This window comes from Cajanus cajan, chromosome 4 (genome assembly GCF_000230855.2).
Source record: "Cajanus cajan strain Asha chromosome 4, NIPB_CcT2T_4, whole genome shotgun sequence".
Classification (NCBI taxonomy): Eukaryota; Viridiplantae; Streptophyta; class Magnoliopsida; order Fabales; family Fabaceae; genus Cajanus; species Cajanus cajan.
This window is the reverse complement of record NC_138520.1, coordinates 9,570,293-9,626,950: the sequence shown is the minus strand read 5'-3', so window position 1 is coordinate 9,626,950 and position 56,658 is coordinate 9,570,293. Positions and strand designations below refer to the sequence as shown.

The 56,658-nt window shown below is 35.6% G+C and overlaps 4 protein-coding genes across 4 annotated transcripts; 2 read left to right on the top strand and 2 right to left on the bottom strand.

Annotated features, from left to right (window-relative positions):
* Positions 1 to 435: 435 nt before the first annotated feature.
* Positions 436 to 2,900, bottom strand: LOC109802920 (Sodium/calcium exchanger family protein). The gene has a single exon (XM_020364335.3). It carries the CDS (start codon positions 2,387 to 2,389, stop codon positions 662 to 664), a length of 1,728 nt encoding a protein of 575 aa, XP_020219924.2. The 5' UTR covers positions 2,390 to 2,900; the 3' UTR covers positions 436 to 661.
* A 7,816-nt stretch (positions 2,901 to 10,716) lies between these two features.
* On the top strand, positions 10,717 to 11,211 carry LOC145957146 (uncharacterized). The gene is made up of 2 exons (XM_083073361.1): positions 10,717 to 10,815; positions 10,876 to 11,211. The coding sequence occupies exons 1-2, from the start codon at positions 10,717 to 10,719 to the stop codon at positions 11,209 to 11,211; spliced, it is 435 nt and encodes a 144-aa protein (XP_082929487.1).
* A 12,520-nt stretch (positions 11,212 to 23,731) lies between these two features.
* LOC109803033 (DnaJ/Hsp40 cysteine-rich domain superfamily protein) lies at positions 23,732 to 28,062 on the top strand. Its single transcript, XM_020364486.3, has 3 exons — positions 23,732 to 24,009; positions 26,806 to 27,067; positions 27,716 to 28,062. The coding sequence occupies exons 1-3, from the start codon at positions 23,839 to 23,841 to the stop codon at positions 27,781 to 27,783; spliced, it is 501 nt and encodes a 166-aa protein (XP_020220075.1). The 5' UTR covers positions 23,732 to 23,838; the 3' UTR covers positions 27,784 to 28,062.
* Positions 28,063 to 28,222: 160 nt separating this feature from the next.
* On the bottom strand, positions 28,223 to 30,773 carry LOC109803032 (uncharacterized). The gene is made up of 3 exons (XM_083072199.1): positions 30,075 to 30,773; positions 28,644 to 29,792; positions 28,223 to 28,509 (listed from the first exon to the last, which is right to left on the bottom strand). The coding sequence occupies exons 1-3, from the start codon at positions 30,174 to 30,176 to the stop codon at positions 28,345 to 28,347; spliced, it is 1,416 nt and encodes a 471-aa protein (XP_082928325.1). The 5' UTR covers positions 30,177 to 30,773; the 3' UTR covers positions 28,223 to 28,344.
* Positions 30,774 to 56,658: the final 25,885 nt, after the last annotated feature.

The window sequence follows — 56,658 nt, the reverse complement described above, 5'->3', positions numbered from 1 at the left end:
AAGAATGAAAAAAGAAACTATACAAATTAAAAATAAATATTATGAACTGTACGAATTAAAATGAAATAAAAATAACATGTATAAAGATTAAAATGAGGTTTTTTTAATTGTAAGAACTAAAAGATGTAAATAAAATTATAGAGAAAAAAAAGGCAATGAAAAACCAATTTAAAATTATAAATTTAACTATTAAATTAAAATTAGAATAAATCAGGTTAATGAAATTTTTAAATCAATTTTTTTAAACATATGAATAAATAGTGGCAATGAAATTAAATAGTACCAGACGTCTAATTTGTCTAAATTTTATTTTGCATGATCCTTGGATAAATATTAAATATTCAACTGTTAGATTAATAAAATCTAAGTTATACAAAAAATTATAGATAAAAAAATAAAATAAAATAAAAATAAAAAAAGTAACGAGAATTAATCTGAAAGTAACTTCAACCCTCCTCTGCATATATGATGTAATTTTGTGATCTTAATGTATTGGAAATGGCATCAGCCAAGGAAAGCTAAATACAAACAGCTGTGGAAATTCTATCGCTATCTAATTTAGACCTACCTACCATTCATAATTGCACAATATAGTTCCTATACAGAAAGTGATGTCATGGCTAATAGCTGTAAGAATCTAATGAAAAATTCACAATTCTTATCATCTTTTGAAGAATGTGACCATCATATCCTGAAATTGAAGAGAGCCAAGTGTTTGAATGAGCCTCAGAAACAGAGAAAAGAAGTAGATAACCAAAAGCCCTCCTCCCAATAGTGCATCAAGCTTCATATCTCTTCTAATCAGAACAACAAGTGCCCAAACCAATCCAATTGCTAAAAGTGCCAATGTCTCCCACAGATATGGATCTCTAGGGATCACAACAGATAAAGGGTATTCAGACCAAGAAGAGCTCACAAGAGATAGGCCTAATCCAACCACTATGTTGAAGATAGGGCCAGCATAACAACCTGATATTGCTATTTGAGCACCTTCTGATCCACCATTCAAAGCCATGGTCAAATTTGTCACCAAATCACCTAGTGAATTTCCCCAGGCAAGGACTGTTAGTCCTAGAATTGAAGGACTAACTCCACATATGTAACCAAGGGACACCAACAACCCCACCAATTCCTGAGCTGAAATGTAGCTCCATGTCACACTCATCACAAACCCTCCTGCAAGCCAAGGAAACAAACACTTCCTTGGTGGGGTTGACACATTGGTTGTGAGAAGTGCAATTGCCCCTAATATGATCCCAACCAACAATCCAATTGCATACACAATAAGGCTTGAGTTGAAGCTGTTATCAATATATGGTACACACAAGGAAGACAAGAGAAGTGGTGCCAGCATAGCTGAACAAACTGCATACAATTTGGACCATCTCTCTTCACAAACAACAGGAATCGTAAGCCGCCTTGGCAAGTAAAGGGGCATCTCCAACACGAAAAGCATCATTCTACACATTGGAGACTGTAAATAGAAGCACTTCCTCTCGGTTATCATGCCACATTCCTGATCCTGAGCACCATCTTCAAGTCCTTTCTCCATCTCACATAGCATAGGGACACCTAAATCACTGCCACCACCATGATGACATGAATCACCATCTCCACACACACCCTTATTCCCCCGTGTAGATGAGATATACACAACAACCACATACACCACATACATCAGGCAGAACCCAATTGCCCCAGGAACATTGATCTCACCAGTGATCAAAATAGTAAACAAACACAGAATCACCAAGAGAAGGAAACAAACATCTCTCACCAAGGCCCACTTCTTAACCCGAATCCCCCTTTGCCTCAATGAAATGCTCACTATTCCAACCACAACACATGAAACAAAAGAAGCACCCCCAAGCACAGTGTTGAAACCAATGCCCCGGGTCCCACTACCACTGAATGAGACAAGCGTGGCAAAAACATCACTAGCACCATTGCCAAGAGAGAGAAGAGTCACCCCAGCAATTGTTGGAGAGAGCCTCAGCAATTTGGACAAGTTCTCAAGAGAAGGACAAAAGTACTCAGAAGCAGTATTGGCCAAGAGATAGAACAGAACCAAAAGCCAAAGAAACAAAAGCGTGTGACCCAATAGAGGGAAGCCCCCAAATTTGCAATAGAAAAGGTGAAGGTAGTCAACATAGCCCTGAGAGACACATGGATCATTGGATTTCAAGTACAAGCACTTGGCTTTGGAGTCCTCCAAACTGTGGAAACTCTTGCAATCTTGTTCACCACTGTTGATGCTCCTCAGAACAACATGTTCTGAAGAGTGGAAATTAACAACAAGAGAAACACAAAACACAATCATGACGAAAGAGGCGTTCAAGAACAAAGTGAAACCCATGCGTTTGGAGAGAGAAACCATGGTAGGGGACATGTTGAGAGATTATAAAACAAAACCCACTTTCATGATCATGGAAAGATGGAAACTTTATGGTTAAGAAAAGTAGAAAACCAACTCAGTTGGGGTAAAAATCAAACTTTTGATATTATTAGAAAAGAACTAACCAAGAATGGGGAACTGACCTCAAATTCAGTGTTTTGCTGCTTAAATATACTTTCTTTTTGTGAAATTGGTATATGGTTTGCGGAAGAGATCATGAAAGAGAAAAAAGAGAATTTAGCAAAACATGAAGAAATGATTTTGTAGAAAAGATTGGAAAAGAAATAGCAATGAGATGAAAGAGACAGGGAGCGAATATGATGAGTCGCTACCACACACGTCTTGTGTGTTGCGTTCTGGTTTTTGGGATAGGAAAGTTCAGTTTGAGAATGGTGAAACAGAAAAGCAAATTAAGGAATACACACGTGTCGCGAGAAAAGTAGTTCCATTCATGGTGATGAAGTAGCGGAGCACAGAGAAAGAGATGCAACAACGTAAACGGTGTGTTTGTATTTCTATGAAACAAGAATTCCATTTAAATTCAATATTATAAACCTTAAGATTCCTATAGAATCTTCAGCATCCTTTTTTTACCATCGACAAATATTTTACCGGTTTTGAGTTATATGAATATTTTGTATGAATAATATAGTTATAAAAAATTATATATTTTGTAACACTCTCTTACTTTTTAATAAAGAACACATCAAATAGTCTTAAAAAATTTCAAATGCCAATTTTTTTTATTTAATTTAATACTTTATATATATTTTCCTTGTACAGTATTATTTTTAATAATTTTATGAATATTAGGAAATTTTTTTTAAAAATATTAAATAAATTAAATTATAATTTTTTAGTTGATAAAATAGAAATAATATAAGTATTTTTTTAGACAATGATTCAATGATATTATTTATTGAGTTTTGTAGTAATTATATCAAAAGTTATATATATATATATATATATACATTGGATTTACTCTCCTAAAATAAGGAGTGTATAAAATATATTTATAATTGTTGACTAAAATATTAATGATCAATAATTGTGATTTATAGAGAATAAAATAAAATAACATAATTTTATTATTAATTTTTTAATTAATTATTATTATTGTATTTTTTAAAAAAAATTAATTTTAAGAAGAATCATATTTATTTATTAGTAAAAATATTAATATTCAAACTTAAAATCTTATATATATTATTCCATCACTTCTTAGTATATCACTAAAAGTAATATTAAAAACTATTTTTAATAACTTAATAATATAATTTTTTATATTAACAATACATGTCTATTGAATTTTTTAAATTATATTATTTATAAAATAATTTTACAATACTAATCTTTAAATTTAATTAAAATGACTTTCGAACTACAAATTAACATATGTGATATCAGTATTGATTTTTTTAACTATTTTAAAATTCATTTTATTTAATTGAACTGAAAGTATATATATTTTTTTACATAAATGATATATGAAAAATAAATTCTAATTTATTATATTATTTTTCTTGTGAATCACATCTTTCCCTCTTATATGTTGTAAAAAAATAAGTAATTTCCCCCCTTAAAATTATAGTTTGAGAATAGTTTAATTTATTTTTATAATTTTAGTCATATCTAAATTATAATTTGTTAATTTAGACTGAATTTTAAACATGCTATAAATCATTAGGGCACAATATCGCTTTCCATATTTCTTATCAGAATTTGTCTTCTATCAATGAGACCATGACAGCTCTTTCCATGCGCCATGCCCAACCTTCGTATCATTTAATCAATTTATTTATAATATATGAAACTCAAATGATGCGAAATGTTAAGTTTTCTTGGACATTTTTTTTTTCTGTTTAATTCGTGATATTTTACGGTCAAGACTTAAAAATCACTGTAATTCTTAGATTTAGATCGTTTTTTGTTTTTGTATTTTTTAGTCTAACGCATTAATGTAAATTAATGATATTAATCAATAATCAATGTTCTCATATTTTTTTATAGTGTATAATTAACTTTTTCTATTTATTATTCATTAATTTCATCATTTTTGAAAGGGACATTATCATACCATTATTGGTAATTTCCAATTAAAGCCGTATTTTCATTTCAGTAACCGTGAATTTTGAATTTTTGATAACTAAAATACACAGTACTAATTATCTAGATCAAATAGCGATTGTAATAATTTGAGAACAACATTAGTAATAATCATTGTAAAATATTTAAAGAGTAGTTACGGTTCACTTGTAGAGTTGTAGATTCTAATTTCAATACGGGGATTATTCAAAATTCACAATATTATATCATCATTATTCCTGCTTAGAAACATTCCTTTGATTGTTCCGTCTTCGTTATCGACCGGATACTGTTCTCGAAGGGTGGGGAGAGTACCTGTAAAGGCACTCCAACGCTCAAGTAAGAATTCGGTATAGAGCAATAAAAACTTTTATACTAGAAAATCATACCTCTTTTCTGTATCTTCACCTATGTATTTATAGTGATGTATTTGGGCATGGTGGACCTTTTATCTTGGGAGATGGGTAATCTTTTGGTTAACCTTAATTGATTCCCTTTAATTAAACGCGATAAACCTTGTGTAATAGATATCCTAACCTGCCTTTGTCCCATGTGGGTTTAAACACTGGGTCTTCGGCCAAGCCTTTAGCCGAAGAGGTATTCGGCTGCTTTCATGACCGAGGAGGTATTCGGTTATCCTCAAGGCCGCGAGAGGGCTCGATCTAGCTTAAGGCCGAAGGGGTATTCGGTCGTATTCAAAGCTGAAGGGGTATTCAGTTTGGATGAAGACTTTGTCAGTTGAGGTGTTTCTCTCAGCCTCTTCCCAGGGTACATTCGACCTAGAATTTAGCCGAAAGGTGTATTATTTGGATGAAGACTTTGTCGATTGAAGTGTTTCTCTCGGCCTCTTCTCAGGCCGAAAGATGCATTCAGCTTAGGATTTGGCCGAAAGGTGTATTACCCGGCACAATTATTTTCCACCATATAATTATTTTTAATATATAACTATGAGATATAATTAGTTGAATGAAACATGAAGTAGCATAATTTTAAAAATGTTATCCACCTATGACCATACATACACGTTGATCAATGTACCCACCCTTGAAACTCCAAAGCACGTTCATTATGTTTTGAATTTAAAAAACAATGAACCTCCAGTTCACACTATATTGTAGGGTAGATGGGGTGAATGAAAATTAATAACATGAAAGAGTAAAATCAAAATAAAATATGTTTATAGTAATCCGTTTAACGTCATCACTCTTCTTTAATGTTTTTATCTCTTTACGTCTTTTAAGCTTTTCACCGAATAATTTACCTATTATTTCAATAATCTTCACGTTTATCATTGTTATTTCGTACAAAATTCATTCTATTTAAGAAAAATTAAACATTTTTTTTTATCTTTTGAAAGATAATAAAGGTGATTAATTGATTTTTAAATGATATTTTTTCTTATATAGAGTGCCTAAATTTTAATTTTATTTCACCGAATAATTTAACTGCTATTTCAATAACCTTCACGCTTATCATTGTTATTTTGTGTGAAATTCATTTTAATTAAAAAAGATTATATGTGAATGATAATAGAGATGATTAATAATTATTTCAATTTTTTTCTTACATCGGAATGTCTTAATTTAAATTTTGTTATACAAATTAATCTTTCTATTATATTCGATTATTAATTATGTTAATTTTTTGAACAATTAATAATTAATTACAAAATTTGGATGCATTTCAATTAGTGACTAATAATTTATTATATTTAAATATTTTGATAATGAGTATTAAAATGTAAGATTATTATTGTGTTTTATAGAATTTTTTATAATTGAATTTTTTTTGTCCAATCATTTTTAATTTCTTTGTTGGTTTTGTTATAGGTTTAGAATTATAAATTCTAAAATATTGAATTTAAATTTAACAAAATAAGTGATAACTGTAAAGGATTTCAAGAAATATTACGTCAATCCAAATTTAAATTAATATTCTTAATTAATCAATAATCATTGTCATTATATATATTTACTTATGGTGAGTAATTAATCATCTCAATATACTATTTAATTAGTTCTGTGATAAATACTAAAACTAAATTAATTAAATATTAAATTTCAAAATTTTTGAAAATATTATTAATTATATTTTCAAATCAATGCATAAGTCTGGTAAGTTATAATGCAAGTGATATTTTCAATGGCTTAAATATGCGTTTGATTACACTATATATATATATATAAATAAAAAAAATAAAAAAAAGGCTGAACACAAAAACTTGCGTTTTGTTTCTTCACATATATCACGATTTGTTTTTCAATATCTACATGTAGGAATTTTGGTAATCATTGATATATTTGTTATAAGATAATTATTGGTATAAAGTGATTCTTGTAAAATATTTAGGTATTATTTATACTTTTTTACATATATACAATTTTATTACTTTACTGATAAAATAAATATTTTTTCATTTAATTTCTTATTTTAGTTTGCATGAAAAAAATCCACGTGATATCTTTATCATACTTTTTTATTTTGTTTTGTTAAGTATATTTTTTATTGATGTAAAAAAGTATCATTTTTATTTATTTAACTTTATATATATGAATTTTGTACTAATCAAGTTAATATGAACACCGTAGTTTATATAAGCTCAATAGTTTTCTATAAATTCACAAGTTTAGGGGAATATAAGAGAACTTAACCTTGTTAGTTATACATGGCTGTGGAGAACCTAAGTAGTTTAACTCAATTAGGAAAGCAGTTGGTAGTTATAGGGAAATAAAATAAAAGGTATATATATATATATATATATATATATATATATATATATATATATATATATATATATATATATTCTAAGAATTTCAAATAATTTAAATTAACTTGATCTTTAAAGTTTTTTTTGCATGTACCTCTAACGCATTCTGGATGAAGGTTGAAACCAATATGGTTCAACGAAGACAAGTAAAGAAAAAGATCTTATAGAATAACTGAGCTTATTTTGGTAAGAATATTCTGGCACCCACCATGGGGCTAAATTCAACCACATATGATTTCAACCCAAAGCCATACTAGGAATGTTACAAAAGTAGTAGAGGAAGGAGTATTAAATATGGAAGATAGTGTAGGACTTCAAAGGTTAACTGATCAAATTGAAGCCATGTGACAACAAAATGTTGAAGCCATGAAGGCAATGCTTTGTCAACATGAAGTTGATCTTTAAGCATTATTTGCTGAAAACGATACCATTTAAGCCTAGTTTCAACATCGACCTCCACAAAATGAAGCAAGCCATCCTCATGCTCATGATGAGGAACGTCATTCTTTTCCCCAATCCATACACATCAATCAAAAAATGAGGCTATACATGACCAATCTCAACATCTTCATGGCCATCATGCTATCAAAAGACATTTGTTTATTGATGTCATAATGAAAGTTCCACTTCCATTAAGATAGAAGTCACTAAATATTGAATGTTTTGATGACATATCAAACTCTAATGAATATATTGACGCCTACATTACCCAGGTGAACTTGTTCACAAATGATGATGTTATTATGTGTCTTGTTTTCCCAACCTTGTTAAAGGGAGCAACATTGTGTTTGTACACTCAATTACCACCAAGATTTGTAGGTCATTTTGAAACCTTAGTGTAGCATTTCATGGCCTAGTACACCACTGGTCGATCTCATCACATAACATTGATCGCTTTAGCCTACATGTGATAAGGAGATGATGAATCTCTATGAAAGTTCATGGAACCTTTTGCTAGTGTGTCCATTAAAATTCATAACCTTAATCCTGAAGTTGCTTTTTATTCCATGTTCATGGCACTCAAACCAGGACCATTCATTGATAGTTTGTGTCATAGACAACCTATCAGCTTAGATGAACTATGTTCAAAAGTTGTTGGATACATGCAAATGAAAGAACGTGTTGAATTCCAAGATCAAGTTAGAGGAAGGAGATCTAATAAAAGAGACTCAAGGGATACTATGTGGGTATCAATTTGAATTAGGATGATACTATGGTAAAATCTTAGTAGAAATTGCAAACTAGGAAGTACATAAGACATTAATTAATTAAGGAAGTTTTACTGATGTTTTATATTGGCCAACCTTTTTAAAGCTAGATATTCCCCCACAACATTATTCAACAATATGTAGAAACTTTGATTGGTTTTTGTTGGTGAGCGAGTACATACTCAAGGATATGTAGAATTATTGACAACCTTTGGAAATTCACAAAACTCGAGAAGCATCCTTATCAAATATTTGCTCGTTGAAGAATCAACATCTTACAATATACTTATTTGAGGTCAAGAACATCTTACACCTCATTTTTTGATGAAGTTCCCAACAATAAATGAGACATAATCATAATCAAAGTTAATTAGAAAGCCACCAAAATATGTTATGTTGAAAGCTTCAAAGTAATACTTGTCAAAGTAGTTAGTGAAACAATTTCTCCTTCAATAATGATTCATGTTGAAGCCATTACTTTGACTGATTTGGATCCCCAAGCAAATATGCAAGATCATAGATTGAATCCCATTGACAAGCTTGTCGAATTTCAAATTAGGAAGAAACCAAACCATTGTACAAAGATAAAAAAAATATCTAGATACAAACCTTAAAGGTATAATTATGGAAGTAATTATTAGAAATTTTGATCTCTTTACTTGGCACAGTGTAGATGTGCTTGCAATTGATCCTAACTTTATGTGTCATAAGTTGTCGATCTATAAAGAAGTTAAACCAATAGCCCAAAGTAGAAGGAAGAATGTCAAGAAGTAGTCAAGGTAGAAAAAATGAAACTAATTTTTAATTTATTAAAAAAAACCTTCATTGGAATAATTGATGTGAATAAGCCTTTTTCTGACTTCAATTTTTTTTATCAAGTCCTCTAATTTTGACCAAAACTAAATCACCAAGTTGATATTTTGTTATATTTAGTAATTACTAAGAATACCATTAATGTGACTTTGTTACAAGAAAATGGAAAAAAAAATTTAATTTATTTTATAAGTCCTGTTTTGCATGATACAAAAAAGAGATATCAAACGAGTGAAAAACTTGCATTGTCATTAAATCATAGTTAAAATTGACTATCCTATCAAACAAATACTAGAAAATCAAAATTGACAAGGTATATGATAACATGGTTAGTGAAACTATCTATATATGGAAAAAGATATGAAAGTAGAGGACCATTGACTAAAATAAACATACAATGGATAGAGAATAATTACAACAAGAAATAAGAAAAGAAAAGAAAAGAAAAAATAGAAATGTAATAAATGTGAAAAAAAATGGTGAATTTGATAAAAACATAAAGTTGTCCAAAACACACAAACAAAGTGTACTATCCGTACCTCGAATCCGGGCTCCCAGCCCGGATTGGCAAAGCGAGACAACCTCAAGCGCGAGCTAGACGACGTCAGCCCGGTATTTAAGCAAATCACACCTAATTCCGAGGATCTCGTCCCAAACCAGATCCGCCCTTCAACTATATCATATTATATCACATTACACTATATCACGATACATCTCACCTCAAGCCCAAAGCCCAAGGCAGACCTAGATCACTTCAAGGTACATGCATTATATAAATGAGACTATTATTCATACAAACCCTAACTTTGGCATCGGAATCTCTTTTGCAGGTACCTCCCCCATCTTGGAGCACCAATACATCAAGCAAAGGAGGCTCACCGATCTTACTGGACGGGTCACCTCTACGACCAAATTCCGGTAAGAACATTTGGCGCCCACCGTGGGGCCGATCAAGACAGCTCTTATCGGCCACCTGCATGGTTTCTACTAGAAGCCATATCAGACGAGCGACAGACGACGCAAGCCACTCAATCACCATGGACAGCGACGCTGCAACCCTAAGGCGGCTGATCAACCAAGTTGAGCAGATGCGACAACAGCACGACGCCGACCTTCAAAACATGCGCACCCAGCACGAAAACGACCTTGCAGCAATGCGGATCGCTAATGAAGCAGACCTCGCAGCGTTACATGCCGAGAATGAGCGCATTCGCGCTCAGCTCCCTCGACACCACTCCGAACAACCTCCGCACGAGAGCGACACTCATGAGGAAGAGGCACATTCAGCCTCCCAATCCCGGGCGACGACCAAGGCACCAACTTCACGGCCTGCCACGCACCGATCTCGCGCATCGACACGCAAATCAGGGTAGAGTACCAGCAGAGCCCCCACTCATGTCTCCGAGGGCCAAGAACCTTTCCGCCGTCATCCTTTTGTGGACGACATCATGGAGACCCCATTGCCCCGCGGGTGGAAGCCCCTCCACCTCGACCGCTACGACGGCACAACGGACCCCGATGAGCACATCGACTCATATACAACCCAGGTAAACCTCTACACTAACAATGATGCTATATTGTGTAGGGTTTTTCCGACCTCGCTCAAGGGACCTGCGCTTCACTGGTACACCCAACTACCCGCCGGATCCATCGACAGTTTTGGCACCATGGTACGGCGATTCATGGCACAATACGCCACCAGCCGACCTCACCATACAACCTCGGCTGCCTTGGCCAACCTCAGGCAGAAGGACAACGAACCTTTGCGAGCTTTCATGGAACGCTTCTCCAGCATCTCGGTGAGAATCCGGAACTTGAACCCCGAGGTCGCCCTACACGCCATGCTCATGGCACTCAAACCCGGGTCATTCGTTGACAGCCTATGCCGTGACGCCCCCCGCGACATGGACGAACTGCGTGCCCGCGCCGCCGGCTACATCTAGATGGAAGAGCACGCGACCATCCATGACCAGGTTCGCGGAAAAGGCCCCATGAAACCAGAACAGAGCCACAAAGACAAGATGAAAGTTAATAATGACAGCCAATTCAAGAAGTCGGCCAGAGCAAACAGAGGCGGGAGGTACGATTTCTACACTCCTCTGAACGCTCCAAGAGTCCACATCCTGGAGGAAGCCAACAACAATAACCTACTAGCCCTTCCGTCACCCGGCCACACGCCCAACAGCGCCGACAAGTCCAAGCACTGTCAATACCACAGGAACTATGACCACACCACGGAGGAATGTCGCACGCTCCGGGATCGCATCGAAGAACTCATCCAGGCAGGCCACCTTGGCCAGTACGTCCAACGACAGCAAAGTCACCGAGGTGGCTCAGGAGGCCCGGGACGAGCGAGAGGCCGCGGGCCAGGAGCTCGCGCGGACCTACCCACAGGGTCCCAACAACATGCTAGTGGCGCAGTTCAAGCCAAAATAACTCAGGAGACGGAATCGGCCCCCTTGCGGGGAGTAATCAACACAATTGCGGGCGGCTTCGCTGGAGGAGGCGCTAGCAGCTCGGCCCGGAAAAGGCACCTTCGAAGTATCAACTATGCCCACTCTACCGCTTCGATCCCGCACAGCAGCTCGCCGCCGATCTCTTTTTTCGACGAGGACTACGCAGGCATTAACCCTAACCAAGATGATCCCATGGTCATCGTAGTGGAGGTCGCCAACTGGGAAGTACAAAAGACACTCATCGACCAAGGAAGCTCGGCCGACGTCCTGTACTGGCCAATGTTTCTCAGGCTAGACGTCCCTCATTCTCTCATCCAACCACACACAGAGCCCCTAATTCTCTCATCCGGGGTCGAGTACGAACCTCGATATCCTCAGTTAAAGGTCGAATTTGAACCTTAATTATGCCGTTTATTTCAAAGTGAGGTCGAGCACGAACCTCAAACACGTAAATCCGGGGTCGAGTACGAACCTCGATATCCTCAATTAAAGGTCGAATTTGAACCTTAATTATGCCGTTTATTTCAAAGTGAGGTCGAGCACGAACCTCAAACACGTAAATCCGGGGTCGAGCACGAACCTCGACATCCTCAGTTAAAGGTCGAATTCGAACCTTAATTATGTCGTTTATTTCAAAGTGAGGTCGAGCACGAACCTCAAACACGTAAATCCGGGGTCGAGTACGAACCTCGATATCCTCAGTTAAAGGTCGAATTCGAACCTTAATTATGCCGTTTATTTCAAAGTAAGGTCGAGCACGAACCTCAAACACGTTACTCCGGGGTCGAGTACGAACCTCGATAGTCAAAGGTCGTATTCGAACCTTAATAATCTATCTCAAACCTGAGATCGAGTACGAACCTTGACGCCCTCGTTAAAGGTCGAGTTGGAACCTTAATTAAATAGCATATCTCAAATTTAAGGTCGAATCCTAACCTCGACATTTCCGCTAAAGGTCGAGTTCGAACATCAATTAAATAGCAAATCCGAGGTCGAGTACGAACCCCAATGCTTTCTTTAAAGGTCAATTCCGCACCTTAATCGAACCAGTTCGCAAATTCCGAGGTCGAATACGAACCTCGACGCTCTTGCCAAGGGTCGAGTTCGAACCTTAATAACTTACTCTAAGGTCGAGTTCGAACCGTAACAAAACATACATGACCCTAAACTTAAGGGCGGATACGGACCACCCATCCAACTTACTACATTCCGGTTTGAGGTCGGTTCAAAACCTCGGCGCTAATAAATTAAGGTCATCGAATCTCCACAGAAACGCTCACCCAAACAGAAGTCCGCGGTCGAGCCCGAACCTCCCTTAACATATGAGGCCGAGCACGAGCCACAGCATCCGGATCCGAGGTCGAATACGAACCTCACCAAAACTTCGTTTTATTCAAAACCGAGGTCGAGTATGAACCTCGATGCCCCCTCTTAAAAGTCGAGTTCGAACCTTAGCTAAACCATTTTGCTCAAACCTAAGATCAAACCCGAATCCCACCAACGCCTAAGGTCGGATACGAACCTCGACGTCACCAACTCAAGGTAGAAGTATCACCATATACAAAACCATATAACAAACATGTGCCTCAAACAGCGCGAACAACCAAAATTGAGCGCAAATACGGACAAGATAGAGCAAAATATATATATATACAAACAAAGTTCTCAAAATTCAGTACATCAATTCAAGACAAAGAAAAATAAACCAAGCTATTACAAAGGCGGCCTAGGCTGAAGCACCCCCGCTAGAACTGTCGTCGGCATCGTCCTCCTTGACTAACCTCCCAAAACGGATGACTTTCTCCACGTGCATGGAAGAAAAGTCGAATCCGGGAGCAAGAAGCCGAGCCTGACGAGCAGCCTTTTGGAAGCCTCTCTTGTGCTCGACCACAATGGAGCGTTCGACCTCCGCGAGCCTCTTGTCCGTGGCCGCCTTCCCCGCCGCCAGCTCCGCAAGCTCCGCCTTCAAGGTGGTAATTTCGTCCTCACGGCCACCAAGAATGACCTCGCTGCGGAGGCGCTCTTCAGCCGTCGCCGCCAATTCTCCCTTAAGAGAGGCCACAACATCCTCCAGAGCCCACACCTGACCACGAGAGGACGTCACCTCGTCCTCCAAGGAACGGACGCGGCCTCGAGAGAAGGCGGCGAGCTGCTGCAGCACCCCCACCTGGGTAGCGTGAGTCTCATTAGACCGCAAAGCGATCTCTAGAGACTTCTGTACCCTGTCAAGATCGCCACGCACAGACCGGAGCTCAGCTTCCCGCCGCTTCGCCTCGCCGACGGAGGCACTGAGAACTTTATTCTCCTTCCTCAGGATCCTGTTCGCCTCCTTCCAGGGCCGAAGTCGGCCCCTCAACTTGGCCAGATCCTTTTGCTGCTTAGCCAGGTCCTCCCGCTGCTGGCTCCACTTCGGCTTCCAATGGCCCACTATGCCCATAACCCTCTGAAGCATGACCTGGGCGGCATCAAAACTATCTTCAGGACCGACCTCGTCTATCAATCCTTGGTCGTCGGAGCTCAACGAGGCCTGAGGGAAGAACTTCTCAACAGTCACCCCCGCGCTCCACAGCGAGTTCATGTCGACGGAAGCACTCACGTGGTCCAGCCGCACCTTGTCCAAACCCTTCCCGAAGCGATGAGCTAGATACTGGGTCCGGGAAGGCCCCTACGACGAACCCGCCGGCGGCGCCGAAGCTGCAGTAGAGACCGACGTCCCCTGCTCGACATCCTGACAGTCAACAGTAGGGACCCCTGACCCCGCCTGCGAAGACCAGTCCCATGTCAAAAACAAACAAGACGACATACGGAGAACCACAGAAACGAATAGACAAACACTACTTACCTCAACAGCATGAACAACATGCTCGGTGGCTGGAACCCCCTCCTCAGCAGCTTGGGCGACCAGCCCAGCAGCCTGCGTCGCCACCTCGGCGGCATTTCCTGCCTGCGAAAAACGGCCCCAGGTCAAACGACCAGAAAGTGTAATAGAAGACAATCGAAAAAGAAAGGAAACAAGATACTCACCACCTCGGCAACTCGAGCAACTTGCTCAGCAGCCCGGTCACCTACCTCGGCAGCAGTCACCCCGACTTACAACAGAACCCATTCCGCCTCAATAAACCAAACCAAGTCAAAACAAAAGGCGCATACAAAACGAGACACTCACCTCGGTGACCGACACAGCAGGCTCAACAGTCCGAGCCATTTCCTCAGCAACCACTGAGGGAACCTCTTTGGCTGGCAGACTCTCAGTAAGGTCCACCGTATCAACATCAGCGGCCTTGGAGGTCACCTCCTCGGCACTACGAGGGGCGGAGGTCCCCCCGACCTCTCTCTCCCCCCTTTTCCTTTTTCGGTGTGTCTTCAGGGGGGCGGCATCCTCCTCCGGGAGCTCGGGAACCTCGAGCTCAGCAACATTGTAGCGGTGCTTAAGCTCACGCCACAAGTTCTTCCTCATAATGCCTGCAGACAAGAAACAGAAGCACATCAGTAAAAGGCAACTACACAAGCCCTGGCAATCCATTAAAACGCGCAATACTCACTCTCTAGGCCCCTCTCCCTATAAGGCGAATTTGCAAGCGATAGAACGAGCTTGCAATCCAACGGACGGGGGAGCGCGGAAAGATTTTTAATGGCGGCCATCTCCGAGGCCGTCACCTTCAGGTCACCCAAACCGTGAAACCTAGACAGTTTGGGGCGCCAATAAAAAGGAAACCTCGGTAGACCGCCAAAGTAGAACACCTCGTCTTCCAAAGGGTCAACACCCACAAGGGCGACCCGGAAAAACTCCTGCTTGAAATTCTTATACGACTGGGAGTAGGGAGTAAACAAACCCCATCCCTACTCCCACTCAAAGACAAAATGCCATAAGGCGGAGCGCCTATCTTCAACTGGTAAAAATGAAGAAAGACGTGAAGAGACACCTCTATCCCCAAAACTGTACACAGGACCTGAAAAGCCCTCAAAAAACCCCAACTATTGGGATGCAGCTGGCAAGGAGCCGAGTTGATAAAATTCAAAAAATCACACTCGAACTGAGTGAAGGGAAGACAGACACCTAGATCCCGAAAAAAGCATTGATACATGTAGAAATGGGGGGGATCAGTAGACCTCCCCATATACACACCCTCATCGGCCTGACAAGGCTCAAGCCGAATCATATGGGAAATGGAAGAATCGCAAACCCTATGCGTACTCCGAAACGCATTTACTTCAAGAAAAGATCGAAAAGTGCTCTGAACCTCAGCCACCTCGCATTTTACCCAGTCGTAACCGGGGACGCCTGGCTCCGGGCCCCTAGGCGGCGGCGGGTCTTTCTTCTCAACAGTGACCCTTCCAGCGGCCACCGCCTTGCCACGCGCTTTGCCCCCGGCAGGCGCAGAAGATCCAACACCACTTCCACCAGCCATTAAAAAAGAGGAACACCCAAAAAGGATCCAAAAAAAGAGAGAGGAAACAATAAAAAAGAAGTACCTGGCACTCCTCCTCAGAAAATAACCCTAACAAAAAAAGGGGTTACCGGAAACGACGACGGAAGCGCGAGAAAGAAGGAGAAAAGAGGCAAAAAAGAGCAAGAAAGCAAGAAAAGCTATCGTACTCGAGAAGTCAGAAGGGAAACAAAGAAGTAAGGCGAAAAGAGACGAAGAGGCGCAAGTAAAAGAAAGGAAAAGGCCTTCCCCCAAAATTCAAAACTGACACGACACGTGTCGACCGAAGAGCGCGCCTGACGACATATTTATTGCAAAACCATCATCACATAACCGTCACCTCCCTTAACGCGCCACTTGCACGTCTCCGGGAAATGAACAGCCGTGACACATGGCACCTCCTCAGAATAGCGTACGTGAAAAGCCACTTCCCTCCAATGAGCTCGGTCTTAACTCCTCGACCTACGGTCTTTGGAGCTCGGGGGGCTAGTGTACTATCCGTACCTCGAATCCGGGCTCCTAGCCCGGATTGGCAAAGCGAGACAACCTCAAGCGCGAGCTAGACGACGTTAGCCCGGTATTTAAGCAAATCACACCTAATTCCGAGGATCTCGCCCCAAACCAGATTCGCCCTTCAACTATATCATATTATATCACATTACACTATATCACGATACATCTCACCTCAAGCCCAAAGCCCAAGGCAGACCTAGATCACTTCAAGGTACATGCATTATATATATGAAACTATTATTCATACAAACCCTAACTTTGGCATCAGAGTCTCTTTTGCAGGTACTTCCCCCATCTTGGAGCACCAATACATCAAGCAAAGGAGGCTCACCGATCTTACTAGACGGGTCACCTCTACGACCAAATTCCGGTAAGAACACAAAGTAATACAAGATTGGAGAACGAATAAAAAGCAAGAATTTTTTTTAAAAGAAAAACAACCACAGTGATGAAATTGAATAGTATTTGTGTTTAAAATTATTGCTTAACTTAACTCTTAAAAAAAAACAACTAAGAATTGAAAGGAATTATTTTTGTTCGTTCATATTTATGTTTTAATAGTTAAAATACTTTTTTTAATCATTATAGTTTTATTAATTTATTTTTTAGTATCTATATATAATTTAAATTTTTTTTTTAATTTTTATACTTTTTTTTAATTTCTTTAGTCTTTATAATTTAAGATAAATCACTTAAGTTTTATACTTAACTTTTTAGTTCTTTTCGTTAACCTTTTTTGAATATTGTCTATTTTGTTTTTAACGTGATAAAAATATTAATTTAATTTTTTGTATTTTATGTTAAATTTATCTTTGTTGGAGCTATTCATTCTAAATTTGATTTTCCGATACTTTATATCTCTTTTATATCCTCACTTATGAGTTATGACGTTTATTGTTGAGATTTTTTTCTTTCTTACAAAATATTGAAGATATCTATCACATCAATACAAAATAGACAATGATAAAAAAAACTAATGATAGAAGAGCAAAATGATTAAAAAATTACAAATATAAAGATTAAAAAATTTATCTTAAATTATAAGAATTGAAATAAATAAATATAAAACTAAAAATTTTATTTTAAATTATAGGGAAAAAAAAGTAAATTAAACGATTAAGAAATTATTTTAGCCCTTTTTCTATAATCATAACGTATGGTGATTGGGTCTTCATTCATTCAGTTGTATCATAGTCTTTAAAATTGATTTAATGTGGCAGTTAATTAGTTGTGTTTCTTTAGCCCTGGTCGTTCCTGGAGTATCCATCCCGATAGGGGTGACTAATCTCCTCGTTACATTGGAGGCACCTCAAAGAGTGAGATAGCTGGCCCTAAGATTTAACGCAGCTGCATACACAAGCAAGATTCGAACCCCTGACCTTTCATTAATAACTTGACCAAATCATATTAATATCTTTTTAATGCGAATTTGGACTTTTGAGGACACATTTATGTTTCATCTTTTCCTTACTCGTTTTCTCCGACTTTGGTCTTGGAGTCCATGAATGTCATGCCTCAACAATTTCTTTTCTACTCGGGTGTCAACACCATTCAGATATATCTTCTTTCACACACATATTAATTACACCTTATCTCTTTTTAGTCTCAATAGTAATTTTTTAACAAAATTATTATTATATTAAATTATGTTTAATAAAAAAGATTACCATAAGATTAAATTTGCAAAATTATGATTTTTTTAATCTATTTATCAACTTTTTTATTTATAAAATAACTTAAGATGACACTTATTATAAAATGAATTGAGTAATCTTTCTATCTCATAATAATTGTTCCATTAAAAGAAAAAAATAAGTGTTATTTTAATTTTTTAATATAATATTAATTATCTCTTTTTCATTTATATTCTAATAATATTATGTAAAAAGTTGTTACTGTGTTACATAAGAAAGAAGATTAATTATAACATTAATTTTTTAAAATTATTATTTTCTTTCATGTATTTATTAATTTTTCTTATTTCACTTAAAATAATTAAAAACGACACTTATAATAAGATGAAATGAGTATTTATTTACTACTTCCTCCATCTCAAAAATGTGATATTTGAAAAAGAACAAGTCTCAAAATGACTATATAAATGTTTATGTACTTGAGAGAGAAATGATAATAAAGATTACATTATTAATGGCTAGAAGGTTGAGCCATCAAGGAAGAAAATTATTAATGACATATTTAGAATGGAGGAAAGATGCTTGATACACAACTTTGGTTTGATGGTTAGCAAGTAGATAAACCCTAAACAACAACGAAAGAGATAACAGATTTGGCGTCTGTATATGTTAGTCTAAATTGGTGACTAATGAGATAAAAACAAAGGATAATTCTGATTGTAATTAATGATTGGTGACTTAATTATGGAAAGGAACATAAATAATAGATGAAGGATTTTAGTGATAAAGATGGGCTAAGGTTCAAACAGACATTGTTTTCAAATAGTATTACCAAACAAATTTTTATTATTTTCTTTTTTAAAAATATATAGCTTTCAAAAACGTATTATATATATATATATATATATATATATATATATATATATATATATATATATATATATATATATATAAGGAGGGTTCAAATGATACCGGTGTAACTTTTACTAAGTGCTACACTGCTCAATAACTTTATATTAAATGTGAATTTTGAAAACTCAACTGTTTGATTGAAAATTCATATCTCTTAAATCATATATATCAAATTTTATATTAATCTAAGATGATTTGATACTTCATTCTCATAAAACAAAATTAACGTAATATATACATTTCAAAATATACTAAAATATGAATACTTTGATTACCTTCAAGTTGTTGTTCAATTTTAACAAAATTTTATATATTCAATTTTAAAATTTTTAACAAAATTTTAAGAAATATGAACTTTCAATTTAACGGTTGAATTTTTAAAATTTACATTTAATATAAAGTTTTTAAGCGGTGTAACACTTAATAAAAGTTACACCGATATCGTTTCAACCCTCTTCATATATATATATATATATATATATATATATATATATATATAATGAATTTAAACACAATAAAATAGAAAACAGTACTTAGTATTGAGACTCGGAGCAAGTACTAACAAACAAATTCTGCTTAAGTTTCACTTAAGCTCTTTGAATTAGTTTTTTCAACAGTTTTTTTTATTATTATTTCACCAATTATAAACTACTTACTATTTTTAAAGAACTTATATTTGACCTAATTTTTCCTTAAAAAATATTAATTAAGTCAGACATAAGTTGGACTAAAAGAGACTCTATATATACGAAACTAATTATCATGTTAAATGTTTTATGAATAACAAAAAGAACATTTTTCCCTCTAATTAAATTAATGACTTGAATATTAAATGAAATTAAGATGAAGAGCTAATCAATTATAATATAAAAATTGTCCAAATATAAATAAATGTCAATCTATTATAATTTTGTAAAGATAAAACAGTTGGTTAAATTTCATTATTTCTATTATAATTTTTTATATATACATTTTATATCTTTTTATGTGAATCAGTATTGAGAATAAGATATGTGATCTATAATTTTATTATTTTTTTTTTTAAAAAAATTAGTTATCAACTCTTACTATACATAAAATTATGTGTTGCACTTATCTAAACTTTTGGAAAAGAATAAAAAATTGTCAACCTATGGTGCAGTAAAAAGGTACCTTTTATTTTTCTTTCTCATCTTCTGTCTTTTAATTATTCTCTAGCAGCACAAGTAAATTGAACGTGTAAAAGCTCGCGGATGCCATCTAGTTAATTTATTAATTTATAAATTAATTAAAGAGGATTTGAGAGACTCAATTAATACAATTAAAAATTTAAGAGATTAAAATTATACTACTATAATACGAGATTAAAAAATACAATTTAACATAATCAATATTATTAAAATATTAATGGTAATTACGATATATTCTTGTAACGATGCTTTATGCGTGTCGGCACTCTTTGGAATTTGGAGGAACTCGTATATCCTTTATTCCTTCCTTCTTTCTATTTCAACCTTTTTGCCTTTCAAATCAACTCTTTTTGCCTGTTTCTGTGAATTTCACTGCATTTACGAAAATTTTTAACTCTCAACAAAAATTTAAAATATCTAAACTTGCAGTATACAATTAATTTTTATAAATTGAAAGCAATAAGTTATTTAAAGTTATCAAAACATGAGCAATTAATTTTAAAATAGGTCAAGAATTGCCTATAATACTCATAGCCATGTATATAATAGTTTTATATCTTTTACTGAAAGGAAAATAAATAGATGAAATTTATTGGTTGGAAAATGATCGTGTGTTCAAATAAATATCCTCTTTTAAATAATCAAAATATCTAATTATTCTTAACAAAAAAAAAAACTTCAAACACTTCTTTTCATATTTACAAAGATGAAAATGAAACCCTAACTAGAGGCATAATTTTGTGGCGTTTGTCCTAGACCACAAACTCTGTTTGGGGACTAGATTTTGATTATGGTAGGAAAAGTCAACAACACGGTTTTCCATTGCATAATGTGTCAGAGTCTTATTATATTGCAAGCAACGCGTGAGTTCCACTAGTTACTAAAACTTGGACTTTCACGTGATGTTGGCTAATTTTGTTTTCACTGAATTTCAACGACTGTCGGAGCATTTGTAACGGGGTTGTTTACAAGTAACTCCACGTGCTACATTATTGTTAAATCGGTTCTGATTCATTTTATAGGTTGTTTAAATTTTAGTAGAGTTACTTGTAGAAGCAATTCTACTAAAATTTAAATAACTCATAAAGTGAGCCATAATTGATTTGGCAGTGATGTAGCGCAGAAGTTGCTTATAAACAACCTCATTAGAGATACTCTTATAACATTGTACTAAGCTTAGTTAAACTTATTTATATGTGTTCATTGTTGTTCTCTAAAGTTGAAAATTTATTTTAATAATATATATAAATGTATGTTAATATGTGATTATGGTTTGGTCCTTAATTGTCATTGTCAGTGTTTAGATACTGTCGATATTGTTGACTAACTGAACATGGTAACCCACGTTTGGAAGTTGGAAGTTGGAACAAGGTTGGCCCAAAGGTTTAACAATGATATATATACAACGTAAGTGGTTAATACAAAAAGTGGGTCTAAATTATAAAGGGTATAGGTAATTGTTATATAAATCTCCTATTTATGATAAATATGTTCCTTCTTAATTTTTTAAATACTTTTTAATTTATTTTTTAAAATAAATTTTTATTTTCAAAAAGTTATTTTTTTATTCATCCCTTCTTCTTCTACTCTATATTATTTTTTCTACTCCATTCCTTTTTATATACTATTCACACATCTCTTTATTTTATTTTTTATTTATTGATATTAATCAAGGCTTTTACCAACTCATTTTTTATTATTTCTAAATCCTATTTTTTTAATGCACTCTTAACTTTAACATTTTTTAAATTCTAATTTTTTCACTGTATTTTTAATATTGCATTCATTGAATATAAGGTCGTGAATCTTCTAAAAATATTGCTATCAAAGATATGACTTATTAATTTTACGATGAATTATTGATTAGAAACAATATGTTTTTTTTATTATATTATGTTTTTTTTCTTCTTAAAATATACTTTCATTTCAAAAAATATTTTTTTGAGAGAAAACAATATTTTTTTAAGAGAAAAAATGTATTCCCACAAAGTAATTTTTGGAAGAGTAAAAATATATTTTTTTAGAAACTTCTTTTCAAAAATATATTTTAATCTTTCAAAAAGTTTTTTTTAGAAGTACATTATTTCTAAAGGGGAAATAATTTTACCTTTTCAATTTGAGGTGAGTGCTAAAATATACGTTTAAGAAGTATGTTTTTTGGAAGTAAAAAAATATACTTGAAGAAATTACTTTTTGGAAGCTAATAAATATATTTCCACAAAAATTACTTTCTGGTAGTATATTTTTTATTTTTTAAAAAATACTTTTCAAAAAAGGATATTTAGAAAATAAATAAATAAAAAATAATGAAGGTATATTATTCATTGATAAAGATATATTTAATATATGATTTACGATCTGGTCTAAAATCTCTATGACTATTAAAATTCTACTTTAATTGACATATTTACTTAAGATCTTTTGGTATTAAAAATTTCAAATAAATCTTTACTAATCTCAATTCAACAACAACAAAAAAAAAAAGTTAAATTAGACACTATTAAATTTCAACTAATAATTATATAGAGAATAATATCATAACTACCATTTTACTCGTTATAAAAAAAAACCAACGGTATAATATAACCCTTGGATCTCGAGTCTAAAAGTCTAAAATCCATATGTGTCCCAAGTCTTGAAGAGTACAATTATTATACATAACGGTTGTAATTTAATAACACATTAACAAAATTTTACACACCATACAACATATTAACATCATTTATTCATATTTATTATATTTAGAAGAAAAACTAAGACACATTAAGTGTGTGTATATTTGTAGGACAATGGAACGAAGGGAGGACAAATTGAGGTGGAATTTTCATTTTCAGCCATTCTTATTATACTCTTGCATATATTATTTTGCAGTTCCTTCTTAGAGTCAGAGAGTTTTGGAGGTACAAAATAAATCACAGTGAGAACATAAATAAAGAAAATTGAAAATAAAATAACTATTTTTTCTTATATTAAATCAAATTTATAAAAATAATTTAATTAAATTCAAATCAACATTTTTAAAATAAAAATATTTTTATTTATGAAACTATCAAATAAAAATATTGAAAGAGTATATCAATAATATTGAATATTTATTTTCTTAATGAAAGTTTGTGACATTTTATTTTCTGGTTAATGTGGTTAGACAGAGTAGTGGTTCGTATCATATTTACTCTTTTCCTAAAACTAAAAGGAATATTATTAACCTTGAACTTGAGTCACTGTTCGGTGTTTGGGCTCCGAAGCCCACTATATATAAAAAATGGGCCTGGTTGAGTCCACAAAGTGAATCCGAATTCAAAGGGGATAGAATTCGGGTAATCCACGACCCATGGACCCGCGTCGTGAACTACGAGAAGGAGTCCCCAGTTGGTGTGAAAAACGAGCGATTTGTACGAGGAAGGAAGTAGGTTGTGTGAAAAAATTCAAGGTGTTCATGTTTATGTTCATTGAGCAACGATGGATTCAGCTTCTGTGCAAATAGTTACGTCCAAATTTGTTCTTTGCCCAAATGCTACAACGGCCAAGGTTGCGACTTTCAAGAAGAATGCAATCAGTTTCAAAGGAAGTGACACCAAAGTGCATGCCATTTCCCCTAATGGTTCTGTCTCTAGCTACTCTTCGCGTCGGGTCAGTTTTTTATTTATTTTTATTTTTTTATCCTTAAATGTTTTGCATCCATTTTTCTTAGAATCTTTAGGAAAAAACAAAACTTTGATGTTAAATTTCTTGATGCCTGACAAAATGGTTATTTGTTAAGGATGTCTTTAGGATAGAACGAATGCACTCATCGGGTCAGTTTTTTTATATTTTTTTTTATATTTTTTATGATTTCAATTTAATGATCCTAATGAGTGAGAATAACTGGCCGAATCATATATGTTACATGGACCTTGCATAATTTGGTATTGGTTAATGGTTACCCTTGCTATATTTTATTAGGCTGCGAAATTTAAGTCTGTATGTTACTATGGAAAGCACTTTCTTCGTATTTGATGTGGTGCAGTTTATACTTTTTTTTTTTTTTTAATTTCTTTTTTCCCTTTCAGTTTTTATTTATTTAGCGTTCTTGGAAGTTTAATGTATGAGCTGGGGGTGCTAGGATGATTTTGGTTCTTGAGAAAGGTTTGTCCTTGGTTTGTTTATTGTCAAATGCTTACTCATTAATTAGTTAGTCGTGTAGTGACCTTGATATGTTTCTACTTTGAGTTTTTTTTTCTTTCCATTTCTGTTGTGGCTGAGATTTGAGAAATCATTCTATAACCTTCTGAATTCTTGAAAATAAAACATCAAAAGATAGGCGTTTGCTCCTAGTGGTTCATGTGTAATGTGATTTTATAATGTTGTTTCAATTTCGATTAAAAAGAGAAAAACAAGAACAAGAGTTGCTTCAGTGAACTAAGATCAGAATACTTTATTTGAGTTTTCTGAATTTGGATCAGATTTAAGATGCCCTCGGAATCAAAGGCACTTATATCTGACTAGGGGGGTTCATTCTGCTTATATGCTGGCTGTGCATATTATATTTCCCTTGAAAAGCTGAGACCGGCTTAGATCCAATTTGGATAAACTTCTCTACAAATACTTATATAGGAGGATAAAATAAAAGGAAATCTGGTAAAATTGAAATGGATCAAACTCCTCCCATAATTTAAAATCAACTAATTGAAAAGTTAAATAAGAGAGCTGTTGAAAAATTGAGGTGCATAAATTGATTTTAACCTGTAAGAAACTTGATTCATTTTCCTCATTGATTCATATGATTTTTTTTTCTTGTTTAAGTGTTTATGTTTATCCAAATTGGTCTCCAGTGCAGATTTGAAGGACACAATTTAAAAAACAAAAAACTTTTTGTAGTTTGAGATCGCTGTGATTGATCATTTGTTTGGGTAAAAGCTTTTCTGTCATTCATTCAACCCTTCCCTACTACCCGTTTGCATTCCTTGAGCTTTGATCTGTGTAGATGTGATAAGCATAGGAGCACTTGAGGAATCCTCCTTTAAAAGCTAGCTATTAAGGGGAGAGAACCAAGCCACTTAAGTACTCCATTGTGCATCACGTACTACTTGATGGGGACTTGGGCATCCCATTATACCCAAATCCCTATCATAATAGCACTGCCTTGAGAATCGATGTCTCAGCATCTGCACTCTACATCTCTGATTCTCTATGATGCTTCACTCAGCTTTTATGGTCATTCCCATGGGTAGCTAATTCCGAGACACTGACGACCAACTCTGATACCAATTGATAAGCATGCAAGCACTTAGAGAACCCTCCCTTAAAAGCTAGCTGTTAAGGGTGGGTGGGGGGGGGGGAACCAAAAGAGAGGGTAGGTGGTGGTTTGACCACTTCCCTTCTAATTTGACATGCCTCTGCTTCTAGTTGTTTGCTTTGCTGCTTGCTTGTTTGTTATTTGCTCATGTTCTGTTTTGTTCAATGATCAAATAGTTTTTCGGATCTGTTTTGTGTCTCTGATGGTAACATCCAATGGTGTTAATTGTAAGAAACAATTGTCTATTAAATAATGAATTGTTCTTGAGTTTTCACCCTCGTATGCATTATATAAGTAGGACCTTACGATCCGCATTACAATCTCACATATTTGTTTCACTCACTCTTCCAATCTTAGGTATTATCTCAATGTTGACTACCTTGTATTTGTCATAGATGGTGAGAAAAATTAAATGGAATGATCTATTGATTTTGCATATTGAGTAAGCCTTAAATAATTTGGATAACACCAGGCCAATAAGCTTTTATATTCAATAAGTACAATAACCTGGGGTTTTATTGGATTGAACACTTAGAATTGAGTATGTTACTAATTAGTTGGTGGATACATATTTTGATTGCCTAATTTTCTTATGAATGGGTTCTATTATTTTGTTTTTCCTTGAGTACAACTGTAGTCTTCAAATTGTTTTGGAATTATTTTCAGTGTCTCTAGGGAAATGTAGACATTATATCATTTTTTCATGTTGTTATAGGGTAAGTGGATATCTTTTTGCAAAATACTTTGTGCTTTCGTTTTAGTAAAATCCTTGGTTATTGAGACATGTAGGATTGCCCCGCCCATTTTGGACACAATTTAGAATACACTCGATATATTGTGTATTCCTTTGCTGTCAAAATGAACTTATCTCCCAGAGTTTTTGTTATTTTGTTGCCTGCTGTACAAAGCCTAAAAGCCTTAAGGTGTTCTATACATTATTGATAAAATTACCGCAAAGGCATCTATATAAAAGCCCAGGAAGGAGAAATATCTTAAAAGAGCTGGATAATTTTCCTGATGGGGGGATTATTGGGGGTTATGTTCCTTGGATGGATATTCAACAAGATTGGAGAGCTTTTTTAATACTACTTATGCAGAAGTTTGGCCTTTGTTGAATGGATGTCTCATCTAACTATTTTCTTATGTTTCAGCCTGTGTCAAGTTTAAAGGCAGACGAGAACAAACGCAGAAGTAATCTTGAATCTCTGTTTTGTTATGATAAGGCTATTCCAGAAGAAAGAATTGAGAAGCCTGTTGGGTTATCTCTGGAAGAGAAAGCTATTGGTAACAATCCAAGATGCACTGATTGTCATGCCAAAGGTGCTGTGCTTTGTGCCACTTGTGCTGGATCTGGTCTATACATTGACTCCATATTGGAAAGCCAGGGCATAATTGTCAAAGTTCGTTGCTTAGGTATCTTCTTTTCCTTGTTCTAAAACATTCTTGTTTGATATGTGCCTTCTGCAAGATCTCCTACACCTTACTTGTGTTTAACTATGATTGCAGTATGATTTTTTGTTATTTTGTATTGTTACCAATAGCATGTTTTGGTTCACTTATTTGTGGAAGCTGTTCTCTGATAGAATTTCCTTGATTTTGTGGATGACCAATTTTAGCTTAAACTTCTTTTCTTTTTTTTAATGCTTAGATGAACAACTGGAGCTTGTTTCTTTGTGAGGACTTTGAATGAAACAACTTTAAAAATTTTAAATGGAGAATTGGTATAACTTGAACTAAAACAAGATTGTATGCTATGTGGTACAAATTTGTTGTGACATCCTACTAATAGCTAGATTAAAATGATGCATTTGCATGATCGCCGTCATCATCATCATCATCTAACTCTATGATGCTGAGCATCTTTATTGGTGCAAACAGGATCTACTGCAATTGGCTTTCTGCAGCACCACGTGTAACTATGATCCTACAGCTGCAATTTGCTATATTATGTTTATAATTTTTATGTGTATATAAAGCAAATGTCATATACTTGTGCAGTTGTATTTTCAACTGTAGATGATTGTGATCCTTATTGGTGACAATGTTTTTATTTGCATGTAGGTTGCGGGGGAAGTGGTAATATAATGTGCGCTGAATGTGGGGGACGAGGTCATCTGGGACTTAAATGATCATGTCTGACTTTTTGGAGTTTTGTTGTACCACCAATACGTAATAGTTTGGTTAATATTGCTTGTAATAATTTTTTTTTCTTTTTGTAAATCAAGGAGTCGTTATGACTGAAACCTACGATATCTTACAAAAATCTCTGCCACTAGCACAAGTGGCTGCCATATTTATTCTTAATTGTGTGGTTTCTCGAAGTATTTTCTTTGCTCACAGCGATGGTTACTTGTAATAAATTTACATGAAAGTTATATTCAGTTGATGATTTATTTCTTTAAGGAAAATCTTCCATGAAATAATGCCCATTTAATTTAATATTTAGTGGTGTATTTTTTATTTTATTATATATATATATATATATATTATTTTTATGGTTTTGTTGTTTCAGTTGTACTTTGTCAGCATGACTATCAGTCCTAACCTAACTGAATGGAGCTGTCTATATTATCATAATTCAAGACTACATCAAAGTTAAATCATTATGTACAAATACAATGCAAAATTGTCCTTCCAAATCTCGGGGATAATGTAGCTAACTTGATTTAGTGTTCCTTCAGTATTCAGACTCAGATCAAATTATTAGCTCTGAATATTTGCAAAGCTTGAGATCTATTAAGCTGCTCCAAGCGTACTGGAATAGTCGAGTCAAACTGAGTGCTCTGTGGATTCTCTGCGTAGGCAACATAGTAAGCTGAAACACATGCTTGTGCCCATGCAATAGCCAACCGACACTGCACAAAACATCAGTACCGTGTTAAGGATCGTTTATCATTGGCATTGAAGTGAGGCAAAAGATAATTAGCATCGATATAAGTGAGAATAGAAGCACTCAAATTGTCATATGCAACCAATTATTAGTTCTTACCATGAAATAGCCAATGAGGAAAGAATAAATGGATACTTCTGTGGCATAGCTCTTGTGCATTACAAGACTCCAAATTCCACTCACTAGACTACAGATTGCACCTATTCCAACCCCACTAAGGAAACAGAAAACCCCAGTGAGATCCAAGTCTATCAGTTGCACCAGTCCAACTCTAATGAACATCTCCCAAGTATCAGAAGATGCTTGCACAAACCCTTTGTTATAAACTCCAACGTGCACAAAACCCCATCTGTTCCCACGGATCACAAGAAGAGATGCAATCCCCATATAGCAGCTAACACATGAAAACATGAACTCATCTGTATCTCCTCCAACCAGACTCATGGCGCGTGCGAAACCCCGGAAGAGTACGATGATGGGAACAAGAATGGAGCCTATGGAAACACATCCAGTCAAGTGCTTGATTGTGTGATAAAATGCCACTCTAGTGTCCATGTCAACTCCTCCAGCAAAATGCATATACTTGACCCTTGAAATAGTGACGTACATAGCATTCTTCAGAAACTGCATAGTCCATCCTAGGCTAAGCAAAATCAAGAAGATGAAAAAAGCTGCTAGTTTGATTCTGTTTTCAATAGCTCTAGCTCCGCCAATCCCAGCCACCAGGAAACAACAGTAAAGGACACCAATGAGGGTTGATGAAAGGGTTAGTTCCTTGGTTTTGTTAGGAGGAAAAGCTATTGAAACTGACAAGATTCTGGTGGCATATTCAAATCTGGGACTGGCCCAACAACCATAGAGGGATTGAATTAAAGCAGAAACCAAAGCAATTACCCCAACTGCCAGACTCACTGCAGAGCCAATGCACACAAACATAATTCCCATTGCACATGTTAGGAGGGGACTCAGCCAAAATGCTAACCTTACCACCTTTGTGGGGTGGCGTGCCGTGATCCATTGCCATGTGAAACTAACAATTCCAGCACTTGTTGTTGATGCAAGAATTTGGGGGTACCATTTGTTGGGATGGAAATGGTGAGTGTGAGCGTCAGAGACAAGACCATATATGGTAAGAAAAATCACCAAGATTGCAACTAGGAACAAATGCAAGTAGAAGAGAATCTGGAAGACCCTTCTGGCTGTTTGACCCGCCACTGTTGTTCTATTGGGAAAGCTTGAATCTTGTGCCTGCACCAAAAATGACTAAGTTGACATATTTTTCCAACCAAAAGATACATATCAAATGCAGTGCTGAAGAATGTAATTTACAAGTGAGAAAGGTTTCTGTTGATTAAACAAGCGATAGGAAAGACTCAGAGAACTACACGAAAATAGATGTGTCGGCAGCAGATAAGCTTGTTGGGGAAGCAACCCCAAAAGAAGATGAATGAAACAAAAGGAAGTTAAAGATACTGTAAAGAACAAAGGATTAAAGGAACAAAGAGAGGGAGAGAGAGAGAAAGACAAAACCTTGATGGGGTGTGTGATTTGAAGCCTGTGCTGTGGAACTTGTGCTTGAATTTGGATGCTCTGTGGTTGTGTGGTGATATTAAAGTTGTTCACCATGGCCATGTTATGTTGACTAGTCTATTGCATTTGAAATGCACTCACAATTCAAATCCCCCCAAGAGTTTCTTGGATTTTCTTTCACTTTCTTGGCCCCAGGAATGATCCAACCAGATGGAAAACCCTCACTTCATGTCTCAGAAACCTTAAAATATGACTCAGGTCATGTTGCTCAAATCAAAGTCACATTCACACCACACTTGCTACACAAGCAACTGACTCAGTCCTCGTTCCTCTCTCAATTCATTTTTCTATTACACGCTACATACAAATACTTTGAATGGAGTACTGGGGTAGTGAGAATTTGTGTTTCAGTTGGTGTGTGATTGATGACATGGACTATAGATACACATATCAAAGGGCATGGTGTCATGCTGAAATGTAAGAGGGTCCACGTTCCCATGTTAGGTGATTTCTCGGGAAAAAAATGGTATCTCACAAGGAAAAAGTAAAATCAAGAAAACGGCTTTTAAAAGAAGGTACTTCTTGTTGTTCAGTTCACCTACTAGTCCTAAGTCCTAACTAATTTTTCACTTCTCTGATGCCAACAAGATTTAATAATATGTTATATGTAAGTGGTCAAAATATTACTGAATTTTTTTTGTTCAAACAAGAAGTGTCATTCTTCCGACCGAGAAAACAAGTTATAAAATATCAAAGCAATTTTGTCAAAAAATATCTATATCAAAGCTCACATTTTGTTTGTTTGACTTTGAATTTGACAGTTTCTAATTTTTGCCAAATTTAATTGAGGTTGCTTTAAAACCCAGTCAAAAGCTTTGCTTTGTCGTTCAATGTGCAAAATATATTAAAATACTTCTCGAACAAAGAATGGACCATTTCTTTTAGCTATCGATAAATTAGATTCAAGTATTCTATGAATAATTAAGGAAAAATAGGGTTCAATTATGCCGATATAGTTTTAGGTACGTATGTATTATATCTATAATTTTTCTTTCTCTAGTGGGGTAGATGAAAATTAGACATACTTGTGTCGGGATGATGACAAATAATATTACTTTCTAATCAGAATTATTGTCCAATCATGAGAGATTTGGAAGAAGGATAAATTATTCTAATAAGAGCATTTTTTTATTAGTAGCATCAACTAGCATGTAAAATACAAAGAAAAAACTGTAATTTATCCTTTTTATCTAACATTGCGTATATTTTGGTTTTGGAATTTAAAAAACACTAAAATGATGTAAGTGTTATATAATAATATCATAGGGGTCAAAGTAAGCTCCAATTCATTGGATTAATCTGATTCACTATGGGTCTAGGTTAGGTTAGGTAAAAAAATAAAAATGTGTTCTAATTTTTAATAAATTTTAATTTGACTTACTTAATTTGTGAGTCAAAGATCCCAATTTAAATGTGTCAAGTAACTATTAAAAAGGAATAATTATTTCAATGTTGTCAATTTAGAGGGAGAAAAAAAAATCAAAACCACTACTATTAATGCTTACTAAAATTTAAATTTATTTTGAAATTAATGTAGTATTTTTTTAAAAAAAATTTAAAAAACTTTAACTACCTATCGATATTCAAATAATAAATGTTAAATCTTAAAAATATTTTCATATTTTAAAATAGGCTCAAATTATTTTTAGTGCTTTAAATAATCAGATAAATTTATTTTTATTCCAAAAATTTAAAATTAATAACTTTTTAGTATCTATAATTTGAAGAAAGAAAGAAAAAAGTCCATTTGTCCAAACACTATTAGTATCATCGAACACATGAATAAAGTAATATAAAATTGTTCTAGCTTAATTGGTAGTATCTAGGAGTGACAAAATGGGATATGTAACGAGCATAAGGCTAAGGAGGGGAACCATCCCTCAAAAGCCGGCCCAAGAGGTTGGAGAACCTCCCGCCTTATAAGGCCTCCCTGGTAAGGAGACCTCCCCGATGTGGGACTTGTTACATTACCACCCCCTTCGAAAGCCAGCGTCCTCGATGGCTGCACTCCACGGTACTTCACTCATCGGCACTTCACTCGGCCCTTGCCGGTCAGAACCCTCCGATGGTCAGAACCCTCCGTGGGTAGCCCTTCTCGATTTGGCTGGCTCTCAATGAAAGCACCATTGTAACGAGCATAAGGCTAAGGAGGGGAACCATCCCTCAAAAGCCGGCCCAAGAGGTTGGAGAACCTCCCGCCTTATAAGGACTCCTTGGTGAGGAGACCTCCCCGATGTGGGACTTGTTACATTACCACCCCCTTCGAAAGCCAGCGTCCTCGATGGCTGCACTCCACGGTACTTCACTCACCGGCACTTCACTCGGCCTTCTTGCCGGTCAGAACCCTCCGATGGTCAGAACCCTCCGTGGGTAGCCCTTCTCGATTTGGCTGGCTCTCAATGAAAGCACCATTGTAACGAGCATAAGGCTAAGGAGGGGAACCATCCCTCAAAAGCCGGCCCAAGAGGTTGGAGAACCTCCCGCCTTATAAGGACTCCTTGGTGAGGAGACCTCCCCGATGTGGGACTTGTTACATTACCACCCCCTTCGAAAGCCAGCGTCCTCGATGGCTGCACTCCACGGTACTTCACTCACCGGCACTTCACTCGGCCTTCTTGCCGGTCAGAACCCTCCGATGGTCAGAACCCTCCGTGGGTAGCCCTTCTCGATTTGGCTGGCTCTCAATGAAAGCACCATTGTAACGAGCATAAGGCTAAGGAGGGGAACCATCCCTCAAAAGCCGGCCCAAGAGGTTGGAGAACCTCCCGCCTTATAAGGCCTCCCTGGTAAGGAGACCTCCCCGATGTGGGACTTGTTACAGGATACCTTGCCCCAACCTACCCTTCTATCAACTCACCTTAAGTGATGCAAGTTGACTTGGCTATGAAGGAACATTGATTAAAAAACCTTACTTACCTTGTTTAGTGATGGGTTAGTGTGTTGACTTTCCATATGATGAAATGATTAGTTATAAAATGATAGGTTATAAAATGATAGGTTGACCTGTCTAAGTCCACTAAAAAAATTCAAAATAAAAGAAAATAAAGGAAAAATATTAATAGTAATAATAATTTATTTTATAAACATGTACACATTGTACCCTTTTTAATTATATAAAAATGTAAATTTATTTATATATAAATTAAATATTGTTGGGTTAGAGGTGCGTTGGAGGTGGACTACATCGATCAATCTGCTCTGCCTTACTTTCAACTTTTTGAGTTGGTAGGGTAGGTTAGGACAAATTAGTGTATTAACTACCTAATCCACCTAGCCAATTTTGACACTTAGACAAATTGGCTCAGGTTCAACTCGTTTTGTCACTCCTATGCATAATTACTCAAGTTGTCCTTGTCAATAATGTTGGAGGTGGTCTTAAGAAACTAAAACAAACTTTTTTAAAATTATTGGACTAAAATTATTGATTTTAAATTTGGAGAGTAGAAAATAAATTAACCCCAAAAATGAAAGATTAAAATGTATTTAAATATTTAAAATTTATTCAAATAAACTATAAATAAAAGAAAATAAATTGGTTTGATTTGTATACAAAATAATTAAAGTCAAAATATATATATATATATATATATATATATATATATATATATATTTTTTTTTACAAAGAACCACAAGGATTAATTTTCAATTGATACAATACTAACTTTTTTAGTTCAAATTATATGTTAACAATTTTTCCTATAATTTTTTAAATAGATTTGGTCAAACTCAACCTAATTTGGTCCATGAACGCTCATACTAAAACTTGAATTAAAAACTACCAAAAAAATACAATTGAACCATCAACTAATACATGAGTTTGATATCAAACAGGGGCTTTATCAAAATTGTAATGTTACAAATATATCAAAATTATACAACTGATGCAAAATTATTATACAAGTATACAGATTGATGGCCTATGCTCAACTTTTATGTGCTTTTCAAAAGTGACTAAAGTACAATACATCACAATAATAAACATTATATTTGCTAAAAAAAGTAAATATTGATAAATAATAACAAATCGTCATACTTGTCAAGTAAGTTCACGTAACAAATTTGATGATGATAGTACTCTTTTTTTGGTAGAGTAATGAAATAAGGAAAAAAAACACAAAGTAAAGAAAGATAACTAATTACAAAAGCTAAATCACGAATAAAAGTATCTAAGACTTCATGATGTGGGGTCATGAATGTTTGAGAGTTTTGTTAATTAGTTTCGAACTCCAAGCTTGACTAAACAATCTACCAAGTTGTTTGTTATGCGAGGGGTGTGACTAAGAGTCACTTGCCAGTCTCTCTAGAGTATTTGCTTGACATCCCGAATGATTGTTGCATGCATGTGGATGTTGATCTAAGTTTCCTCTAACCTAGTTATAACTTGAACTACTTTTAGACAGTCAATATTACACTCAAATCTCTTATATTCTAATTGATGTACACAAATTAAGCCTTAATGAAGAGCCTCTAGCTTAGCAAAGAGTGAGTCATCACTTCCAAGCCCTTGGTGAAAACCAAACAACCATTCTCCTTGGCAACAAAGAATGCCATTAATGCCCATAGTATTTTGCTGCTCCATCTGTATTTAGTTTGACAACACCCTTGGAGGAGGGCATTCAATGAATAACATTATCTCTAAGGACTCTATTTTCTTGAGAATAAATGTTCATATCCACCATAGTTAAACAAATCATATTTAAGACATGATTCATAGACCAATGGAAATGTTCAAAAATCATATTGTTATGTCACTTCCAAGTACACCAAATTATTGCCATAAAATGAAAAGCCTCATTATGCTTCAGAATAGTTATCAACAATCATGAATATTAGTAATTGTGAACATACTATATGTTAACACTCTCATTTGAATCTAGTGTTCCCTCGAAGGTGGGAAATCACAAAAGATGTGTAAGTGAGTTTCTTCAGCTACAAAACATCTGGTACAAGTTGCACTTGTGGCAAGCTTGCAAGCAAACCTCCTGGAGTTGGTTGGAATAGTTGCATGAGCTATTTGCTGGAGAAAGAAATGAAGTTTTTCAGGTGCATTAACCTTCTAGATTCATTTCCATATGGGATCCCCATTTGTGGGGGTGATTATTGGAGCCAACTATATGCCGAGGTTGTTGAGTAGACTTTGCAAGAATTCTCAAGCCAAATAATCTTGTATTCTCCTTCTGAGTTCCTAGAGATGGAAACAATGTTAATAACATCATTCAAAGGTGCTAGAAATGTCGTATAATTATGATAGATCCCATGAACCATTTCTCTAGGGGTCAACCACTCTTAAGTTAGACTCTATTACCTCTACATAAGAAACATGATGGACAATTAGGTCGGTCCCCAATTAATTAAAGAACCAGAAATTAGAGGTACTAGCTCCTAACCTTGGACCAAATCCTTTCAAAAGGGCATTTGTAGCTTTTAAAATGTTGTTCCACACATAGGAAGCATTTTTTGGTTTAGGAATGCACAAAATACTACTATTATAAGGATATTTATTGGATAATACTTCCCAGGGTTTGAGTTGAGTGCATAATATCCCAAGTTAATTTTCCAAGTAATGAGATGTTTGTAGCTCTCGCATCTCTTGGAAAAGATATTTTAGTTTTTTTTAGAGAGATATTTTACTTGGTAGTTGGTATATTATAGGAACATAAGATTTTTTAAAGGTTAAATTATTCTCTTGGTCCTTTATCTTATTTATTAGATTCATTTTAGTCATTTATTTATTAAAATATTTATTTTGATCCTTTATCTTTTATATTTGGATTTATTTGGTCCTTTTTAAAAATAATAATAAATTTTAATTTTGTAACTCAATATTAAATCAATTTTCAACTGATTTGAGACATGAAACTTGTAACGATAGATTCAACTATATAAAAACAACAAAATTTAATTAACGTTTGAATTTATAAGAATTATAACATAATAAAAATCGTGTAAAAATATGTCTAATAAGCAACTAGAAGATAGTATGAAATTGTAATTTTTAAAAATTTAATTATCTTTTGAACTTATTTTTATGTGATTTTCATCATGTTTGTAATATTTTTTATTTAAATTTTAGTTGCGTTCAACAATTTTTATACAAGTGAGTCTAACGAAATGAATTTCAAGTCTTGAAATGGATTAAAAAATAAATTCATTGAAAATAATCATTATTTTAAAAGGATCAAATTAATCCAAATTTAAAAGATAAAAGACCATAATAAATATTTAAAAAATTAAAAATCAAAAATATAATTTAACAATTTTTTAAATTTGCTTTGGTCAAAGATGGTTGGGTACAAGCGGTTTAAGATCCTCTACAGTTTCTTCATAAACTGCAACCATCTTAGCTCTTGAAATAGTATATATGTTTTAACAAAAAATTACAAATAAATATTGCTGTTAACAAGAAGCGTTGGATTAAACTGCACAAGCATAAGCATAAGCATCTTACGTTAAAATGACAACGTACTAAATGCTCCAAAGTTTTTTGAATTAATAATTTGAAGGTGGGGGTGCTTGCAATTCTGTTGTGCTTGTGAAATATGATTAATCGGATCATAACTCAATAGAGATGAATTGGGATTTGGGAATTAGGATATAATTATATAATATGATCTTGATTTTAGAGCCTAGTCCCTATGAAAAAGAGGGTTCAAACACTTTCCAGTGAATAATTAGGAAACTTTTTTGCACAATCATTGAATTGGATTAAAGAAATTATAAACACTAAACAAAGTGATCCAAATTGGGAAAACTTGTGACCATATTTTGACTTTCTTTTCAACCAATATGGTAATTGAAATTCTATCGTACACGGTTAGGGATGGCAAATATACTCGTACCCGCGGGTAATATCCGAACCCGTCTCGACTTTGACGGAGAATACCCGGTTTGACCGGGTGCAGGTACGGGTAAAACCCGATATATTAAATCGGGTACGGGTACAGGTACGGGTATGTACTTACCCGCCCCGTACCCGTACCCGTACCCGTCCCGTTTTCATTTTTAATTTAATACTCACTTTTAATTTAATTATATTAAAAAAAATTAATATTTTTTATGTGTGATTATTTATTATAATATGAGATAGAAAAATAACTTAATTATATTTATAATATAATAAAAAAATAATTTAAAAATATTATTTTTTTTACATAAAATAAAAAATAAAAAAATTGACGGGTACGGGTACGGATATACCCGATACCTGACGGGGACGGGGATAGAGATGAAAATCACATACCCGGCGGGTACGGGGACGGAGATGGATTTGACTCGCGGGGACGGGAACGGGTATCATAAAACCCGTACCCGCCCTGCCCCGTTGCCATCCCTATACACAGTATGTAATTCAACAATTTTGCATATAAGTTATATCTTTTTACTTAACCATTACTTATTTATATACTAATATTTTTCAATAATAAAAAAACACTGAATTTATGAATGAAATGATGATTGTTTCTCACAAATTTTCTCTTTTCTAAGTCACCAATTGAGCTGATGAGGGTGAACCATCATCAATTTAAATTTGAGAGTAAAAGGAAACCAATATAAGATAAAGTAAATTATTTAAATATTTTCCCTTTATCCTCTTTTATTTGCTATGACTTGACACCAAGAAAGATTTGATTCTCGTTAAATGCTAAAGCTTACGTTACGTTTCTTCTCTGCTTTAGTTTTTGAATAAAGAAAGTTCGAATATAACAACCCAATTGTCTTTTCCTTTTGAAGGAGATAGAGACATCAAAACTAACAACTCAATTCCTGTTCTTGCCTAAATATATAGCACCCTTGTTGATTGACAAGATAAAAAAGAAGAACTTGTAAGAAAATAAAATAGTATAAGGTCAATGATAAAATCATAAAATTCATTATGGGCCAATGAATGGATTAATGAAAACAATGGTAGGTCTGCAATTCACATGGGTCATGTGCAATATTGATCATTCATATCTGCATTAGCTATTCAACAACCCAATATCTTCTCTTTTTTTTTTAATTTTTTTTAACTTCTATTTTCATGTTAGATAATCTTGCTACAAACACAATTTTTTTTTACTAAGGGTATATTTAATCAGAAGTGAGAGACTAAAGCTATATGAAACATAAAGATCATTAAAATGAATTTTACCTTTTTTTAACAATTTTTTTTACACATCTTTTGAAATCAAACTCTTGTTCGGGTGTTTAAGAATTCAACTATCTACCAATTATGTTAGATGTTATTGATTAATTCAAAAATCTTTGCTAATAACAATTTACATTGTAATTTATTATATTGTTATACCTTTTATGGTAAAAATATATTTTGGTCTTACTAAAATTTTTTAAAATTGATTTTAGTCTCTCTCTCTATTTTTTTTTTATAACAATTTTGATCTCTCTAAACATCAATTTTGATCCTTAAATCACTTTGAGAACAAAATATTATGTGTTTTAAATTAAAAGAATCATAATAGGATAATCAAATTTTGAGGACTAAAATCAAATAAAGAAATTTTAGAGAATAAAAACATGTAAAACCAATAGTTAGTTTGAACTTTTAACCTCTATGTAAGTTTATATAAAAAAAAATGGTAATTATCCATTTTATGGCGAGTGAAAAAGAAGCATAATTTATTGAATCGTTTATGCAATTAAATTGTTTAAAATTGATCGGATTGCAAAATTTTCATCTGAAAGTTCAGTAAAAATAACTCATTTTGTTATTGTACCGGAGAGACCGTATCGGTCACGTGGGCCAACACGTGCCATTTCGTCAGACACTCATGCATAGTAAGCCACGTACAAGCATCACCATCAACGTCGGCTCGGCATGAGGTCGAGAACCGACATCAGTCTGGTTAATGCCAATATGGACCATCATCACTCATCGAGTCGGCTCGGTCAAGTACCGTTCCGACATAGATCGTACCGGAAGTATACAAGCTGCCGTATACGGACTAGACGGCTCGGTCATTTGCCGTTCCGACTAGTATTGAATAGTCGGCTCGGCCTCTTGCCGAAGAGTTAAACAAGTCATAACGGTAATCACAATTAAGAAAGGTAAGTACATGATTAAAGCCTAACAACCAATTAGTACCGTATTACCTAATTTGGTAAATATCTGAGAGGGCCCATCACGCTCAGGCCCATGTCAGATGCTATAAATAGGTCACACATAACAAGATATGTCACTGTTCATTAATTATCCTAGAATATCGTGCTTATCCTGACTTGAGCGTTGGAGTGCCTTTTGCAGGTACCTCCCCCCTCTGAAGAATCCGTTTGAAGTATCCGTTCGGCCCTTCTTACCAAGAAGACTACGAGTGTATCCTTAAGCAGGTACATTTTGGCGCCCACCGTGGGGCCGAACCGATAGCATTGCAGAAGCACTGAAAGTTCACGAGTAAAAGAATCATGGTAAAGACAAGGAATACTAATTTTGAAGGGCAACAGTCTGAAGACGAACATCAGTCCGGGGCCGAGACGGTTGAGGAGACAAACTTGACCGATATGGTGCGCCAGATGAAGGAAGAAATGATCGCCATGAAACAACAGCGAGAGAGAGATGCTGCCGAGATGGCTGCATTGAGAGAAGAGAATGCTGCGCTGAAAAATCAATACCGGGATCCCACATGGAAACCATCTGAGACAACTCACACACAGGGGTCGTTCCACTCGCAGGGCCCTCACTCTTCTCTTCCCCACACCTCCGTCGCCGCTCCAGCTGCGCATGCTTCGGTCGGCCGACCGATCCAGCCTTTGCCGGCCGGAGCACATCGGCATCCTTTTACCCCGAACATCATGCAGATGGCACTCCTTGACCATTGGAAGTCTTTGCCCTTAGACAAGTATGATGGCACTACCGATCCAGACGAACACATGGATGTGTTCTTGACTCAAGTTACTCTAAGCACAAACGATGATGCTGCTCTATGCCGAATCTTCCCAACATCCTTAAAGGGACGAGCACTGAGTTGGTTTACTCGGCTTCCGGCCAACTCGATCGATTCGTTCAGTACGTTGGCTTCCCAGTTCACAATTCAATTTGCTACTAGTCGGCCTCACCAATTGACCTCGTTGGCACTAATCAGCATTCGTCAGGAGAAGAAGGAATCTCTTCGGACATTCATGAGCCGATTCAACAAAGCGGCGCTCGAAATTCGAGACTTAAACCCTGCTGTAGCTCTACACCACCTTACCACTGCCTTGAAGCCAGGGCCTTTTGCCAACAGCATTTGTAAGAAAACCCCTACAGACATGGATGATTTGCGTCGGCGAGCCGACAAGTACATGCAGATGGAGGAATTGGCCGAGTTCCGGAACCAAGCCCGAGTAGAAGTGTCAACAAAACCTGACAAGCTGGCCGAGCCGAGTTTTCGGAGTCGACCGAAAGAGTTGGTTCCCCGCGAGAAGCCTCCTCGGGGACCAAGGTACTCACAATACACGCCCCTCAATACTAGCCGGTCAGCAGTATTAGAACAAGCACTAGCCTCGGATATACTGGTCATCCCAAAACGAGCATCAACCCCTCCCCGGGCCGATACAACCAAGTCATGCAGATATCATCGCAACCGTGGGCATTCAACTGACGATTGTTTGGCTCTGAAGGATAAGATTGAAGACTTAGTCAAGCAGGGACAGCTGCAAGGTTTCGTTGAGCGTCCAAACCGATCGAGATACGAAGACCGGTCACGGAGACGCGACCAACTCGAACAAAGGACAGAAACACGTTCTCGTAGAGAACGTAGTCGGTCTAGAGATAGAAGAGAGGATGAGCCTTCGGCACAGCCTCGGCGAGTCATCAATACCATTGCCGGGGGATTCGCTGGAGGTGGCTCGTCTTCATCTGCACAAAAAAGACACCTGCGGGCTGTCCGGCATGTTCATGCCATCGAATCCGCTCGTCGCCGCCTTCCCACTATAACTTTCACAGAAGCTGATTTTAAAGGCATCGATCCGGACCAGGATGATCCAATGGTAATCAGCGTCGAAATTCACAATTGTATTGTACGCAAGACGCTGGTCGACCAAGGAAGTTCGGCCGACATCCTCTACTGGAATACGTTCAAGCAGTTGGGCATCCCGGAGTCCGAGCTAGTTCCGTATGATGAACCCTTGGTCGGGTTCTCCGGCGAACGGGTCAAGACCAAGGGATACATCAAGTTGTCGACTCGGTTCGGATTTGAAGGCGCCGAATACCGAGATGTTTCAGTTAAATATGTGGTGGTACACGCCAGCACATCTTACAACATTCTCCTTGGACGACCATCACTGAATCGGCTCGGAGCAGTCGTATCTACCCCTCATTTGGCCATGAAATTTCCGGCCGAGTCAGGACGAGTCGTCACGGTTCATGCCAACCAAAAGACGGCGCGGGAATGTTACTTCGCTAGTTTGCGACTGGCAAGAATAAAAGACGAGGTACCTAGGAGGCCGAGTGGGGTTCACTCGGTGTCCCATCATTCGACTGACCTTGATCCCCGGATCGATCAGGACGAAAGAGTCGAACCTGTTGATGACAAGCAACCGATTCAAGTAGGGGTGTTGGAGTCACAAGTCACTTATATAGGAGCCAACCTGCCCGAGCGGGAACAATTGGCTGTCAGCCAAGTGATCCTCAAAAATAGTGACCTATTTGCTTGGCATCCCTCTGACATGCCCGGCATTGATCCTAGTTTCCTCTGTCACAAATTGTCCATAAGCAAAGAAGCAAGACCGATCGCTCAACGGCGTCGAAAGGCTGGGGAGGACAGGAAGGCGGCAATAGAGGCCGAAGTGAGTAAGTTGCTAGAAGCCAAGTTCATCCGGGAGGTACACTACTCAACTTGGCTAGCTAATGTAGTAATGGTCAAGAAACCGAATGGGAAATGGCGCATGTGTACTGACTACACTAATTTGAACAAAGACTGTCCGAAGGATGCCTATCCGCTACCAAACATTGATCGGCTCGTCGATGGGGCATCTGGCCACAAATTCCTGTCATTCCTGGACGCATATTCCGGATATAACCAAATCCGAATGCACCCTCAGGATGAAGAGAAAACGGCGTTCATCACCGAAACAGTCAATTACTGTTACCGAGTTATGCCCTTCGGCCTGAAAAATGCCGGAGCCACTTACCAACGGTTGATGAACAAAATTTTCAGTGACCACATTGGCCGATGTATGGAGCTGTACGTTGATGACATGGTAGTAAAGTCAAGTAGCGTATCTGTACACGCACAGGACTTGACTGATGTGTTTCACGCGCTTCGGCACCACCAAATGAGACTCAACCCCGACAAGTGCGTATTCGGGGTCTCAGGCGGCAAGTTTTTAGGGTTTATGTTGTCCAGTCGCGGCATTGAAGCAAATCCTGACAAGTGCCAAGCCATTCTAAGCATGAAAAGCCCAAGTACCCTGAAAGAAGTTCAGAAGTTGGCAGGCCGGCTCACTTCGCTCTCCCGCTTTCTTCCTTGCCTAGCTGAGATAGCTAGACCCATCCTCCTCTTGCTCAAGAAGACCGAGCGATTCCAATGGACCCAGGAGTGTGAAACATCAGTCCAACATTTCAAGGAGCGCCTTAGTACACCCCCAGTCCTTTCCAAACCAGTTGCCAACATTGACATGATCATATACTTAGCGGTTTCCGACAGCTCAATTAGCGCTGCGCTAATACAAGAAAACCGAGAAGGGCAACAACTAGTGTATTTCATCAGTCGGACTTTGCAGGAGGCCGAACGACGATACCAGTTAATTGAAAAGGTAGCCTTAGGACTCATCTACACTGCTCGTCGACTGAGACAATACTTTCATAGCCACAAGATAATTGTTCGGACCGATTGTCCAGTGGCAAAAGTATTAAGAAAATCAGAGATTGCCGGCCGAATGATGGCATGGTCGGTCGAGTTGTCAGAGTTCGACTTGTCCTTTGAGCCGAGAGGTCCAATCAAGTCGCAGCACTTGGCTGATTTTGTTAACGAGCTTACCCCTTCGGGGCGTTTTGAAGACGAATCATGGACCTTGCATGTCGATGGGTCTTCTAACGCCCAAGGCAGCGGAGCAGGAGTGATACTGGCTAGTCCCTCAGGCGTCACAATTGAGCAGTCCCTTCGGTTCGGTTTTCGTGCCTCCAATAACCAAGCGGAATACGAGGCCCTACTAGCTGGGATGCGGTTGGCAACCGAGATGGATGTGAAGCGAGTCATATGCTGGACCGACTCAAAGATAGTGGCCGAGCAGGTCAATGATAATTTCCAAGTTAAAGATGCGAACTTATTACAATACTATCATCTATTCCAAAAATTGAAGGATGAATTCAGCGAGGTTCAGGTTCGCCATGTTTTGCGTAGCAATAATGAACGAGCTGATCAGTTAGCTCGGCTCGCCAGCAGCCGGAAGCCGGGACAGCTGCGCACCACTATTCATCTTGAAGTTCCCTCCCCAAGCGTAACAACCGAGTGCATGGCAATAGATGAATCACCCTCATGGACCACACCCATTCGGAACTATATCACTAACGGCGCAGTACCGGCCGACCCGTTGGAAGCTAAGAAGTTGCGAACACAGGCGGCTCGGTACTCCATGATAGCCGAGGACCTCTACAGACGGGGGTTCTCCACCCCGCTGCTCAAATGCATAGATAGTCACCAAGCAGATTACGTGATGAGGGAAGTCCATGAGGGTATTTGTGGCTCCCATTCCGGAGGACGAACCTTAGCAGCTAAAGTCTTGTGGGCCGGTTATTATTGGCCAACTCTGAAGGGGGACTGCGCCGACTTTGTCAAGAAATGTGTTCAGTGCCAAAAATACGGGAACCTCATCCATGCTTCAGCTGCTGAACTGCATAGCATCAGCTCTCCATGGCCGTTTACTTTATGGGGCATTGATGTACTCGACCCATTTCCGGTGGCGAAGGGACAAGTTAAGTTTCTCCTCGTAGCTGTCGATTACTTCACAAAGTGGATTGAGGCCGAGCCGCTTGCCTGCATCTCCGCCGCTAATGTCCAGAAATTTGTCTGGAAGAACATAGTTACCCGTTTTGGCATCCCATATGCCATCATCTCGGATAACGGCCTACAATTCACGGACAAAAAGTTCAACTCTTTCCTTGAAAACCTTGGCATCCGGCACAGGTTTACATCAGTTGAACACCCCCAGTCGAACGGCCAGGCCGAAGCGGCCAATAAGGTTATCCTCACCGAATTAAAGAAACGGCTCGGTTCGGCAAAAGGGGCATGGGCCGAAGAGTTGCCAAAGGTCCTTTGGGCGTATCGATGTACACCACAATCAACAACAAAAGAGACACCCTTTCGCCTGACTTACGGCGCAGACGCCATGATCCCGGTTGAAGTCGGAGAGCCATCATTCCGAAGACAGCACTTCCATGAGGAGTCTAACAATGCTTCGCTCCGAGCCGAGCTTGATGTCCTCGATGAAGCACGGGAAAAAGCACAGATTGTGGCCGAGGCATGTAAACAACGCATGACACGCCGTTTCAATTCAAGTGTTAAGCCGAGAACATTTCACGAAGGTAATCTTGTATGGAGAGCAACCGGGTCAGCCAGACGCAACTCTTCAGAAGGGAAGCTATCAGCCAACTGGGACGGCCCTTTCCGGATACGGCATGTCCTCAACAATGGAGCGTACAAGTTAGAAGAGCTGTCCGGCAAGGTCGTTCCTCGGACATGGAATTCTACTCATTTGAAGACATATTACAGTTGAATCAACATCATGTATTTACATTTCAACTATGTATAATGATGCACTCTTTTCCTTGAACCGGTCTTTTCTCCTCTTAAAAAATCGTGAAAAGAGGTTTTGGCCGGCAAGGTTTTTAATGAGGCATCCAATCAATAAAAACACAGTTCAATTATCTTTGACTTACTATACATTTTTAACATTAAAGTTTTTACAAGTCTTCCCTCCCGAGATGTCTCTCGGCTAAGGATGTGACTTTCAATCCTACAAGTCTTCCCTCCCGAGATGTCTCTCGGCCAAGGATGTGACTTTCAATCCTACAAGTCTTCCCTCCCGAGATGTCTCTCGGCTAAGGATGTGACTTTCAATCCTACAAGTCTTCCCTCCCGAGATGTCTCTCGGCCAAGGATGTGACTTTCAATCCTACAAGTCTTCCCTCCCGAGATGTCTCTCGGCCAAGGATGTGACTTTCAATCCTACAAGTCTTCCCTCCCGAGATGTCTCTCGGCCAAGGATGTGACTTTCAATCCTAAAAGTCTTCCCTCCTGAGATGTCTCTCGGCCAAGGATGTGACTTTCAACCCTACAAGTCTTCCCTCCCGAGATGTCTCTCGGCCAAGGATGTGACTTTCAATCCTACAAGTCTTCCCTCCCGAGATGTCTCTCGGCCAAGGATGTGACTTTTAATCCTACGTCTTCCCTCCCGAGATGCCTCTCGGCCAAGGATGCGGCTTTAGTTTTAGATCTTCTAACCCGAGATGACTCTCGGCCAATGAGAAAAACATTGCGAAAAGAATTCAAAGCAGTATACGAAGAGAAAAATCGAATTTATTAAAAGGCACTATCGGCCTAGCAACAAAAAAAAAAAAAAAAACGGGCACTATTGGCCCGGAATTACAACGCAAAAACCTAAGAAACTACCTCCGCCTCGCCAGGAATCGGACCAGCCTCAGGCGCTTCTTCCTCCTGAATTGTAACATCCTCATTTGGCTCGTTCGCCCGAACCGGAGCTTCCTCGTCGGCTTGTTGATCAGGAGGAATAGAAGTGAGGTCCACCAGCTTCCCTTGAAAGAAATCTTTCGTCATGTCAAGATGGAAGTCTGGCGGAAAGTCGCCGAAATGACAGGCTTGCCGAGCCGCTTGGGCAAAGCCGGCCTGATGCTGGCTAAGGACCTTGGCACGAGCTTTCTCCTTATAGGCCTCGAAAGCGGTCTTCTCAGCATCCAACCCCTTCCCTAGAGCAGTAACCTTGTCGGTCTCGGTCTTCAAAGCAAGTTCGAGACGCTGAACCTTCAAGGCCAAGTCGTCGGCAACCCGCCCTCTGCGATCCATTTCAGCCTGGTACTTGCTGTTGGATGTTTGAGCGTCTGTTAAAGCCGCCAGCGTCTCTTGAAGAGACTTCTCCTGCTCAGCAAGCTGCCGGCGCAGCCCATCAGCCTCGCCGTTCGGCTGCATAACTATGCTTTGGGCCATTGCCACGGCCCGCACTTGGAACTCGCAGAAGAAGCTCCATTTTTGAGCCGAGCTCATGCGACTCAACATCCCTTGGCCGGCTTCAGAAGTTAAGTCTTGACTCAGGAAATCCTGAGCGTTGACGTTCCCGGCCAAAAAACTTGGCGAAGATAGACCTTCTGGAACAGGGGGGCTAGCCACTCGGCGTTGTTTGGCCCGGCGACTTTCTTCCTCGGCCCTTGCATCCGGCCTTCTTTTTTCAGGTTGGGGCCGAGTGGGTTTCTTTTTCCGAGCCGAAGACCCTACCCCACCAGCTTGGACGGTAGCTTGATTCCCACCCATCGGGGCTGAAGTCTTGTTTCCAATAGTCGCCGCCAATTGATTCCGGATCAGGTTACGGATGTCTAGATCGTCATCTCCATGGGCAGCCATTATACCTGCACATTATTAGTCAAAATCAATGATAACACACTAATTTAATTAAATAAGAAAAGTACTATACCAATTAGTTCCTCGACTACATCGGCCGATTCAAACAACCGGATCAGAGGACGACATGGTAGAGGCCGAGGTAGTTTGTCTAAAAAACTTAGACTCATTCTCTCCTCCGGGGACATGCGTGATTTGGAAACCGTGTCGTACTTGCGCGGCTTCCGGGTCCAATACAAGGGAAATAAGGGATTCCCTTCGGCATCAAAGAAATACTTTTTTCCTGGTTCTGGCCGAATCATCACCTTCATAAATCCCACTTTAAATTTTTTGTACGAGGTGGTAAAAGGTTGCAGCAAGCAATCATTGTGACGAATCAACGACAGCCACTTAGCCTTTTTCGTCGGCCGAGACGTATAGAAGTGCAGGAATAGATGTGGAGTGGGTTGGAGACCGAGGGCTAGACACAAATGCCTAAACCCTTGCATAGCGGCCCAGGTGTTCGGGTGAAGTTGGCTCGGCGCCACATTAAGAAGTCGAAGTATACTCATGAAATAATCGTCAAAAGGGAGGGATATCTTTAGATCCCGGAACATATAATCATACACGTAAAAGAATGGGTATTTGGACGATCCTTGATTCAAATAAACGAAGTCTGGATTCGAAGCCCCGTCACCTCGGCACGGTTGGAAAAAGACAGCAGAAGGTTCTTCATCTTCGGGAAAGTTTAAAAACTTTATGGCTGATACGAAGTCCACAAGAGACTTCTTGCTCGTATACCGAGAGTATACACTACCAACTTCACCATGTACCCACGAATACCCGGGAGTCGATATGGGAGGAAAAATTCTTGACGATTCCCCACCCCAACTCGGCTGATCTTCAGAACCCACAGCCGATGCCGAATCATTCCCGCTTTGCGACCGATCGGACCCCGAAGCCGACTCTGCGGAATCGCCCCCATTCGAAGCTGAAGCTGACGCTACCTCCTGGTTCGGCGTCGTCCTTAACCTAGATTCCTCTTCGTCCCCAGAGGAGTCAACATGAACAATGTCCAGGTTAGCCATTACGTACCTGATGATTGAACTTGACCAATTGCTGTTGAGTACTCAAAACGCTCTCAAATATCTTCGGCTCGGAGCAGCTAGTAAGTTTGCATGTGGAAACCCTTCCTCCTACACATCTATTTATAGGCGTTCTTAATAGGCAACTGAAGAGACACCCCCTCGTGCCTACCGTTGGATCATTTAGATCCAACGGTCTAGGGCGCGCAACTCTTCGCATGCGTCATTAATGACCAACGGTTATATCCCTTCGCTTCCCACCATAACTTCTCGCGTACGCCATCAAATGCCCAACGGTTACAACCCTTCATATCCCACCATCAGTTGTAACCCTTAGCTTCTTCTTCAAGACACCAACTGAAAAATCCTGTTTTTATTTCATTAACCTTTCGCGTCGCTTCGCTCCTCAAAGGCTGGGGGGCTTGTGTACCGGAGAGACCGTATCGGTCACGTGGGCCAACACGTGCCATTTCGTCAGACACTCATGCATAGTAAGCCACGTACAAGCATCACCATCAACGTCGGCTCGGCATGAGGTCGAGAACCGACATCAGTCTGGTTAATGCCAATATGGACCATCATCACTCATCGAGTCGGCTCGGTCAAGTACCGTTCCGACATAGATCGTACCGGAAGTATACAAGCTGCCGTATACGGACTAGACGGCTCGGTCATTTGCCGTTCCGACTAGTATTGAATAGTCGGCTCGGCCTCTTGCCGAAGAGTTAAACAAGTCATAACGGTAATCACAATTAAGAAAGGTAAGTACATGATTAAAGCCTAACAACCAATTAGTACCGTATTACCTAATTTGGTAAATATCTGAGAGGACCCATCACGCTCAGGCCCATGTCAGATGCTATAAATAGGTCACACATAACAAGGTATGTCACTGTTCATTAATTATCCTAGAATATCGTGCTTATCCTGACTTGAGCGTTGGAGTGCCTTTTGCAGGTACCTCCCCCCTCTGAAGAATCCGTTTGAAGTATCCGTTCGGCCCTTCTTACCAAGAAGACTACGAGTGTATCCTTAAGCAGGTACAGGTATATACAAGTTTCAATATTTGGTTGACTAATGATTTCCTCCCCACTAAACAAACAAGCTTTACTTGTTAAATGTATGAGTTAAATAATATTAATACTATATCTGTTTAGAAAAATTATAAATTTAATTATATATATTAATTTATTAATAAATATAATTATTTAATACCTTAATGACTACTTAACCAATATATTTTGTTGTTATACAATTGGTTTAAATAATTTATATAATATATTTTTAATTTAAAATTATATATTAATATATGTGATTCAATCAATTTATAATTTAGTTATTTTATAAATATTATACTGATTATATTTTATTTTAAAGACTTATTTAAGATATGATATAAATTTTATTAAAATATATTGATATAAAATATATATGACATGAATATTTTTTAAAAAATTTAATTAAAACCAATTCATGCAATTAAAAAATTTACTCGGCTCAACTCTTTATCTAATATCCAAATCGCGGTCCTATTTTTAAAAACAATATAAAGAAGATATATAAGACTAAAAATTATTAGGAAATACTAAATTATCGATTTGATTTTATTTTTAGATTAGATTTCTATATTAGAATGTGAAATCGTTTCAAACAAAATTAAACATCATGTATATATTAATATATATTTTTTAAAATGCATAGTACATGCATATATATAAAATTGACATATAATATAAAACATATACTTTTAAAAATGCATAGTACATGTATATATAAAATTGACATATAATATAAAATATTTTTTATAAAATTGTAAATTACTAAAAGACTTTTTCTCCTCAAATATATGATATAATATTTAAAAAGTATTTTATGAAATTGTAAACTACTAAATTGAATTTTAAAATGAAAAATTATTAATTATTTATAACATTTGAAGTTTATATATATTTGAGAAAAATATTTAATATGATAATTAAAGTTGTATTAAAGAACTATTTTTACCAAAATAGATATTTTTAAAAGTTTAAATTTAACCATTTTATTAAATAGGTAAGGTTAGATCAGACTTTAAAGAGGTTAGACCATACATCCTCATTTAAGGTCTGACATATTCTCACCTTATTGATAAATAGTTTCCATAATCAGATAAGAGGTACTATTTGGTTAATCTCAAACCCTAAACCTACCACCATAAGGGAAGACCATGAAAACAAACAAAACAATGTGAGATAGACTCAAAGTGCTACAACAATTATTTTCTCTAAACTACTATATAAGAAGATTCAAAATACAAGAAAGATAGAGAGAGTAATTGTAATTGATACATATATGTATGTATATAAATACTTTCTAAAAATCTATTCTTTCTTATATACATTTATTGTTTTGTAATTGGTTGTACAACGTTTAAGTGAGATAAACATAACATTTGAGTAACCTTTATAACCATTGTTATAAGGTTGAGTCTGGATAGATTTGTTTCTAAAATAATACTTGTTTTGAATTTAGAGAGACTTGTCTATAAAAGAATAATACTTATTTTGAATGAGAGACTTGTTTACAAAAGAATACTGGATTGTTAAGTGTGAAAATTTATTGTTAAAAGAATACTTCGGTAACTTTTTAAAGAGGCAAGTCAAAGAATACTAATAGTTGAGCTAGAAGTTAAAAGAATATTTATATCTTTATTTAAATACAATGAAACTCAATCTGGTTAGATTGAGAATTGCACATAATCTTGGTAGTTGAGGCGAATCAATATAAAAATATTCAATATTTCATTTAACTACTATTCTTGTTTCATTTGACTAATATTACTATTTCACTATGAAAAACATACGAATTTTTGATATATATTATTCAACCCCTCTTCTAGTGTGTTTATTTATTCTCTACAGAAAGTATTTCATTCTTGCATGATGTTTATCATTGAATGCACCGTATTAGTGGAATAATGTGTAGCTATTATTACTTAATAACAATTTCAAAATAATAATTTTACATAATTTTTGTATGTGACCTTTATTAATTATTATCATGTCTTTTCTATGAAAAGTTAAATTATTAGAATTAATGTGTACATCAAATTAAATAATTATTATTTTTACATATAGAAGTGTTTATATATAAAAAAAGATTAGAGGACTTGAGACACCTAGTGTCTTTATATATATTTTATTTTTTTAAAAAGGTAATTCATCTATTGAACTAATTTATTATTAGAGTAAATAATATACTTTTATAATACTAAATTTGATATTTATAATTATTTTTCTTCTTATTCGTTGATGAAATTCATATTATATTGTAGTGAAAAGATAATATTTTCATTGTTTTTTTTATTTATTTTTTATTTATGTCTCCATTATGATTGGTAATACTAATATTTTTTTTATAATTATAATGCTTAAAATATTTAAAAAATATTTCACTTGTTAATTATATTTGTAAACATACATAAAAGTAAAATAAAATATATATTTCATCTATAAACATACTGCTTTATAATAACAATTTTTTGTTCATAAAAAGGTCAAATGATGATTATATTTCAGAATGATTTTTAACTTCCTTGCAATTTATGAAAAAAAAGAGTTCATTTTATTATTAAATTTTAGTTAAAAATTAAAAACATAAGTAAGAAATAATAAAATCGAATAGTTTCGTGCATTTTATAAATAATTCTTAATTCTTTATATAATATATTATCCATAATTTCTTTCGGTTTATCAAACAAGAAAGTAAAATAATACCTCTAGTAAATCTAAATAGAGTGAGAAGTGAGAATACATGAGAAGTAAGAATCCATAAAATCAATATTTTTTTAATATAATTTATTTTATACATAGAAAACAAATATTTAAAGCTAGGCAACTTCGATTACCTTAAATTGAATAAACAATTTACTTTTCTACAATCTTATAGTTGTCGTGACACAACTTGATGAGTCATTTTCATTTTGCACTGTACAGATTTATCTGCAATTACATTCCTATAAAGTGCCATGAATCAACCTTAAGTAATATTACTATTTACTAACGTGTTTGGAAATTCGTCAATCAAATTTATTTCATACATTTTAAAATTGTACCAAAAAAATCATATCTAAAATGATATCAAATTGGAATTACCAAACAGACTACACTGTTTTATTTTATTTTATTTTTTATTTATTTACGTTTTCTTTTACGACTATAATCTGTTTAGATGTGTTGATAAAAATCCAAAGTGATTAAAATTTATATTAAATAACTAATAATTTCAAATTATATTTAATTAGTAGTTATATATATATATATATTAATAATTATATTAATTAATAATTAAGAAACTAATTTTACTTTAAATGTATATTATAAAAATTAGTAAAATCGAGATATTTCGTATCAACATATTTTATTTAATAAAAATATTTAAAAATTATCAAGATTTATTAGATCAATTAGTGTTATATTTAATAAAAATGTTATTTTTATCATTTAAAAATTTAAAAATAAAATCATTACAAATATATACATCAAATCAAATTATCGTCATAAAAAATAATAAATATTATGTATTAACTATAAGCAATAAAAATATTTTTGTTGGTCAAAATAATTTGAAATTACTTTAATTAATAATTATATATAAAATAATTATTTTATTAATTAAGAGAGTAAATTTCATTAAATTTTCAGTTACAAACAAATAATAAATAGTATAGTCATTAATATTAATTATGAACAACTATGTAATATTAATTGTAGATTAAAATATCTATTAATTTAAGATTTATTTAATTGATATATATATATATATATATATATATATATATATATATATATAATTTATTTTATTTTTCAAGAGATTGAATTTGATTAAATTCTCTATTTTTTTAAATATTATAGTAATTAATATTAATATTAATGTTAAATATATACAATTATTAAGAAATTTTTTCCAAAAGCTAAAAAATATAAATTAAAATACTATAATATTACTATAATTAATATGGAGTAACCACGATACTTTTTTATCAATAATTATATATATATATATATATATATTATTAATTACACCAATTAATCATAAATTAAGAGACTTATTTGGATTAGAATATTTTTATAGAAATTTTTTTTATAATAATTAATTATTATTAATTATAAAACAGAAACACAAATAATATATAATTATTGATTATTAAAAATTAATAATTATCATCGATAATCTTATTTATTAGATAATTGTTTATAATTTAAAGTATTAGTAAAATTTTATTTAACAGTTTAAAAATAAAGTTAATTTTTTTTATTAAAACTTTAAAAATGTCCAAAATATATAAGAGAAGTACAGATATAAAAGTTGTTTGATAAGAAAAAATTGTTTATTGAACATTTAAAAAAATGATTAAAAGTAAGTTTGATCCAATAACATCTTGTATTATAATTTTTTCTCCTTACTTTTATTTATTTATTTTTACTTTTAAATGTTAGTTTAAAAATGATAATGATAATCGAACTTTACACACAATAACATATAATTGAGTTTGAATTAAATGATTTCAATAAATCTGCTGATAAATATTATACTATAATGAATATATAATTGTTATCCTTTCAATTGAATTATTTGTAAATTGATCTAGAAAAAAGATTGCACAATTATTAACATTCAACAACATAATGGATTGGGGAATGCCAATGACTAACATTCACTTTGTTATTGTAAAAAAAAAAAAAAAACAACAACAACACTCATTTTGTTAAAAAAATATTTACTTAACTTTTATAAGAATATTTTTTAACTATCATTGTAAAATTTTAGATGACGGATAATAATATAATCTTATATATAGTAATGAATGATGAAATCATTATACTGATTTTCATAAAATATTATTTTAAAATAAATAAATAAAAACTTGTGTTATTTTCATTATTGTCGTTATATGTAAAAAAATTTAACAATTAAAAATAATTTAACAATAGTTATTACATCAAATGACATGTTAATCATTTATATATTTAATTTCAATTATCTTTCAATGCCTCTTATAATATGAAAAATTAATTATTTTAATTTTAATTTTTCTAAACAATCATGTTAATAATACAATGAACTTAAAAAATTAAAACCACAAAAAAATTTCATATCTTAATATCTTTTTCTAATTTGTGATATATATATATATATATATATATATATATATATATATATATCTTTTTAACCCATGAAACGCACGATGAACATCTAATCAATCTCTGATGTTAAGATCGAAAAGTTTTCTCTCCACTGTTTAATGGAAAAAAATGTGTTAAATAAAATTAATTTTAGATGGATAGGATTTTATATAATTGATTATTTACTTTTGAAATAGAACCCATAACATGTATAAAAACATTAAATTGGATGAATAGATAGTAAATATATTAAATTAGTATAAATATCAAACATAAATCTGTCAAATTAAAAAGTAAAAATAAGTGAAAAATACACCTATACAATAACTAATGGCGTGTTTAAAATACTCAAACATATGTTTAATTTAGATGGCATCTCTGATACACCACTTTAACAAGTGGTGCATAGGTGGTGATCAATAATCACCATAAATATAATATAAAAAATAATGAATGGTTGAGATTAGTGATAGTATATTATACACCTTCACACACAGGATCAAAAATTTCGAATTTTTTATTGAAATAAATTTTTTTTTCAACTACCCAAAAATAAACACGTGTTACGACGTACAGACGTAGATGCTTTTCAGTTTCGGAACGTGCCGTTCTGAAATCAGAACGGGCCGTTCCATAAGAAAAATATGCATATGACTTTTTGGATTTTAAGCTTATTGGGCATAGTTTTGGGCTTCATGGGCCTTTGGACTTTTGTTTACTTCTGAGCTTAGTGAACCCAATGGGTTTGATGGGCCTAAGGTTCTCTTTACTTGAGCTTTACATAGATGACCACCTTTCTCATATATTTGGTAGTATAGGAGTTTATATTGTTTGGTCTTGTATTCTGGGCTTTAGTATAAGACTTTTTGGGTTTTAAGCTTATTGGGCCTAGTTTTGGGCTTCATGGGCCTTTTGGCTTTTGATTGCTTCTGAGCTTAGTGAGCCCAATGGGTTTGGTGGGCCTAAGGTTCTCTTTACTTGGACTTTACATAGATGACCACCTTTCTCATATATTTGGTAGTATAGGAGTTTATATTGTTTGGTCTTGTATTATGGGCCTTAGTATAAGACTTTTTGGATTTTAAACTTATTGGGCCTAGTTTTGGGCTTCATGGGCCTTTGGGCTTTTGATTGCTTCTGAGCTTAGTGAGCCCAATGAGTTTGGTGGGCCTAAGGTTCTCTTTACTTGGGCTTTACATAGATGACCACCTTTCTCATATATTTGGTAGTATAGGAGTTTATATTGTTTGGTCTTGTATTATGGGCTTTAGTATAAGACTTTTTGGGTTTTAAGCTTATTGGGCCTAGTTTTGGGCTTCATGGGCCTTTTGGCTTTTGATTGCTTCTGAGCTTAGTGAGCCCAATGGGTTTGGTGGGCCTAAGGTTCTCTTTACTTGGACTTTACATAGATGACCACCTTTCTCATATATTTGGTAGTATAGGAGTTTATATTGTTTGGTCTTGTATTATGGGCCTTAGTATAAGACTTTTTAGGTTTTAAACTTATTGGGCCTAGTTTTGGGCTTCATGGGCCTTTGGGCTTTTGATTGCTTCTGAGCTTAGTGAGCCCAATGAGTTTGGTGGGCCTAAGGTTCTCTTTACTTGGGCTTTACATAGATGACCACCTTTCTCATATATTTGGTAGTATAGGAGTTTATATTGTTTGGTCTTGTATTATGGGCTTTAGTATAAGACTTTTTGGGTTTTAAGCTTATTGGGCCTAGTTTTGGGCTTCATGGGCCTTTTGACTTTTGTTTGCTTCTGAGCTTAGTGAGCCCAATGGGTTTGGTGGGCCTAAGGTTCTCTTTACTTGGACTTTACATAGATGACCACCTTTCTCATATATTTGGTAGTATAGGAGTTTATATTGTTTGGTCTTGTATTATGGGCCTTAGTATAAAACTTTTTGGGTTTTAAACTTATTGGGCCTAGTTTTGGGCTTCATGGGCCTTTGGGCTTTTGATTGCTTCTGAGCTTAGTGAGCCCAATGAGTTTGGTGGGCCTAAGGTTCTCTTTACTTGGGCTTTACATAGATGACCACCTTTCTCATATATTTGGTAGTATAGGAGTTTATATTGTTTGGTCTTGTATTATGGGCCTTAGTATATGACTTTTTGGGTTTTAAGCTTATTGGGCCTAGTTTTGGGCTTCATGGGCCTTTCGACTTTTGTTTGCTTCTGAGCTCAGCGAATCCAATGGGTTTGGTGGGCTTAGAGTTCTCTTTACTTAATGTCATTGAGCCAAAGAGTCTCTTATACTCTCGTGTTTGATATGACAAAACTCACGCCCGATCCTAATTAGGTAAAGGACCTTTGTCTAATTTATGTTTAACGCCACATACATTAGCACCCAATGCAAATCCAAACAGAAAATGAGTATCTCTCCTCACACTAGGTGACATTTAATCAACGCCTAATGTTTGTGGCATTGACAACAAAACCACGAAAGTCTATGCACCTTAAAAACAATTAAACTAATGTAAATCAAATTTAAAAATATTTGGTAACATCATTTTTTTAAGACAAAAATGTCAAGATATATAACTAAAACTAACAAATTTTTGCAATGATTTAAATGAGAGAAAATTATATTTATAATAGAAAATTTTGTTTGGTGTTATTTTCTAATTAGAATTAGAAATTTACGCATATAATTAATGTAAACCCCTAATTCTAATAGAAAAGCATTATAACTATACTTAACTTTTAAATGTAATTTTGTAGAATGAAAAAAAAAATATTATTTTGCTAAA

Coding starts and splice junctions, on each gene's coding strand:
- LOC109802920 (XM_020364335.3), bottom strand. CDS start 2,389: ATGTCCCCTACCATGGTTTCTCTCTCCAAACGCATGGGTTTCACTTTG.
- LOC145957146 (XM_083073361.1), top strand. CDS start 10,717: ATGGAGACCCCATTGCCCCGCGGGTGGAAGCCCCTCCACCTCGACCGC. Junction 10,816..10,875: donor TCGACTCATATACAACCCAG/GTAAACCTCTAC, acceptor ACCTCGCTCAAG/GGACCTGCGCTTCACTGGTA.
- LOC109803033 (XM_020364486.3), top strand. CDS start 23,839: ATGGATTCAGCTTCTGTGCAAATAGTTACGTCCAAATTTGTTCTTTGC. Junction 24,010..26,805: donor CTAGCTACTCTTCGCGTCGG/GTCAGTTTTTTA, acceptor CTTATGTTTCAG/CCTGTGTCAAGTTTAAAGGC. Junction 27,068..27,715: donor TGTCAAAGTTCGTTGCTTAG/GTATCTTCTTTT, acceptor ATTTGCATGTAG/GTTGCGGGGGAAGTGGTAAT.
- LOC109803032 (XM_083072199.1), bottom strand. CDS start 30,176: ATGGCCATGGTGAACAACTTTAATATCACCACACAACCACAGAGCATC. Junction 29,793..30,074: donor AAATCACACACCCCATCAAG/GTTTTGTCTTTC, acceptor TTTTTGGTGCAG/GCACAAGATTCAAGCTTTCC. Junction 28,510..28,643: donor TCCTCATTGGCTATTTCATG/GTAAGAACTAAT, acceptor TGTTTTGTGCAG/TGTCGGTTGGCTATTGCATG.